This window comes from Aulostomus chinensis, chromosome 11 (genome assembly GCF_037954235.1).
Source record: "Aulostomus chinensis isolate RoL2024-O1b breed Wild chromosome 11, RoL_Achi_v1.0, whole genome shotgun sequence".
NCBI lineage: Eukaryota > Metazoa > Chordata > Actinopteri > Syngnathiformes > Aulostomidae > Aulostomus > Aulostomus chinensis.
Window position 1 is genome coordinate 7,184,794 of NC_141330.1, and position 72,089 is coordinate 7,256,882.

At 40.6% G+C, this 72,089-nt stretch overlaps 1 long non-coding RNA gene across 1 annotated transcript; it reads right to left on the reverse strand.

The window, feature by feature from the left end:
- Window positions 1-29,215: 29,215 nt before the first annotated feature.
- LOC147253040 (uncharacterized) lies at window positions 29,216-47,211 on the reverse strand. Its single transcript, XR_015118403.1, has 3 exons — window positions 47,133-47,211; window positions 32,223-32,404; window positions 29,216-31,528 (listed from the first exon to the last, which is right to left on the reverse strand). It is a non-coding gene; the product is annotated as an uncharacterized LOC147253040 (long non-coding RNA).
- Window positions 47,212-72,089: the final 24,878 nt, after the last annotated feature.

Consider the following 72,089-nt stretch of genomic DNA (forward strand, 5'->3'; position numbering starts at 1 on the left):
ATGCAGTGATTTGTTGCCTGATGACGACCATAAGATGAATGACTATGACACAAACCTGATAAACCTGGTATGCAAGGTGAACCCTTTACAGAGAGCACATGGACATGTCAGTGATGCCGCATGAGAAATACCATCCATCCAAATCATTTCTATTCCATAAAGTCTGTAAACTCTTCTCTACCACTTTGTTTATGTTGAATATAGGTGGTGCAGCATCACTTGCCAAGAAGTTAGCATGTTGGGGAAGATGAGACATTACAATTCAATGAACTTCTCAGTGTCTCTTTGTTGTCTTGCCTGAGGCAACAGGAGAAGCTCCTGAGGAAACATCTGGCACATCAAGGAGACAGTTTTCTCCTTCTCACTTCTCCACATATCTAAAACAAACCACCGAACACTGAATGCTGATGGCTGGCTCAAGTGTTTTTCCGGCTGCTCTACAGTTTGCACCAAATACAGTGCAGTTCAGATGATTTGATCACTGAAATCATTGTAGAAACAATTTCCTGAAGGTAAGGAGAACTTTCAGAGGTATATTCTAATTAATGGCCATGTATGATTGCTGTAGTAGCCCAGAGGCATAAAGATGCAATCGCTGTCAGGCTTTTTGTCCGTTATATATTTAATTTACCAGCAGATATCAGAACTATAAGCCAGATAGATATGCAATGTGGATTTGACAGTTGTGGCCTCCTCCAGCTGGTCATACAGTGACAAAAATGAACATTTTGCAGGCCAATAATGGCTCTTCATCACTTTGTGTACTGTAGTGTTCATCTATGAAAGTCGATCTCCAACGTTTATCTCCAATACTCGCACGTCACTAAAACAAAAAAAAAATTCTTTTCAAGTAAAAGAAATTGAAAACACCTAAATTGCAGTAAAATAAAATCACCTGATAGCGATACCATGCTGCTCGAGATGAACATCTGCAAACCTTCTCTCTGTTGAGGGGAAGTCGAATCATGAGGGATTTGCAAGATGGATCAATGTGCTGCCCACATGCAGAAATAGGGACATGGTGGGGGGGGGGGGGGGGGGAGAGAGAGAGAGAGAGAGAAGGCTATACCTTTCAGGAACTGCCTGGAGCATGCTGTGAATGAACTCCAGTAATGTTTCAGATAGAACATACGATTGACTCACAATATCAATGAAAACATCTCGTGCATGGATGTGCATAGACAGCAGAAGCAGGGACATTCATCATAGGTCCCTGAGCAGGTGTGACACCGGACCTGGTGACCTCTCACTTTCCTCAAAAGTTGGACAACGTCCAACCACTGTGTAGAGAAAAGATAGATTATTTGTACGCGGTGCAGTATGCAGTCCTCAGAAATGCTACTTTACACCCTAGACAACACTTTAACTTCAAGATAAATGTTCCTACATTTAGCAGAATCACAAGTCATTGGAGAGAATTTCCTCTTCGATAAACAGACGATGGTATGAAGACAGATTATTTGACGTGGCTCAAATTATCCAGGTCATCCATTCTGGCAGGAGCGACTGCTAAGCTACATTATCTAACGAGGAGGATGTCCATTCCCCTCTATGAATGTACATCTGATGCAGCTATCACGTCTTATTTACCATCATAACGTAAGAACACTTGAGAACCGCAGCAGCAGCGGCAGCAGTATAGAGGAAGTATCAACACTGATGTCACATCTAATTCATCCAATCAGAGGAAAGATTTCAAACCAAATGATCCCACCTTCCACCACACTGCCTCCTCGACACACAGAGGCACAGATACGTCTCCTCGATGACACGTCCATCCTGTGAAAATCCGATGAAATATAGATTTTGTTTGTCCTCTGACAAAAGTGTGATTAATAACACGCACGGCCAATAACATCAATGACGTCTCACATCCATTTTGGGAACACAGCCGTCATTATCGATAATAGCCGTGCATTTCCCACTGTGACTAATAAAGTGGTCTCCTCCTCCTACTTCTGTTAAAGATCTGCCAGTTTTTTTTATAATACATGAAAAATAATTCATATTTATCATGACGATGTGGCCAATTAGCTTCTATGGATATCGGCTACAGATCAGGATATTTAAGAACTCAAAACATTTTTAAATGCATATTAATTATTTCAGAGCAGAAGAAACAGACCTAGAAGGATTTCAAATTTTGAATATTCTAACTGTGACTTTGGTAGAAGTCACAATAAGCCCACAAGGACCTTTTTTTTTTTTTTTTTTTTTTTTTTTTTTAACAGATGAGAATGAGGACAAGAGCTCCTACAGCTCTGACCTCTGTAATCATTGGGTGGTGAAATTGAGGTTACATTTGCTTTAGCTGTTGGCAATTAATTCAGACCGGGGCTCACTCCAGACTTTTGTCCCCATTTCTCCACTAGAATACGCACCTCTGCAGCCCACCTACTAACCTTTCCGCACAAATATTCTCCAACTGTTGCATGAAAACAAATCATGTCACTTTTTATCCCTCAGTATTTCCAGCATTCACAATCGCAGCACACGTCTGCAGGTTGTAGCTTCTCACACTGCTTATTTCTTACTATTCTGTTCGACTCTATTTGACTTCATATGTTTCAGCTTTAAGAGTAATGTGGGCTTTATTGTGCAAAGTTAAAGAGATGACTCAGTAAACTCGGTGAAGGCCCGACGAGAAGGCTTCTCCTCCTCCTGTTATATAATTAGATTGTATTTCTTTGTCAGCGCTGCCCGTGTGTGACTAAATTTATTTTGTGGCGATGCAATCAGATCTTTATGTAAAATGCCACCATCACATCCAAACCTTTAGCGTTTCAAAACTCGGGCTCAAAGCAAATATCACATTTACGCTGTGTTTATCTATTCATATCATTTGTTTTTCCGAGAAGTTGTGGGAATGTAATAAATTGAGAGATGTGCGTTCACTATTAAAACATTCTCTCAACTCTCTCAGTGTCTGGTCAAAAGAATGGTTAGGATGATACACACAAGATAGCGCAGAGGTTTGACTTTTGTGAAAAGGGTGTAGTGAATATGAACGATGAGTGCTCAGTGGGCAGGAAAATTGATGATGGCATGTATCTGGAGGCTGTATACCTGCAGTGTTAAAGATGTCACACTGCTACGGGTGATGGTGGAACACTGGTTATTACAAAAGAAAAGGACAAGGGATTGTGGCTCAGCAGCAGCTATTTTCAATTCTGATGACAGCCTTTCATCTGAAAATATTTCAGTTTTGCTCTCTTTGATTCCCAAAACTCTGCCCTGGTGAAGACACTCTTGCTCCATTTTTTTGGTTGCGTCATTTTTTTTTTTCTTTCCAAAAAGGATCAGTAAGGGATTAGTTATATGTGGAGAACAGAATCAGCAATCACACATGACATGTTTTAACCTGGAAAGGATCTGAGTGGGTGCATGTGCTGGAGGCAGATATCACCTCTCACCATCTGATACCTCGAATGCACACCTGCAGAAATATAGGTGACACCTGCACTATTCTCAGCTCCAGACTTTCCAATTTTGCTCAACTGTTACCTGAGGCGCCTGTAGATGGCACTGTGCAGCTGTTTGAGAAAATGTCACTCACAATAATGATACTGCGTCTTTGTGAGCAGCCTGGCTGGTCTGTTTGGATCCACTGCTGCATTCTGAGGGGCATTTGAATGCCTCATTTCAATCTTATGCTATCCCTTTCTCTCTCTCTCTTTTTTTTGGGGGGTTATTTTTGTTTTTCACAGCCAATTGTGCTTAGAGAAAATAGCACTTTGGTAAGTCAGTGGGTCAATAACAGAAAAAGAATAGCTCAGTGAGAACTTTTGGCCTGATCATCTGTGTCTTTCAACAGTTTGGCTTCATATACTTTGATATTAATGACTGCATCTTGATTTGCAACCCTCAGCTTTCCTCAAAAGAAACTCTGAAAAGCTACAGCACATTTGTGCAACCTCTGGCAAAATACCAAAGCTAAGCTCCAAGTCTGGCCAAGGTCATTACCTTATTTTCACAGGGGGTGGGAAACTATTCCTGAACCTTTTTCCTCTTTCAAAATTTGATCCATTCCTGCTTAATATACAACCCACTAGATGTGATCCACCTGGATACATTAGTCTCCTCCGTTCTGTTCTATGGGTCACAAAGAGAACAAAAAGACGCCAAGCGAGTCCAGCCTGAGCCACAGTGTTATCACTCCTAGTGAAACTATTCAGCACAAAACTTGAGATTGCAGAGTATGTGAGAGAATGTCTTTTAAACCAGAATGAAAAGAAAGTTCCACAACGTAAAGAAACTGGACAGATATGTTATTTAATATATTTTATCGAATGTTTTTTTTTTAAAAAAAGAAAAGAATTAAGCATTAAACATGTTTATCTAATGGGTTCAGTTTGCTCTCTCATCACTATGCAGCTCCAAATGTGTCGTTAAAATGTCATGGAGTCACGAATGAAAGAAAACAAAAGTCATAAAGATATTCTGCTCCTCTCCATTTAGAGCTGCTTTAAGAAGTGTCACAAACATCATGCAGCACCTGACAGCAGGGCTGGTTTGGAGGCAGGCAAGCTGATGTAATCTTTGCTGTATGACTGCCAAATAAATAAAGAAGTTGTATTTTTTATGCCTGGGATATATAGCACAGAATATTTGGAATGTCTCCAAACGGCATTACATGACCCTGCAACAAACGCCTATTCTGCTTTTGTATGAAATATTCATCATTTCTATGTTTTTTTGATGAAATCTGAACTTGAATTATGAATACTGATGCCCGTCCATATTCAATGTTGCAGCTAATGTCTTGGTTCTATTAAAAAGCAGGTACCTGTTAAAAAATAAAAATGAAAATTTAGTTTTAACGTTAAATGACTGAGATTGACTGAGAATGTGGTGAACAACCTCTGAAACGGGACAAAATCATGCACTTCCTCCATGTTTAGGACAATATTTCAGTTTTTGACAACCTTTCACAGACATTTTCAACAAATTTGCTTTAATTTAGAAGTTTAATATCTCCCCTGATTATGCTTCAATATTAATCTAAATAGTTGTCTATTGCTGCATACATTGTTTTTGGAGCAAAGTTCCTCTACATGTGCTGGGGGATACAGGGAGTGAGGCTACGGGGTCCAGCAACAGCTGCAGTACCTGAAGCCCACTGGAGCTTCTGAGGGGGGCAGCACCGTCCCCACACTGCTACAGGCCCCGATCATACAGTTGCTCCTGCTGGACAGATGGGAGCTCCAGAGTCAGGTCCGAGTCTGGAGACCGTTGGCCTTTCTGCAGAGTGATCAGTGATTTTCTGCAGGAGTTTTGGAGATACGACAACATAAAATATCTGTTTCAAGATATCAAGGAAACAACTACAAGAGAGACTCTGACGACTGACATGCAGGTAATGTTTCAAGTTTGTCTGTTTGCAGGATTACTCCAGAACTACGAGGCTGACTTACACCAGACTTGGAGGAGAGATGGAACATGGGCCTTGGAAGAATAAATCCATAAAATTTAACTTATCCATTTTTCGGCTGAGTATACCTTGACAGAGATGTTTCAGAGTGCCCTCTGGTCTGTCATTAGAGCTTAAAGCTTGCAGCAGAAAATCTTTTGAAATATGACGTTTCATTTTGGACTGCAAATCTGAACTTTATGGCGCAGCAGACCGTGATCTGTCTCCTATATCCATAAAGAATCAACTATGCTTGACAGGTACCAGCTAATAATCAAATCCCGTGTTTTATGTTTTTAAGCCAAGAATGAACTTTGAACTGTAACTATTGAGTCAGCTTGGACAGCCAGTTATTAAAGTTGGGATAAAAAAACAAGAAATCCAATTGAAGCTCATATATTATGATCAAAAACTCCAGGGCAAACAAGCCCTGGGGTGTGGCCTCAATGTTTATATTCTTTCGAAAGCTGTTACTAACTCCATTCCAAATGTTACTGGCCTTGAGTTTCTGGTTGCTGCTGCTCTTTTTTTTGTTGTTCTGATTTTGTACATTGATGTGTTGTATTATGTTGTGTACATCAGTGTGAGATAAAGGCATAACGCTCCATCCATCCATCCATCCATCCATCCATCCATCCATCCATCCATCCATTTTCGATACTGCCTATCTGTGAAGAGCCGCAGGGGCTTCAGTACATTTTCATATCAACTGAATGGATATTTCACTGGTCACATCTTTCCTCTGTCACTTTTCTTGATATGAGATTATCAGTTTGAAGTATTCAGAACATTTCATGCATTAGCGTTCCATATGTCGCCTTCTTCACTGACTATGATAACACTCTTACATTTCAGTAATGTCATTGCTTTAGCTTGAATATATACAATGAATAATATATAAAAGCAAGAAAAGTGCAAAATCCAGCACTGAGAACAATGAAAGTATGGTGTCCCTCCAGTGCGCCCAAGTCAATAACACCTGTAAAGTTGAGCGAATATATTTGAGTTTCCAGGAGTTCTTTCTGACTAAATGAGGGAAGATAGTGTTTAATACCGGGGCTTGGCAATAGCTTTCATACTTTAAGATCCTGCAAATCCATCTGCAAAAAAAGCAAGTGTAAAAAGCATTTTGGTTGTTATTGTCAATTCCCACTGGAGCTGTGGCGGCACTAAGACTGCAGAGGATACTGATAAGACAGCAAAAGAGACTCTACACCTTATCTCACTGGCACAGTCCTTGTTCACCCTTATTCCTGCCTTGCTGTATATGAGAAAAAAAACCCCAAACAAAACACAGATTTTTCTTTTTAAAATTAATATAACTATTTGTTATTGTATGAATCCAGACAATCCAGTTAATACTGAAAAAGAGAACACTTGGACAATGATGATTATTTAAACAGAGGGGAAAAGATTTCTGTGTTTCCATTTTCAATATTTTTAATGATGTCTGTCATTTTCGCCAAGATCTTTTGAAGACATACACACATTGAGAAATCAATTATCGGAGATCATAACCATGTGTTTCTGCTGCTGGTGATAAGAGCAACATCAGGCTGAAAAATGGCAGAATACACACCATATTTAGAAATACATTCCAGCGTATTTCCACAACAATCTGACTTTATTAAGGAAGACTAATAATGGTGTCATTTGTTTTTTACAGGCAGGCGATGTGGGTCATTAAGTCCACCAGGGTAAGAAGCAGCGCTCGTGAGATAAAGCACAGCTGGGATGGTGACAATGACAGAGTTGGTGGTTGTAAATAAAAGTAAGTGTCTTTTTCCACCATCTGATCTGCATGCTCCATCTCAGGTACGCCAAGAGAAATGGAGGTTATACACGACCTGCTGACACATGACAGGTAACCTTGCCGGAGACCTGAATTTTTTTGACTCGGGGAGCTGGCTGCATTCTTGACACTGGAAGGACCTGTAATGCGACCCGTTTCACACTGCTGGAAAAACCTCAGTTCTAACACCCACATGTTGATTTTATCTGCATGTGGGAAAGCATAACAGTGGGATTCATTCCCAGATCAAGTAACCTGATGGGTATTTATTGGCTCCAGCTCGGATTAGAAACGAGACACCCAGGTGGACACGCCTGGATTCGGCCCCTTATCCAGCATAATTGTTGTGATGCACATTGCCAGCAGACAAACTCAATAAACACACCTGTCAACAACAAGCTAATATCAAAGTTGTTGTTCACAATGCTGCATGCTGACGACAGCAACTGGTCAGCAACTGACACTTGCTGACCACAGTATCTCACATTGAATCTGTTACGTTAAGACCACTGCTGCATCCAAGAGACGCAACAGATCTATTTTACTAGTCTATACAGCAGCAAGCAGCACTGAGACCCCATCAGGACTCTTATCAGAGTTCCCAACCACATGAAAGTTGCAAATGCACATTAGACGCACTAAGAACGGATGGGATTTGATCGGCCCAGCCACCTCTGGAGGTATTCAGGGACATATTGTTAGGACATTAGACAAAAATGTCAATGCATATTCATCTTCAATCCAAAAACAACAACTACAAGGGTGTTGGATACAACCCATCACAGTTTTCATCGAGGAATCCAAAGTTTGATGGTGCAGTAGGCGCCTTCGTTCATAAGATTGCTAGTGTGGTAACAGCAACTTTGAGAACAGCTTGGTGCGTATGAGGTAGTAGAGAGCAAGCATGAGAGATGTAGCAGCCTCAAGGTGAGCAGAGTTAGCCTGCATGTGGATGTTTTCAATCAGAACAAGTGAATCTCAGAGTGCCAACATCTTCAGACCAAGTGTAAGTTATCTGGTTAATCCAGATGCAGTCTGGATAGGGGACACGAGGCAATGCCGCCTTATTCTGCAGGAGTCAGTGACACACTTTAAGGGAGGTTACCAGCATTTTATATTCTTTAATTTTAATGAAAACAGTAACACAATCCGCATTCTGCAACTTTGTGGGAGACACGCAGTTTAAACATTAGAATACCGCCATCAGCATTCAATCAGAATGACTTTGTCCCAGTAGCTCCGCCAGTACAGTATTCTAGCTCATACACTCGTTCCACTCATTTAAACCAAGCGCCCTCCAACAAGAGATCATCTCTCAGCCAGTTTGTTCAGAGGTAGTTTTCATCACTTGCTTATGACCTACCCACTAACCCCCCCCCGGACAGTCTGCATTTTACATGCAATGCAGTACCATGAGTCACTTTAGATAAAAGCATCCACAAAATGTCACGTATATGTGTGTGTATATAATATATATTTATTATGGTTCAAAATCAATTTCTAGCAGCCGTAGCATGTCATTTCACTCCCTCTCAACATGCGTGAGATAAGAGTAAACAAGTTGAGACAAGTTGATATTTTTGGGGAGGCAGCCATGTCTCTGTCAGGATCAAAGTGCGATAGCTGTGTTGTACCCCCACCCCCCCCTCACCCGCTGGGCTTTCCATTAACAACTGTTTAAGTCTCAGAGGAGAAAATCCTTAATTTAGGCATTATGTACGCAAAGCCATTTCACTCATGCGGTGTAATTTTCCAGGAGAGTGTTGCCATAGCTCATAAGGATCTCCATGTAGGAAAAAAAACAACACCACCATTCCGTGTTCCATGACAGTGCACCACATGAACCACTATGTTTTCATTATGTCCTTTGACTGGTGCTACATGTAAGTGTGACATGTTTTTCCAGGACTCCCAGAGTATCATGTTTTATAAAAGACCCTGTTGGGCATGAACAACAACAAACCCGTCGGCAGCTGTTGGCACTTCGTTGGATGGTGTTAGACGTGTGAAAGGGCTCCGACAAGCTTCCGGCACAACGAACTAAACATTGAGATTACTTCATAGAAAACTTACAGTTTACACTACAGGCACTGCTGAGACTCTTATCTTCTCATTACCTGATAAAAAGGTCTGAAACATGATTGGCTGCTGCTTCCTGGAGGGATGCGACTGCGACATTAATTAGCATCCCCCTATCGTTATCATTGAGCAAGTGTATTGGAAATGTACGAAACGTTGTTTTTCAGTTGTATGCTTCTTGATCTCCATGAATAATCCTAATTGGATGGCAACCTGCGACTCTATTTCCCTGCATGGATAAGGACAGTCTTCGAACAGCGGTGAGCACAAATTGTCTCCGCTGTGCATGTCTTTCACCACCCTGCAATCAGAACATCCTGATTTCTCAATAATTATGCTGAGACAACAGCTATTACTGCCTGTTGTCCTTTATGATTGGTTTCTGTACACAATATGACTTGTCAATAACTGTGCCGAGGACATCAAAAGGACACATGCCCCATCCCATCAGCGTCACTGTCAATGAACATCAATCCCTGCAGCTAGAAAAAAAAGAGAAAGACTATCTCATTGCATTTCAAACGGCTTGAGGTGGCTTATGACTAGAGGGCAAAAGTATTTGTGTGCTGACAGATCATACTGACCAACTGAAGAACATGAGACGCTCACAGTTTCAAAAGTATGCTGCTTCAGTGATGTCATTTCCTGTTTCAAGATATCAAATGTATACTATTTTTAATAAAACATTTCCAAAAAATGTATTATGTCGAGTTGCGTATTTACATGATCCAAAATTTTCAGCAAATCCAAAGAAATCCGTAGTTTTGGCACATGTCGGTGTTGTCACACACCCTCTGTTGTCATGTGAACAGAATTCGACTTAGATTTTTAAAAATGTTTGCCTAAATTAAAAAAATAAAAAAAAAGATCTGTTGCAAACAGAAGCATTTGAGACACAGCGTACACCTTTCATTCAATATGGTAATGGTCACAAATAAGCAACGCTTGTATGACTTTTGAAGCATAAATACCATTTCAAAAAGTACAAAGCTAACTTTATGCTAGAAACCTTTTAAAGTTATGGCGTACAGTATTTAGTGATGTTCTTTGTATCATTGAAAGACACGTTAGAAACGCTAGTGTGAACCTTTACCTAGTATGAGGGACTAAACCTACATATTTGAACAGACAATCTTGGCATCAACTCCCATGATACAACATTTCTTCATGACATCATCAATTCAGATTAAGATTCAGAAAACTTTATAAATCCCCTTGGGGGACAATTAAGGGAAATTCAAGGGAAAAAAAAATCAGGGAAAAATCAAATTATTTGTAATGTGTTCGATTGAAAGGCAGAAAAAAAACCATACTAGTTGTTTAATATAACGTAATAAAAGTCTGCTTAGTATTCACCTCAATATCATGAAACAGTTTTCTTAACTTTGTGCGAATGTCATGGAATTTCCAGTTGAGACTCCTGAATTTAGATTTTTCTACTCTTCATTGTTTGTCCTAGGAGTGTTTGCCTATTTCCCCCTGTTTTAGTTCCATCCATCCATTTTCTACTGCTTATCCTGTTAAGGTTTGCGGGGGGGCTGGAGCCTATCCCAGCGGCTTTTGGGCGTGAGACATGGTTCACCCTGGACGGGTCACCAGTCCATCACAGGGCCAACACACATAGAGACATACAATCATTCACACTCACAGTCACACCTACGGTCAATTTAGAGTACCAATCAGCCTCGTCCCCTCTTGATGTCTTTGGACTGTGGGAGGAAGCTGGAGTACCAGAGAGAACCCACACAGGAACAGGGAGAACATGGAGACTGCACACAGAAAGATCCTGTGCTGGAGCCGGGGCTCGAACCTGGAACCTTCTTGCTGTGAAGCGACAGTGCTGACCACTGCACCACCATGCTGCCCTTAGTCAGTCGCCTTTTTTATTTTTCAATTTCTTCCCTCTTTGGTAGTTTCCCCTCCTTTTTGTGTGTGTGATCACCTGCGTCTTGTCTCCTCGTCTGTCCTCATCAGCTCCAGCTCTCTTGCAATTGTCTCTTTTCCAGTCAGCCCCAGCTGTTTTCAGTGATTAATCCAGTTTGTATTCAAGTCCTATGCTCTCGCCCAGTGTTTGGATCATTAGTTGACCCTGTTGTTTGTTAATCCTGCCCTATTTGTGTTGCACTTTACTTTAAGTTCTTGTTTCATTCATCTTCTTGTAGCTTTTAATTTTGTTCATCAACAAATTCGTCTTTGCCACTCCGCCACTTGAACGTGACATCAGTATAACACAATATAATAATCATACTCTCTCCAACAATATACACTGCCGGATTGAAAAACTGCATATGTATCGACCTGGTTTACCTTTAAGCAAGGTATTTGTACTACGGCCTGGAATGGCTGACAAAGTATACTTTAGCCATGTTTCTTGTATTTCAAACTTTCGATTTTGACTTCATCTCAAATACACTTCTTAATAATGGTAGGATTATTAAGTTTGAGAAAAGAATATTCTGATGTACTTCTGTTTTATTCCACTGTGATTTCTTGATGAACATTTTTAGAACATAATTTTCCTGCAAATACAGTAGATCTGCAACCTATTTGAGAATTGTCTTCCATATGAAGACAATAATGTCTCAACAGTGACCGTAAATTCATCCTTACATTGATTTGCATCACATTATACTGCTGCAGCCATGAAGTCTAAAGCATGACACTATGAAGCGCTGGTTTTTTTTCCAATTGAATGCATTTATGCAATAATAATAATAATAATGACACAAAAATGATATAAAACTGTGTTTAATAAGAAAGTGAAGAAGAAGCTCATTCATCTCAGTCATCATCCATGACTATTATGAGGAGTGTCAATGCAGAAGGAGGTGTTAACCCTTCAGACTGGCGGCTGGACGTGAACTGCAGCCAGTGTCAGTGTGGGAAAAAAAAAGGCTCCCTTTTGATTTCCCTGTACTGCTTTTGAGCCACAAGCTTGACGGTTTATTGATCTCCCTCTCGTCTAATCAGTAGCCTTGTCACATTATAACAAAGGGGAGCTGAGCCAAAATGAAAGCAATTTATTTCAGCTCAGTGAAGATTGCAGGACTGGGTGTAGTAGTTTTCTTCCCCCTTCATAGACAATCTGATACAGGCAGCGGTGGAGCTCTGGCCGAAATCAAAACAATGCCTCAGCTCATTCAGCCTGGCAGGATGAAGCTGGGGGCAAACAAACACTCCAAACCACTGCCCATCTAAAAGTCACCTATGAATGCTGGCATGAATTTGTGAGGATGAATGCATAAAGGAAAAACATGACCTACTTAGGAAAACTTTTCCGATTTAATGGCCCGAGATAACTTGTGTACAACACCAAAAAAATAAATAAATAGTGGTGCAATTTGAAATGAATAGAGATTAGGAAATACACATAAACTACAGTCGCTATGAGTCTATTTATTCCTAAATGACTACTTGGACCACTTTATTAAGTGCTGGCGGCTTTATGAGGTTTTTAACATAATCATTAGGTTGAGCGCTCCATGAGGTAATGAATACATGTTAGTGGAGGAGCATCCTCGCAACATACTAATACAACACCGCTGTTAAAATCCACAGGAAATATAAATAGTCCCGCCATTTCCCTTCAGATTGACCTGCAGGCAGGTACGTGCATAAACAAGTAATTGCATTTGCACTTTCCCTTGTCGAAGGGAAGCAAACCTGTCTGGAAACAGCTATACGTCCCAATTTTGCATCAGCCTGCTGTTGTGTATCACTTAAGACCTACAGGCAGAGTAAACAGCACTAAGAAGTCAATGCTCAGACTACGAAACCACTCATATCTCTCATCTTCATGCATGTTTCAAAGGAAATTTGCTTTCTGAATAAAAATTAAAAAAAACAAACAAAACACCCCAGGCAGCTCTTAATAGGTTATACCTGGCACTGTGTGTTTTATATACTTGGCAAGGGGATACTCTCGTCCTCACCAGTCGAGTGTACTTGTCTCTTCAATTGTTCCTAAAGAGCTCAAACTGTAACCAGAGTGTCTACCTGCATAAACATGTCAAATTCAATACGTTTTAATACCACTAGGAATTACATTTAAGACCAAACTTGTAATGGAAATGCACACCTCATGAAAACAAACGGTGATGATAGTTAAGACTTTTAACTTGGGTGGAAGATTCTCTCCATGTTTCCTGGCTTCTTCATGGGCATTTTCAGGCACGGACTGAAACTTGTTATTTTTTTTTTTTATATCTTATTATTTTATATTTTATTTTGTAATCATCATTTCCATTTTGCATGAACTAGGCCAAATCAACCAGAGACATAAGCTTAAGTCCGGCTTCATAGCACAACACAAACCAAAAGTAATTCTTCTTTTGATATTTCTTTATTATTACAGTTTTCATGTTCCAGAACACAGAACTTCTTGTGGTGACTCTGAAAAAAAGACCCGCTAAAACTCTATGGATGACATTTTAGAGCATTTTAAAACCTTTCATTACTGTTTTCACACATTTTTATGCGCCCGCTCCCACCCTGTGTACGATCAGGAATCCACAGCGGTGCTCTGATCACTTTAGAGCTCGTCAACTGGCCGTTGTGTTTCACTGTAGCGTGAAGAAGCCTCAGATGTACTGGACCTCTGCCTGATGTTACCCTCCAGTGCTCTTCACCTGGTGGGGGCGGGTAGAATGGGTCGATATTTGAGTCGCCTTGAGATGGAAGAATCATCCAGACCAGCCGACTTACAGATGAATGTCTGCAATCTCTTACTTTAAGTCACTGACCAAAGCTTGTCAGTGCTGGAATATAAAACAACTGGTGAATTCAATTCACCCCCCCCCCCACCCCCACCCCTGGCTAATGCTAAAAAGGTTAGCCTTTCATTTCTTATGTTAGAAGCTGCCACCCCAATTCTTTGGAAATATGCCCACGTTACTGTTGCATGACATAAGAATCACTAGCTAGCTGAGTTAGCTGAGTTCAGCTAACATTGCGCATTTAATGTGCACCAATGTGTTTGCCTTCATGTGTACTGAGCCAACAGTGGTGTGTGCAGACAGACCCCGAGGTTCAGACTTCACAATGTTGTTTCAATTTAGACTCCCTCAGGCAGCATGAAGGGATTTGCTTTTTATCCCTCAAGTCATCACTGGAGAGTCTTGTTTACAGGGATATACAAGGTTGTGTCTCCAAAAGTGTCAGAATGACATTGAAAGCGGTCGCTATGCAACCGAGGGAATCTGTGTGTTACCTGTGACCTACCAGTTGACCCAGCCTTTCTGGCTCTGTAAGCAAAAATCACAGGAAGTAAGCTGACACTGCACCTTCAAAAGTAGAAAAAAAAACCCTCTTCAACACAAAAATCTCCCTCCACAACACCTTCTGCATTTGTCTGTGTTTCTCCGTGTCACGTGCTCCACCATTAATAGAGTTCCCCTGTGAAAATGTTTACACTGCATCCCATTCATCACAGCATCCTCAGAGTGTAACAAAATGCCCTTACCGGCCTTATTTTGAGTCTCTGGATTAGAAAGTGCTTTTGGTTTTGATCGTATGCCCTCCAGTGTCTCTGGAGTCGCTTTCAACTCCTTTGAGTGTGAGATCTCTTTGGACTTTTGGGTTCAGAGAGCAAATGCTTAGGGACTGTTGGGAACATAATAAAGTTGGTGAGGTGAGCTCTCTCAGTTGAGTAACAAACTCAAAGTTCTGGTGGACATAAGCTTCACTGGATGTGCTGCTGGGTTTGGTGAATCCTGACAAAAGGCGAAGAGCTGAGAAGAATGATTGTCCTTCTCTCAGCAAAGGTATGTGGATCCACTTGGAAGTAGAGAGCACTGAGTGAGGTTATATCTGCTAAAGAGGCTATGAGAACACAGAATACAAACATAGCATCATCAAATCTGTTCATATTCTTCCTAACAAATAGATCCCAGCTAGGGAGCTCGATGCGTATCCCTGAAATCCAAATACATGGCCTCATCATATATAATCAAAATATTCTTATACATTCCTGACATATTGACTATTTCATAACACATGACTCTTGTGGGTGAAAAGATATAGAATAAAACCAGCATGAATTTTTCAAAACCAAAACAGTCTTTCAAACATCAAACATCGAGGATGATCGAAAGTCATCAGACATTTCTCGAGAAGTGCAGCTCATAGCTATTTCCTGTCAATGTCCTACAACCGTCGTCAGCATCAAGAATCTACGGTTTAATCCCAATTACCTCCAAACGTTAATCAATTTTCGTTGAGATATCCGGCTAACAATCAAACTTGCTCGGCGGAACAAAGTCATGACTGTGAGATAAAACACATTTGATACAATCTCCATTTTCATTAATGTATTAGATAAGAAAAACATTGGTCTTCTACTCTATTCAGTCCCTGTTCAATCCATCACGATGGCAGGATCTGAACTGAAACGACCCTCTTTCGTTTGAATATCTGTTAAATTTCCATCGGTGATTGATCACTGACAGAATGTAGCGGGTTCCCATGACGACACGATTAGCAAACAATTGCTGACCATGAGGGCTGAGCTAAACAAAATACTCTATTTCATCTCCTGGCCAAAAAAGCTAATTAAGCATCAGACTATTCTCAGCACTCACAACATCACAATCATAGACGCAGGTGGGTTAGGGTTAGTGTGTTCTAGGAGTGATCAGCCACCCACCGTGAAGATCTTGCAGGTTCTCAAAGACTTCACCCTCAGATTACCTCTCATCAGTCAGCTGAGGCAATTGCATCTTGCTTGACTTCTCAGGAGTCAGGTCATGCCTCTCATCTCATTGTAACCAGAAGGAAGTGTTACATCAAGTAAAGCTCGAACCTCGAAGTAGCTTTGTGATGCAAAAGAAAGGGACTGGAGCTCATTATTACAAAAGATGATTTTCTTCAAGCTAACCAAAGAAGAAAGGGGATTTTTATGGATCTGGCTACATGCGTTCTATTCATAGCAAGCAAACACAAATGCAGGCTGATGCAGGAGATCCCACCTCATAAAAATTAAATGTAACATTTTTAGAGGTGTTGATTTTAACTTAATGGCTTATAGTCTGATGTGCTTAATTATATTGCCTCTCTTTAGTCTTAGAAATGTTATTAATATCAAGCCCGGTTCATTAATGTCAGTGAGCCTGGCCTATATCGTCATTAATTTATCCATTCAGTTATCAGTTCATCATCTACACTTGCACATTTATTTCCTGAATGCTACCATAAAATTTGCACATCCATGTTCGGCGTGTATCTCGCCTCGCTCACGGCGTCCGGAGCCTTTATTTCCATGTGTCGCTATAATCCCGGCAATGCACAGAGAGGGTAATGAAGCATCTGCTCGTTTGCCTCAGGGTCACATATAAGTACATCACTGCCATGCCATAAACATGAGCTGCCATCACCTCTCTTCTTATCACAAAACAGAACCTCCTCCTCCTCCAGAGCCGCATGTGCTCGCACATCTGGCGTGGAAGACGTGGACTGACAAAATAAATGACCCCGAAAAAAGATACCGCACAAAAGACGCCTCTGACTCCATATCAGCTAAGAAAATCCTCTTTAGAGTAAAACTGTCTAAATAGGTATTAAATTGTACTCCATTTTTCAGAGTTGGTGCATTTGGGTTCTTACTATTTTACATAGAAAGCTTTCACCTAGATCTGCTTGAGAGATAGAAATATAATTACGGCATTGACATCCGCTCCTGAACGACAAAGAGATGGATTAGAACAAATGGAGGCTCTCTGTCCATAATCCCATGAGAAAATGGGAGTTACTGGACCGTGAATGAAAAATCAAGGGGCAGGGGTTCAGTGGAGGGGTGAAGAATACATGAGCAGAATTGGATCTTCTGCTCATCCCACGTCACATATCAAAGACTGAGAGGTCAAGGCTTTTAGTTAGACTTGACACATGTTAATGCAGTGTTTACAGCCAAAGCTTTATGGAATATGGATCATTACACCAGAAAATGATTTTGGGGGTCAAGAAGCTGACCTCGAGGTTGTTTAGAAGAAATACAGGAGGCATTCAGACCTTCTAAATGTCCATGCTGACTCTATTAATCTGTGACTGATAAGGCTCTATGTTACTCTTGATGGCCTTCATTAGTTTGATCTCATTAGAGCCGCTGCAATTGACTGCTTGCATTAAACAATGACCCAAGCTCTTCATTTTGTTCTCTGTCTCACAATTTAACCAAAATTAACAGCATTTCCAACATCTGAAAGCAAGAATAACAGCAAGCGAGAAGCTCTCTTAAGAGAAAAGTGCTGAAAAAAACCCCATCGTGATCGTAAAAAATGGTAATTGAGATTTTGGTCATTCACTAGGAAAACTGTTACCTTTGAGGGTAAAACTAAACAAAGGGAAATGATCCAAATGAAAGTGAGAAGGAAATTAATTTTAAAGTATTTTACAGACGTATTTAAAAAAAAAATTAAAAAAAAATCAAAGCTTACACCGAGGAAAATTAATTTCAAGAAAATCCAAACTGAAAATGCTGTGTAACACAAGAGGGCGGGGCTTGTTCTGACAAAGGTGGGAAATTAAACAGAGGAAGTAAAAAAAAACAAACAAACAATACAACAGAGGTCTAACACAAGAGGGATGTGCTCATTAACTTCAACAAGAAACAACCAGATAAACTCCAAAATTGAAAATCGACAGTCCGACGGGTCTGTGGCGGAATAGGTATTTTCACACCGGACATTACAGAAGAAAGATGGAGGAAGGTGGAATTATTTATGCAGCACTGCAGAGGACAAGCATGTCCTCTCACTCTGTACTTGACAGACTTGTTTGCTTTAGGTTAAGAGATTATTTCAGGATTACGCAGTGAGGAGAATTACTGTTCTTAATGATCTACATTGTTCAAGCGTTGCATAAACTGACTTTTTAATTCATTTCAATTTAGTTCTTTCAATTTGAACTTCTTTTTTTAAAAATTCTTATTCCTTTTTATTCTTTTTCTTTTATTTTGAAACGAGCATAGCATTCAGTGTAGTTCTTCACAACAACAATCTGATCAGGTTTTTTTAGTCCTGAGCCCCAAGGGCATCACTAAAAAATGCTGCATTGATGAGGGTGGGAGCATAAAATTCAGCTCTGCAACAACTTCACATCGTTTGACATTTCATATCATTTGGTTTGATATTATGGAGCCTGTGGCATTATCTTCAGTTCAGTGCCTTTTCCAATTTGAGATCCACTGCCTTCCTGATTTTACCCTAATTTGTAAATGTCACTTAAATAGAAGCGATGGAAATAATTTGCAGTGGTGTAAAATGAACAATAGAAAAAAAAAAGAGGAGAAAAAAAAAGTGAGGGGAGGAACATGATACCGGGAGTGAATAACATGCATCTGATTTGAATATTTTAAGCCAAATTTACATTTATAGGTTAAGAATGTTTCTCTCTTTTTATTTTTTTTATTTCCAGAGGAGGTGGACTTTTTTTTTTTCGCACTTACAAAGGCTTGTCATACAGCCAACATTTGCAACTCAGTATTCCAGCAACCCAGCAGTAGGATTACACTGTCCATGCTCAGTTCTTGAGCCGCTTCCCTGAAGAGGCACGAACTTGCATAAGTTTTGTGAATGATGATCAGTTAGTCTCCTGCGAGGCAAGACTTTTTGACGCTACGATGACCGATGTGGGAAAAAAAAAAAAGACATTGTGTAGTCATATATTTAATAGTTATTGTTGGTGTCTTTGTTATTGTGGGATTATTTGGGTTTATTGTGTTATTGTTGTGGGTTTTACAGTCTTGCATTACAATTAAAATTGTGAAGTGAACGTTCACTGCTGCAGTTTCCAGAGGTTCTATTTTATTTTATTTTTTTTTGTGATACCAGACATCAGACCGCTTTTCAAGCATTTTCTTGTCAAGGACAAGCCTTACTGGAAATGTGTCCTGCAGTGAAACAAACCTGAGACAGAACAAATTACTTTGTGCCAAGGAGAAAGCGACAGTCTGGCTGGATGGATGCGTGTCCTAATAAAATACAGTGTTTCTCTTTAGCCGGTGAATATGTTTAGTTGTAAATGGGACCAAAAATCAACATATTTTCTATAGCGTCTACCTCTGGCTCATCCTACTAAATTGTAGGTTGCATGGAGAGGCTGGATGCCGGTAGGTCTATGAAGTGGCTCCTCCATGGTGTTACTCTCATTGTTTGGTCTCAATTGCAGCAACAAAACCTGTTGTTAAAAATGTCCTCAGTCTCTGTGAGTGACCAACCACCTTGACCTCTGCCCCATGTGGACTTTCTTACTTTTTATGATGTCATTCCATTTCCTCCTGTGTTCACAACGACGACAGCCACCCAGAGGACATCTGTCATGTCAGCATGAATATGGGTTGTTTTGTGGCACTTGAATTTATGACCTATCAGGCTGTTTTTTCTTAGGAGGACTGTAGTCACACTTATAGAGATCAGAGCATCATTGCCTCTCTGTTTTCTTCCGTGTTAAAACCTTAAATGCTCTGAAAACCTATCTTTTGTATCAACCTGCAGGCTGCTGGCACAGTACTTATATTAGAAGTGTAACTGGGAAACACTCGTAGCACATCCTAATGCCTCCCTGCATCTCATCATAAGCAGAGACAGAAATCCTGAATGAGCTGCCTCTTCCTGGTAATGTTAGGCAGAGGCGTAACCTTCCATTATTAGTCTATTGTCGCTGGCTTTTTCAGTCAATGTGTCACACATACTCCCCTTACCAATTCTCCACAGTCACAGTGTGTCCCACGGGGCTTTACTTTGCCCTTCGTGTTTGAGGCAGGGTTAAGGTTAGAACTGGCTATTATGCAGCACATAATTGCACTTCGTCATGCTGCAGATTGTCCCAGTAGGGAGAGATGCAGCAAGGGTCCAGCTTATTTGAAGGGGATATACCAGAGGAATAACACGCGGTCGTAGCAAATCCATCTGTCTGTCCCCAGAGCAATAATATGCATTCAAGCAAAAACATGCTCCAAAACTAGTTATTGTATTTAACACTAGGGGGTCCAAATGGGGGGCCTGGGCGTCGCCAGAGAATTGAAGTTGGTTGGAGAACTCATTATGGTCTGATGGTAATAGAAGCTTGTGCAGCAGAAGTAAAAATTATGGACTCGAGGGTGTCACCGTACCCTTTCACCACCCGGGAACTCTGAGCAGCAAACACAGTTTAAGGCATCATTCAGACTTGGAGGATAATTCCAGGATTTTTCAAGCAGGGCCCTATTTTCTCAGACATTTGCATCAGAATGATCCATAGGGACCAGAATAATTGGAATGCTTCTAATAACGAGCAAGAAACAGCCTTAATGTCATGATAATATGATGACGGCATGCAAGACAAATCACAGAACCTCTGATAATAAAGTGACATCTTATCCTATCTTATCTCTTCTTACCTTATCTTATCTTACTTAATCTCATCTCATCTTAGTGACAGACTCAAGTTGATGTTTTTGTCTGACGACGTCACTGAAAAATCTGTGAGTGTTTCACATGTTTTCAGGAGAATTCAACAGAATTGACACGAAAATAACTTTTTTTCCAAATTGATTTCCAGTAGGATGAGTGAATTAAATTTGATTTATTTGAGTCAGAGTAAGACTGTGGGGAAACATGAGAAATCTGAATCAGCTGCAAGGCCGCAGAGCTCAGTAAAGCTGGTTGTTTTACTGGGGCTGCTGTGATCCGATACCCACAGAGGGAGAGAGCCGTTGTTGTAAAGATCTCTTCTTATATTGGCGACGTGCATGAGTCCAGCAGAGGTGAGAATTCGAAACTTCACACCACTGTGCAACCGCGTCACTGGATTTTACACCCACGATGGACTTCGTTGTGCCAGAGCCTTTCATTCACGTGCCCTCATTAGCATCGTGATCACACTCTGACAAACACCTATGTTTTAGTTTTGGAAGGTAGAATAATAAACTTGCCAACAAAGCAATCTTCCAATAGATATTTTGCCTCATAGCAGTGTTCTACTTTAAAACAATCAATTACCACGGTAAAAACTTAGTGACAACTGATGAGGACATTTTCTCAACTTAAAAATGAGAAGAGAACAGCTTAGCCTGGAACGTGTTGGCTGACGGCGCACGCTATGAGTTAACCACGACAGAAAGTTGATTGATAGATTTTCTAATTGTGTTCTTTGTTAGCAGCAGATGCTCCGTCACAGATGTTAGAAACAAATTCGACTTGCTTGCGAAGGAGCTAAAGTTTTGACATCTAGATTCATTTACAACATATGAACATTACTTTGCAGAAGCCGGTAACATAGCTGCAATCACCTGTGCAGACTTTATAGACTTTTTTTTTTTTTGCACAGATTTCATAACCTGTTGGTAAAACAGTACAGTCATGACAGCCTTGTTGTAGTTGGTGCACAAAAGACGTACAGTCCAAGCCACAGTAGCGCTAGGAGCTGCTCTCCAGCGGCACATGCTCCATTTGATGTCACAAGTTGGCAGCGTATGAAGTGCTCATCCAAGTACCACGGCAATTATATGTCTATACTTTCTATACTTGAGAGATAGAATGATATAGATAGATTTACCATGGAGAGTGAGGAAGAGAACATACTATTCTAAGGTGTGTAAGCACCCCTGGAAGAGAATGTTCTTCAAGTGATTCAGAAGAACACGAGTCAGGTACCTATTGTCCCACCGCCGAGGGACCATAGAGAGGAAGAAGTTGGGCGTATAGGGTGGGGTGTTTTGATGATGGAGTAATTTGGGATTCGTCATCATGGCAGGTGACCTGACAACATATTGTTGTATCGTGCCGGTTAAGGGTTTGAGTAATTTAGAAAATGTTCATGTTTCATAATCTGAAAGGTCTTCCTAAGTGGATGAAGTGTGCTCTGTTATCATGGAGATCATTTATGATATCATATTTCCATGATAACTGCACCAATTCCATCTTCTGAAGACTGAAGTGCAGTTGAAATCATGTCGATTTTGGGTTTTTTTTTTATCAAGCGAATTGCAACTCCCAGTTTCACATTAGCACCATACTATATCAATGGCGTGTTGAAACAAGAAGATACACCACAGCATTATGCAGCAATGCAATTATATTCCACATATCAAAAAGAGTTTAATCCATGGAGGGGAACCAAAGAGAAACCCTGGGGTTTTCCATACACTCCACTGAGTTATCTGACATAAATCTGTGTTAAAACTCCAAAATACATTTAATAAAGCTCATGAGCACTCATTTCATTCTTTTAATTTCTACTTTCCTTGCAAACTACAGCAAATTCCCCAGTTAAAAGAGTTGACCATTTTGATTAAATGAAGTGTCATAGCTGCGCGAGGATGCCCCTCGTTGCTTCCCAGCTAGTTTGTGTGAAGCTGAACAGAAGGCTTTAGATAAGGAAGTGATGGAAGTGGATGTGCTTTTATGAATCCCTGCCTTTAAATTTTGTTCTCAGAAGAAATTCTCCCCCCTCCCTTAAAACACAAAGGACAACTTCAATCAGTGTTTTCCTTGTGACTGAAAGATGCACAGACTTTGATGCTGTGTTCTTTGAGGCTATGTGTGTATATATATATATATATATATATATATATATATATAAAATATATATAATATATATATTTTATATATATAAAATATATATATATATATATATATATAAATCTAAGTATATATATATATATATATATATATATATATATATATATATATATATATATATATTCATATTTCAGGATTGATCCAAATTAACAGGGTGTTTATTTTCATGATGGTATTCTCATCGTTACTTTCATTTTGGGCAGAATCTCTTCTTTCAAGCTTCACTGATTGCTCAATTCAGTAAACAAAATCCATATCAAACCAACGATTGAAGTAAATTATTGCCTGATTATATGAAATGATCAGATTTTTCAGGCTTCTCACAATCATAGTTGATTTATTTCACGGAGGGTTGAGAAACATGTACCGATACGACTGCCATCTTTGTCAGAGGAACTTCAAAAATAATATGACAAAAGTTGCAATCAATAAATCGAAGCGAAGTAAAATCTGGTCAACTGGACGTAAGTTTATCTTGAAGACGTTTCACCTCTCATCCGAGAGGCTTCTTCAGTTCTAGTGAAGAGTGTGGAAACTCCAGTTTATAAACCTATGTGGGAGTGGTCAGTGCTATTGTGGTGGAAACGACCCTCCCGAGACTCACCTGGCCTCCCCAAACGACAGTCGTTGTGCGGTGTCAGGGAGTTTCAGGGGTGGTCGTTAGGGAGTTTCACGACCACTCAGATGCTAATGGGCTGTGCTGGCATCAGCCGTTCCACGTGGGTCTTTCAGCTGAGCTCTTTGGGGAAGCTTTGAAAGGACTTGGTTGTAAATAGGTGAAAGGAAATGTCGCAGTCCACCTCCTCTGTTCAAAGATGGTTTCTCTATCCTGACGTGGATGGCTTCTTTAACTCCTCTTTCAAACCATCTGTCCTCTCTGTCGAGAATTTGGACATGGTCGTCCTGGAAGGAGTGGCTTTCCTCCTTGAGGTGGAGGAAAACCGCGGAGTCCTGTCCTCCAGAGTTGGCTCTTCTATGTTGGGCCATGCGCTTGTTGAAGGGCTGTTTGGTTTCCCCTATGTAGAGATCCGTGCAGGCCTCACTGCATCTGACAGCGTATACCAGATTGCTTTTCTGGCTGTGAGGGGTGGGATCTTTGGGGTGAACCAGTCTTTGTCTCAGAGTGTTGTCTGGTTTAAAAGACACAGGGATGCGGTGCTTGTTATAGATTCTCCTTAATTTCTCAGAAACCCCTGCCACATAGGGGATCACTATGTTTTTTCTCCTGCCTTCTTCATCTTCCCTCCTCCTGGAGCTCTCCTCCTTTCTGGACCTGGAAGAGGATTTTACAAAGGTCCAGTCTGGGAGGCCACAAGTTTTAAGTGCTCTTTTCAGATGCTGCTGTTCTTTTTTCCGGCCTTGGGCGCTGGTGGGGATGGTCTCCGCTCGGTGTTGCAGCGTCCTGATGACACCTAACTTGTGCTCCAGAGGATGGTGAGAGTCAAAAAGCAAGTATTGGTCAGTGTGGGTGGGTTTCCTGTACACATCCACCCTCAGGCTCCTGTCCTCTTGAACGTAGACGTCGCAGTCCAAAAAGGGCAGATGGTTGTCTTTCACATCCTCTCTGGTGAACTTGATGTTGTCGTCTACCGAGTTGCAATCAATCCATGGAATGCTCATTTCTGCTGCAGAACTAGAAATCAGTGTATTTTTGTTTATAAATCAAGCTTTACAAAGGAAAAAAAAAATCATACTATCACAATCATGTGAATGTGGCTTTTTGATGGAAATAAAACAGCAGGAAATGAGATGTTAATAGTGAATGCATGTAATCAGTTTGCAACACTGCCACCAGTTCTTGAAAATCACTGACGTCTCAATAGCAGCTTTTATCACAGGCCATTCAGCTGCTGCCGTTCTTCTGATGAAATGTGCTGATTTCCTCTCCACAATGCTGAGAATTTGTGCCGTCCGCCAGACAGCTGGGGGTGTCTGCAGCTGCTCTGCCCTCTGCCCTTTGATAGTCTGATTGCTGGGCTTGTAGTCACTCATGTCACTCATCCAAAAATAAAAAAGTTAAGTAGCCTGTGCTGTAATACTAACATGAATATCTTATTACTGACTTTGCCCTGGACTAATCTTTATGCTAATAGCAACTTGTGAAACGTGCATAAAAGATTGGATGTAAGTGAAATAATGGAATAATAGCGCCTGGCTTAACCGATCAAATATTCTGTTCCTCTTAAGAAGGGGACGTAAGTCGTTCTGTAGTTGCTTGGTTAAATCGGAATCAAGACTGACGGGATGCTGCTGGATTTTGGATTTCAAAGCTGCTCCATTTCATTGTAATACATTACATCCCATCTCAGAGTGCACAAGAAGATTTCAGGAAGCTCTGACACAATGTGCAAAACTACGAAGTCAAGTGCAGGGCATTTCATGCTCTGACCTAAATGATAGAAGGGCAAACACAGTTCAACATCACAAATATCAAAGAATTAAATTCAATAGAATCGAAATGATTCTATTATGCTCTCCAGAAGTGACGTACTGTTCTCCCGTATTTAGAAAAGAGGTATGAGTGATTTGTCATAATAATAAACCTACAAGGTCATTTGGGTCGGATCATTAATCGACAAAATATAGAAAACTCATGCTGTTTCACTGTGGAATTTTTATTATTGCAAAAAATGTATGACGTATCCTTCATATCGGCACCATTCTTGATCATGCAATATAATACAAACCACTTGAAGGAATTTCATCAAATTTGCCACAAATGCCCCCTGGGACTCGAGGATGAACCGAACCGATGTAAAACCATAGCTGCTGATCTAATTTAATCTAATCCAGTTTTGTAAATTTTGAATAGAGACATTCTTTCATCCAGGCTTGACTTCATATGACACACTCTGATTTAACACATTCCAAAACAGAAATATCTACCGAAGTCAAGTCACGGTGGTCCTAACAGGCTTTGTGTTCAAGGCGAAGGGGATTCAAAGAAAGTCATGTCGTGCTGCTCTACACTGGACCTCCTGTACAAAAGCCAGAAGACACTATACAAGATTGTTTCCAATTTCCATCAGCCAAGTATAAAATCATTGTACTGTACTGCCAATATTGCCTGCCAAGTTAGCACGACAAACAAAAGAAACCACTACAGTTAAATTGTGTGTTTGTAGCACAAGGAATGGAACTGTCAACCTTCCTGTGTTGTCTAATCACAGAGATTAATTTAGGAGTTGATACAGAAAAGTGGATGGGGGTTGGGGGTGGGATGGGGGGGGGCAGTAGAAAGTCTTTCAAATCATTTCCTATGTGTAAGTTTGGCATTGCAGTCAGCGCAAAGTAGAACAGCCAGTGCTTGGCAATCTAAACTCTGTTACAAAGGAGGTAAAGAGAGAATGCTCGTCTTTTTGAAATGTGAAAAGACTGCTTCTGTGGCATGAGTGAAAGTTAACACTGCATGGCATATGTTTAATGGACGATGTGGGTTTTACATATCGATGCTGAAGTAACAAAAATTAGGGGAGACTAAATATGTCTTTGGGGTCTACTCACACTGGGGAAGCTTTCTTGTTCTGGATGAAAAAAAAAACAATCCAGTGGCGCAACAATGTTGATAAAACAATCTGCCTGAAACCAAGAAGTGACCCTGTGGTTTGGATTCTATTTTGGAAATGTCATCTGCTCCATGGTATAACACTGGAGAACCAGACACCCTGTTGAGCAGAGAGGATTGTTAGCCTATGCTAGCACTTGCTGACACCTGCAGGGTGCAAACTTCCAATCCAGTGTGTATGACAGCGCTCAGCCATGGCGGTCAGATTCATACGTAGCTATGTGAGTTCAGGCCAGCAGGGGAATGGGAACGGGGGACCGTTGTGCTTCAGAAGAGTGCAAAGCTGCTGGGCCTGAATTCTTTAAATGCATGAAGCTTAAAAAAATATGTATAAATGTATGTGTGTGCTTGAGCGTGTCCGCGTCTGTACGTATGAAGAGGATGACAAGGAGATCAAGAGCCAGAGGAGGAGAAAGGGAAAAAGCCAGGAAGTCGGTCAGGTTGAGATGGATGATTCACAAATGGAAGAAAGTCTCTGTCGTTGTTCAGAATACAACATTTATTCTGTGCCATCAACCCCTCCTCTGCAGAGCGGTGCACGGTCCAGTTCTTTATGCCAGTGCCTTGCTCCGGGGCACTGACAGGCATATTAATCCCCAACACACGCACACCTCTGATGGTGGAGCAAGGACCTGGGACGACCGGGATTTGAACCCAGAAACCCTTCTTTCTGGGAAGAGAGCCACCGTGCCGCCTGCGCCACATCCACTCCTCTCTTGTTACTGTGACACACCAGCCCATTAAATAGAATAGATTATTGATTTTGTTCTCTTCGCAGGCAGTGAGATTTTCCATCAGGCTCTCTGCGCAGTAAGAGAGGTGCTGAAGAAAATCACAAGCCATTATGTTTTCTGTTTCACAATGATACATCTCGTACATGAATAGGGAGCGTTACATGAAAAAAACCTGTTCCTGAGTGCTGTGATGCTGCAAATGTCAAAAACAAGTCCAAAACTACTTAAATGATTACGCTAACGATTAGAATGAGGTACAGAAAGATGCATGTGCTGTTTTTCTATTGATCTTGTGTCACAGCAAAGACAAGGTGAGCTCGTTTGATAATCGACAGAGGAGGCGCTGAGAAAAACTCCCTGTTCATCATCAGATATTGAGTGATGACATCACAACCCCGGGTACACATCAGAAGACTGCTCAGTTGACTCTGCTCTCCACAAGAAGTAAAGTGATGTATTTCTCATATTCATAGCCCTCCTGTTCATATTAGGGAACATTTTGTCAACATCTCTCATACTTGCAGCCGTGGAGCTTACCTTCTGCTTCAGTTATATGTGTGTTCCTCTACATATCTACTTTTGAAGGTCCCATTAAATGAAAAAAACACACCAAATTTTGTCCAGTTTAAATGTGTGATTGTGATAATTGTTCCTTTATCTGCATATAGTGTATTTTTTAAAAGACATATTTGCTTTCTGCAGAGGCAGAGGGAGAGATGGAGGTAAACCCCTTTAATCTGACATTAATTATAACCTGTCTGGCTTTGAGCCGTGATAAACATCATGTTTAATTTAACAAGAATGCAGATTATTCAGAAATTGATTAGCAAACCTGAGGGTTTAAATGTAAGTGTGGATCAAGTGCAATCTTGGAAACTGAAATGGAAAATGGAAAAGTCACGTCATTGTCAGCGGGCATCTTTTATATTTGTTAAATCAAGGATTTGAGCTCATTAAATCTGTGTTGTGATGTAAATGGTTTCCCAGATGAACTTCCTGCATTCACGGTGGTTTACTGAGAATGAGTACAAATCCCTGCATTTCTGAGACGCAGTAATAGGTGGCAGCCATAATCTTGGAATAAACCCTCAGTAGGTGCACTGCAGCAGTGGTGAAAACATGTGTGAAAATCCTATACAAACCAAATACATTTAAATTTGAGCATTGTTCAGGTGCAGGCGGTGGCGTCAGGGAGGCATTAGCATGCTGAGAATGAGATCCAGAAAGCAGCAGGTGCAGTGCAGCAATTGCAAACAAGGACACACAGTGTCATTGATGCAAAGCACCTGAAGTCAAGCCCGGCCAATATCATGCATGTGCAGCACTGCAGAGCTGGCAGCTTCACAAATGCACAAGATGTAGATTAAGTTCTGGGTCTGGATATGAATATATAATATATACATCTGTAAACAACTATCAGGTTTAATGTAGAAAAAAAATAACAAAAAGGCTTTACATTGAGTCAGAACCTTCCACACAGCAACACCAGCAGTTGGTTATTTCCTGCGTCACGAGGTATCAGTGTGTTGGATGAATGTGCGGTGAATCACAAGACTAAAGAGAAAAATGTACTGCATGTACAGCAAATATGAGCTTGGCCACAACATTGGTGCCATTTTTCATTCCTTTAAACTGTTGCCACAACCATTTTGATTATATTTCATATCTGTCAGTTGGTCTGAAGCAGCAGCCACATCGTGATCAATTTTTTTTTCTGTAAGTTATCAGCTTTAAGTAGCACAGAGGCTTCACCAAGTCAAGGGAAGTCCCACACATCCATTGAACAGTCCAAGTCAAGACTGCTTACTGATTCAAACTAAAACGCCGCTGTCGAGACACACTTCTCCACATGATGACATCATCGTGCTGTTTGTAATCGTCTTTGTCTCTGACATCAGAGTGAGGCCTCCATGAGTGTTCACCTGCAGCGAAGATTTCAGTGAAGAATATTTGATCAATGCCATTCATTAACCTGGCTGCCTCTAATCGGCATGCTCCCAGCATCCACCGAGCAGGTTGGTGCTGACAGCTGCAGTTAGCGGGTAGTTTGACTCCTGTCTAATTGACAGAGACAATTGCTGTGTTGATTACCCATAATTAAAAAAACAGGATTCAGATTAATGGCACTCACCAACCGACAGACTGATTTCTGCTCTTCTAAATTGGAATGCACTTTATTGACATTTTTAGGAGCGCGGCTGGTTCTTTCATCCATGTTACTGCTATTAGAATGGATTGCATGTGGAATCCTGCATGGGGGAACATGAGATGCTTCAGCACTAAAGTTTAATGAAGTTTTACAGAACATGATCAACTCCGCGACCTCTCTGTACTTTACTTCCTGTTATGTATCACTCTTTTCCTCAAAACACATCTTTTGTAAATTGTCCCTGCGCCATTGTGACCTGATTCCTGTTCAATAGCTTTCACTTGCCCTTCCTTCAGCACCGCAACGGCGGACTCCTCTCCCTTCACTGACTTGTCTGATAGGATTTAGTCCGCTCTTTGCTGATGCAATCTGGGCAGCTCAGCAGCTGTGAGTCTGGCCTGTCTTGTGGTGATATATCATGGCCCTCCATCCTCGGTGGACATACACCAACCAGTCAGCATTCTGCTGTTGATATTGCCACTGTCATTACACACACATACAGAAATAAAGCACAAACTGTGCAACTCGCCCGTTGTCTATGATGGCAGCTCCATCAACCATCTTTATCAGTTTTCTAGGAAGCTTGAGATTAAAAAAATGATAGACAAAAAATATATATATGACATTGTCAATAAATATGTTTTTTTTGGAGCAGCTTTGGCGTGTATTTACTATGTGTGAAAAGAAGGTACAACACAGAACAAGTACGTAAGGCAGAGTAACACAGAAGAAAAGGGGAATCATTATGCAAGCCACAATATCCCAACCTCAAGCAATTTCTGCATAACTGTACGACATGCATTGCAAAGTGTAAGGTGATAGATTTTTCATGGCAGCACTTCACATTTCCCTCTCTGTTCTACAGCCACTTCCAGGGGTTGCAAACCAGCCTGACTCATTTTTTTTCTGGTGCAAATCCCTTAAGGAAAGCCTGTGGTCTTCCTCTGGCTTATAGTGAAATGCCACCAGTAGTGAGTGCTGTAGCTTCACATTCAGCTTCCAGGCATTACACCCACAAAGTCCAGCAAAGCATCCCAGAGGCTTGGGACTAATCCTAGCTGCTCTCAAAATCCACCACAACCAGCGGGTCACATTTGTCAGTTAGTGACTGGCCGCTGCCCTCTGCACGCTGTAGTAATGTAACTGACTACAGATCGTTTTTTTGTTCAGTGTTTCGGATCTCATGTTACATATTTGTTAGGACATGTAGCCCACTCAGGGCAGAACAATGTAACCCTACAAGAAACATTTCCTGCCCTTAGTGGCATTGACCTTCCCTTTTGCGTCTTGAAGCTGAATCTATTGTTATCAAATGATATGCTGCACTTCCACGGGTTTATTGAAAAGGTTGCGCTTTGTCCAATTTAAGATAAAACAAGCTTCATCCCCTGGAAGGTCAGAACAAAATTAGTCATTGCGTGCATACTTCATGAATCACATGCAGGATTTTCTTTTTGTTCTCGTTTTTGTTTCAGAAAAAAATAAATGGTAAATGGATTGCATTTATACGTCTTCCCACCTTAGCGGTACTCAAAGTGCTTTACAAGATGAAGTTGCAAACCAACTCATCAGGAGCAATTAGGGGTTCAGTATTTTGCTCAAGGACACTTTGATGCAGTCTCTGAGGGAAGCGGGAATAAACTGGCGACCTTTAAGATGCTAGACAGCCACTCTGCATCCAGAAGGACAAGAAATCATCAGTGCACGCATTTCCTTTTCTAAACAGTCTTCTAACCTGCAGTTTTTTTTAAATATATATTATTATGCAACTTTTAGACTTTAAGCATGTTGCTTTGCATATTTCCAGTCCCAGGAAGTTTGCAGTGGAAAGTGGAGCTGGAATGCAGAAAAAGAGACTATTTATAAAATCAAACTTCAGGTGAAGTTTTCGAAAAACCCTTGGTTTGTGCTTCCAGCATGATTTTCCTATGAGTGATGCACTCCTCTAAGCCAGCTCAAGGGAAAGGTGTGGACAGCTGCCAGTTCCGTGGGGTTTGGAGATGCCTTGTGCAATTAGGTTCTTCCACCGTAAAAGACTGCCGTGTGAACGCTGCCAGCCCCTTTTCCCAGCCAGCACGTCAGCAGACGGGTTGCAGGGTGCCATTTGACCATGGAGATGGGGCTCCTTTCCTTGCCAGCAAGCTTCTGAGCCGATTTGAAGGTGTGTGTCCCTGAACTGGAAAATCTTCCCTATCCGAAAAGTCGATTAAAGCCAACAGCTGCGTTTCAGGCTCTGCCAGGCAACCCTGCAACAGACACGCACACATTGACAGACTTTGACATCAACCCAGCCCAAAAATGAAGGCAACTTTACTTGGGAAGATAACATTATCACTCTCTCCCATCAATTAGTGCTCTGCCAGTTCTTTTGAGGACAAAGCACAACCTGAACTGATTTATTAATAACTTTATTCAAATCTACCAGTATATACAAGTGTCAAGTATTTCCACTTTTTTTCTGGTCCTCTGTATTTTATGCTTGTGACCCTCTCGAGTTTGCTTGTGCAGGCAAGTGTATAACGACGGAGCAGAAATTCCTGATGATTTGAGGTGAAGGGAAAAAATGCTGAACTTGTGCAGAGTGAAACATTATAATGAAATGTGCTTTACAAACCACATTTGTATGGAGCAGAAATAGTTTGATGACATACGACCCGCAGAATTTGCTCATTTTGTTGTTATAGGAAATCAAGAAGGATGTCACATTTCTGCAAACAACAACATAAGAATTTTCAGCTGTTTGTGTCTGGAAACTGAGCCGCTGCAGTGGCCCTCATTGCTCAGCAGCCACCAAATAAATTTCAATTGGGGGGGGATCGATACTCGCATTCTGCCTCTTTTAGGGTCTTGTAGACTCTCCCTTGTGATTTTTGTAAAGTATGTTAATGTAATTCATTGAACCTCTTACCCTAATCACACACATTGCCTATAATTACATACCTTGACGGGTGCTGGACGTCTAATTGCTAATGCTTTTCCTGGAATTTGTCCTCTAATCCACGTATGTAATGACTCTTAAAAGAGAGAAAATGCTTTGCTGCTTCTTTTAGCTTCTTCCTGGATGCAAGGGCACAGTGGTTCATGCTGTCTCTGATGTTCCGCCAAGGTAATGTTTGTCACTGCTGGATGGGAAGCAGATATTGATATTTACATAAAACTTGTCAGGTTATCAGGGTAAACAGAGGTTGTACTTAAGTAAACTCTAATCTCATAATGCAAAACAGAGCCTCATTTTATGCAGTTAAAAGTCTTGCTACATTCTAAACAGAAGCTGCCTCCAAAAAAAATGAAAAGTGCCTTCTCATCCACATTAGCTGAAATCTGTTTGTGCTCATCTTTCACTTTTATCCAAATTCCACGAACCTAATTGTTAGCACCACATGGCAAAGCCTTCATATTTGACCATATGTGTTTTGCTTGCAAAGCCAGATTGTGTTTGTATGAGGTTGGTGTATAACTTTGCACAGTTGTTGAATGAGGCAAGCACCCATTGTTGTGGAATACATCTTTCTCTGGATGGAGGACTTTGTAAGTTTCTCTATTTCTATACTGAAATCAGCGCCTGTGACAAATCTAAAGCTAGAACACATTAGCCACACACAGATGTTCCTACTGCTGTTTTGCAGCAGGTAGAAACCAAAGACTCCCATTGTTTTTACAATCTATTAAACAACGTCTCTACACTGAGGTGCTTGCAGTGGAGGATAGAGAGCAATGGTACAGTGTCAATCACTTGAAGTCCAATATCAATAAAACAATGAGCTTGCGGTGGATGACCAGAGGAAGAGGAGGCGCTCTCTGCTGATTGCTATTCGGGGGAGGAAGTGAAGAGGACAGACTTCTCCAAAAGATCCTAAAATCAGACTGCTCTTTTTGAGGTGTCACATTCTTCATGCTATTGTTTTTTTTTGTTTTTTCTGCTCAACCAAGAAATGATCTGTTTCTGCGTCTGTTTTATGATAGAAGACTGAAAGTAACAGCGGTTCATACTGGAAGTCACTTTTTCCAAACTAAACAGATCACCAGATTCAGACTCTTCCTGCATTAAAAAAAACAAAACCAAATCACATGTTGGTATCTGGTAATAACAGTAACACACACTCACAAACATGCAAACTCAGACACAGTCACAATGAACATTCGTATATGACTTGTTTTTCTTCCCACAACACATTTTCAGATAAAAAAAAATCAGCTAGCATCTTAATATCGGTGAATATTTTTAGGATCGATCACTGCTACGATACAGGTTTTTTTTTCTGTTGTGGAGTGCCGTCATAATTGGTATGTGATTTCTTGAGTTATGACTAAAATAATGTGTTGCTGCAGTCACTCGACCTTCACCACGCAATTCTTATACGTTTATTTACATGTCCAAGTGTAACATTTGCACCAAAATGGAAGTTGTACCCTCAACTCATTTGTAATATTGTTTATTAAGGATCCCGTTAGTTGTTACAGAATGTTCACACAGGAAAGGGACAAACGATTGACCAACCTAAAACATGATTCCTGTCACGATTGTTGTCAAGTAAAGGAACTTTTTTAAGGACAAAATATTTCTGGAATGCTCTGCAGCCTGAATCATGTCATGAACCTGCTGCTGCTAGTGATAAATTCACAATGTAAATTAGTTCACTCTCAGTCATATGCATTTAACTGTCAACACGCAAGTTGTCACACATAATGTAATAAAAGGAATAAAAGGAAAAAAAACGTGAGTTTTTACTGACTGTTACACATCACTACAGAGTAGCAGCATCCATTCATCTGCAGCATTCATGAAAATAATATGCCGATTTGCGTGAATATTTTGCCAGACACAAAAAATGATGCACGGTAATAAAAAAGACATTTTCTTCCCTCCTGAATTCTCCGGCTCAGTCAGCTCACCCATGCTGAGAGGCTAATATCCTCCTCTCTGCTCTCCAAGTCCCCTCTCCCCATGTGGCCAAAAAAGGATCCAGCTACACTTTCAACACGGGGAACAAAGGGCTCATTCTGTCCTCATAAAATCAGGATTAAACTATGTTTCTTGCATGCTGATGTAATTGTCACTTTAATACCATCTATTACTATTTGAATTTCTCCCAATTTTTTTGATTCATTGTGTTCAAGTGTTTATTGTTGAAGTTGGATAAGTTGCCAAAATTTGGCATATAATTGTATATATATTCTTTAGTCACATGTAAAAGTCAAAAAGCCATCCCAGTGGCCAGAATGTGTGTGTGTGTGGGGGGGGGGGTTAACAGCATGATAACAAATAGATACAGAGGATCAGCTTGTCATACCGAGGGGTTACCTGTTCATCTCAGTGAAAAGCTGAGTCGTGACACCCTGGAAATGAACCAATGTGTTATACATACGACTGTGCTCCTCAATACAGCCTCAACATCTCTTTAATTTATGTTAAATGTATGTTAAACAATAGTATTCTAAAGCAATATTGTTACTATTCAGTACTATGGTTATTTGAAGAGTAAATAACTGCTGTCCAAAGTGATGAGATAAATTGCGTTTTCTCACAGAATAATAATACAGCCATAATACAGAGGTGCGCTCTCCGAGGCTTCATTAACTACAATGCAAAATGTTGACTGTGTCCTTGACTTCTATCCTATCTCTGATTAATTGTAAGCCTGAAATAAAGATGGTTGTGCTGCATTCATCTGACGTCAGAAAGTCTGCGTTTCTGAAGCCTTCCAAAGGTTTTATTGTGGAAACGACTTGGATGGTACAGGCGTCAAATAAGACATCAGTTTCCACACTCAACAACACCGATTTGATGTTTTAGCCTGACTTGTTATCAGGGTTCATGCAAATAAATAACTTTTATAGCCAATTTAGCTGACTCCAGAGGCAGCAGTTAACATTCAACATATAACATATTATAGGTAATCACCCAATGATATTCAGCAAATCAATTAGTAATAAAATTAGTGAACATTTACCAAACATTGACTTTTGTCTGTCATTTTTCTGCACATAAGGCTTCAATTTGGGAAACTGGAGATCATTTTGTAAAATGAGCTGCCTCGTTGTGGCCGTTCATGTGAATTTTCCTATTTGGAAACTTGTTCTTCAGATTAGTCCAACATCACGGTCGCTGCATTTCTCTCCGTAAGAATAGAGAAAATATTATGTGAAATTCAAAGTTTTATTGTTGAAAAAGGAAGCTCATTTCACTTAATTTAACATTTTTAGACAGAGGCTTCTCATGTATTATCCAACCAAAAATGTCACAAATCACGGAAAGACTGTCATTAGCCACATCTCTGGCTCCATGCCTGTAGACACGACACAGATCGATGGTACGCTCCCATCAGCGTCTCCAGCCCGCCAGATGGCTGGTGGGCTTCAGTCTCCTGGCATTCATCATTGTCTTGCAGTCAGATGTTCCAACAGCAATGCTCTGACCCTGGGACTGGTCCAGCAGCGTCTCTTGCTCATCCAACGAGGCTACGAGGACTCGGCCTAACGATGCCACCTAATGAAGTGCCATTCCCCGGGAGCAGATAGAAATGTTGGACAATATGGCACAGCTTTCCCTCTAACTCTGCTCCCCTTGTTGATGCGATAAATGATTTTAATTAACAGCAAAAATGTGTGACAGACATGTTCGGTCCAATTTGTCAACTGTTGTATTGTATGAAGTGTTTTTACAGCTCACATAAAATCCTTCTCAACAATTATATGTCGTGTTCTCCCCTTCTCCTGCTCCGATCACCACTGCTCTGATGGGACATGTAAGTGTAAAATACAACAAAATACGACAACATTCCTATGACCTGGCCTGTGCGTTCAGTGTCATGGAATCTCATGTCCTTCCTCCACCACCTCTGTCCATGAGTGCTCCTCTAAAAGGCGAAGGCAATCGTCCTGCTAAGTGATTTTCTCAGACTCCCTGGGGTGATAAAGTGCACTTTGAAGCCACCCACAGAGGCTTGTTCCTAAAACACCCAGCAATTCACAACTGTGGCTTTGACAAGCTAGCTATTTTTTTTTTCCAACAAGTAAAGTGAAAGTCTTTTCTAATGGACCCCCACATCACCACCGTGGAAACCAACAAGCCCCACGGCACCACCAAATGAACCTTGTGCAACACTGGAGAGGGAATAAATGTCACAAAAATGTAATTTCACCTCTCATGTAAAGGGCTCTCCTGGCTCCCACTCTCGATACCTACTGGCATGTTATTTGTAGAGGTGCAGTTCTATAAAGATTCCACATAAAATGCATGGTCTGTTAGTTCTGCTTCATTGCTCTGAATTGATTGTTCTGCACTAAATTCAGATGCAATTAAGGCAAATTGGTACTTTTCAAGTGTGAGAGAATTGTCCTGTTTAATACATTTACATATCAAGACAACATAGAATTGTGTATGACTTCATTAAGATAGCAGCAGACGCACAGGTCCAGTCCAGGGTCACTGATTTTGTTACAGTGTTTGACCGTAATTTAGTCTCCATAAACTGCTGCACTGATACGGGTACCTTGGCAACACAGGTCGAATGTTCTCCTTGTTCCTGGACTTAATTTCTTTAACTTCCATTGATAGCTGAATAAGAATATGTTTCTAGCCTAAGATGATGACTATTTATTGGGACACACTGAGGTTAAAATGATACTTTATCCCCAAAGTATTTTTTTCCTTTTGTACTCACTGATAGGAGTCTTGAGCTCACCAAGATGTATTTTCCCTCCTGCATCTCTTCTTTGTGACTCCAGAATGCAGAAAGAACCAGGCATGCGTATTTAGCTTGAAACTGATGGCAACTTACTGCTACAAACAGCCGCAGCAACAAAGAAGCAGCAAAGCCGTTCAAAATCATCCCCCTACCATCTCTCAAGCACATCGTCTGGTACAATCCACATCTACTATATCCAGCCGTACGCCCGGTGATCCACCAAACCAATCAAATTATAACCCTTATCATTCACGGTTGTGCGAACCCCTGGTGCATTCAACTGAACCAACTCGCTCCAGTACAACACTGCTTTGTTAAATGTGTTATAGTTTGTTTTTAGCTCAAATCAAAGTGTTTGTGGATCACTAAACAAACAGCTGGACGGAGAAGACGTGGATTATACGGGATGATGTGTCTCAGGTTTCATAAAGTGATGTTTTTGGATGGTTTTGTAGTTGATTTTTTGTAGTAGTTAAATGTATAAGCTATACCTAGCTGGCTCTTTCTGCATTCTACTGTCATGATGAAGTGATGCAGCGGTGAAAAAAATACCTTTGCGATGCCTTTTTGTGATTACTTGAAAGATAAAAAAACAATTTACTAAGTGAAAGTATTTTGAGACAATACTTAATTGAAAGTCTAGTTCAGAATTGGTTTTGTACAAACACTGAAACGTGTTTTGTAAGCACATTTCTCAGACCTATTGTTTTTAAAAACCTCCAAGTAAGATTTTCAGTTTCATTGTCATTTCTTTCACCACCTTGAGAAAGTTGAAATAAATTTCCTGAATATAAATTAAAGGTATGGATAAATATAAGTATTCTGGCTGTATTTTATGAGATACTTGGGATGACCCACATGTTCTGAGGTGAAGACAGTCTTACTCAGACCTTGAACAAAATAAAAATGATGGAAACTTAGTAGACCCCGCATCACTCGGCCTGTCGATCACACAATCCATTTTTCCCTCACTTGTGAACAAGACCCCAAGGCACTTGAACTCCTCCACCTGGGGCAGGATCTCATCCCCGACCCCACGATGGCACTCCACCCTTTTCCAGTTGAGAACCATGGACTCAGACTTGGAGGTGGTGACTCTCATCCCGGCCTCTTCACATTCAGCTGCAAACTGATCCAGTGAGAGCTGACGGTCATGGCCCAATGAAGCCAGCATGACCACATCCTCTGCAAAAAGCAGAGACCCAATCCTGGAACCTCCAAACCGCCGGAGTGTAGAGCTGGTCCACAGTTCCATGACCAGGACAAGAGTCGTGTCAACCAAGACAGCCCCACAACATCCAGGGCCTTGAGGAACTCCGCGGATCTCATCCACCCCAGGGCCCTGCCACTGAGGAGCTTTTTGACCACCTCTGCAGACTCTGCATCGGTCCATCGTAGTGAAGAGGGAGCCGAGCCGAAAGGGAAAGATCTCAATTTCCTGGTCGATCTATGTTCCTACCCTCGCCTCTGGTCATGAGCTCTGGGTAATGACCAATAGGACAAGATCGCAGGTACAAGCAGCTGAAATGAATTTCCTCCAGAGGGTGGCTGGGCTCTCCCTTAGAAATAGGGTGAGAAGCTCTGCCATCTGGGAGGAGCTCAGAGTAGAGCTTAGAGAGTACACTGCTCCTCCACATCAAGAGGGGTCAGATGAGGTGGCTCGGGCATCTGGTCAGGATGCCTCCCAGACACCTCCCTGGGGTGGTGTTCAGGGCATGTCCAAATGGTAGGAGGCCTCGGGGAAGACCCAGGACACGTTGGAGATACTATGTCACTCAGCTGGCCTGGGAATGCCTCAGGATCCCCCGTGAGGAGCTGGATGAAAGTAGTCAGGCAGAGGGAAGTCTGGGTTTCTCTGATTAGGCTGCTGCCCCTGTGACCTGACCCCAGATAAGCAGAAGAAGATGGACGGATGGATGGATGGAAACAACCCTCAAGGCATGGCTCAGAATGGCTCAAATTGCTATGACGGAGTTGAGTGAGTTTGTATTCTTTATTACTCAAAAGGAAACATGCAAAAAGGCTAACCATACCTAAACACTACCAGTACATAAACAAATTAGCACAGTGAGATACATGATTATCCAGCTTTGAAACATCAGGAGACTTCACTTACCATGTTAAGAACTTCATGTACTTCTTAGAGGTGTAGCACCAGGTTTCTATCTCTCCTCACATAATTAGAAAACAGCTTAGCGAGGGGCTGATAATGTCAGTGCCGAGCTAATCTATAATTATCAACCAGACAGGGTGTGCTGCCTGTACACTCAAAAGTGCAGGAACCATTATTTTTTTACCCAGAGCATCAAAGACACTAAACAGAGGGAGAGAAAAGAGAGATATGTATTTGGTTCAAATTGATTTCATTCTTTTGTATGAATATCAAGGTTTCATTCTTTCACGTTTTTCCTCTCACTCCGCACGGCAGCGTGTATTCATTGGGACTGCTGTTCCGACCAGATAAACAGGGTTTTTTTTTGTTTATGGCAATTATTGCCTCAGGATTGTTTCAAATGTGACTTGACTGTCAATGAGGAGGCAGGAAGGAAGGAGGGGGAGATTTGAGGAGAGGGAATTCAAACCCACCATCAGAGTGCATTCTGTTTCAGCTCTGGGAAACATCTGCTACATACATGGAACTTCTACTCAACACAGAAAAATACTGTAGATGCTCCTGTTCACTGTATTTACATTTAACAGAAACAAAAGTGGTTTGTGTTTACTCTGCATCATGATATGCAAGTTTTTGGTTAACACATTGTTAGCAGTTATTTTCCATCCATCCATCGATTTTCTACCAATTGTCCTGTTAAGGGTAGTGGGGGGGGGGGGGGGGCCTAGCCCAGCAGCCATCGGGCGAGAGGCGGGGTACATCCTGGACGGGGCCCCAGTCCATCACAGGGCCAACATATATAGATAGACAACCATTCACACTCATAGCCACACCTACGGTCAATTTAGAGTATCAATCAGCCTCGTCCCCTCTTGATGTCTTTAGACTGTGGGAGGAAGCCAAAGTACCAGAGAGAACCCACACAGGATCAGGGAGAACATGGAGACTCCACAGAAAGATCCTGTGCTGGAGCCGGGGCTCAAACCCAGAATCTTCTTGCTGTGAGGCCGCAGTGCTGACCACTGCACCACTGTGCCGCCCCTGCAATTATTTTGTGTTCAAATGTAGTTGTAAACATAAAAAACCTGCAGTATTTCACGCTGTTACCCAACATTATCAGCAAGTATCTGTTGGCTCAGATTTAGGAATAATGTGATTTCATCTTGCCAGCTCATTCTCGATGATTATGTAATTCCATCATGAATAATGTTCCTCTGTGGCAAGCATTTGTCTGGTTGTAAGTCATGTGGTGTTTCATCAATGTTAATTAGCAAGCAGAGGAGAATTCCAAGCACGTTAAACTCAGGTGATTAGGAATATACAAAAAGATTGTGGTCCTAAGGAAATAACTATTTCCACGGTCATTATACAGTGGATTTACTACAATTAATTCTAAAATACCCTAATTAGAGCTGCCTCTATATCATGTGGCTGCTCATTAGGTTAAATCCAATATTTGGATTTTGCATGAAGAGGCAGGCTAATGCGCTGTGGGGGACATCTCACTTCCTGCATCCACTAGGTGGTGCTAGAGAACATATATGTGCATCACAACCCAGTAATTTTTATCAATTCCCTGTCAAGACTTGGTGGCAATATGACTTAATTGCCACTGGAATGCTACTTACAGCAAGAAAATCACGGTCTTGTACATATTAATCCTTCGCTAAGTTCTCAAGGTGCTTCACATTTGAGATGGACCGGGTCGAGCTAAAAGGAATACAGCAATGTGTAAAAAAAGAAATAAAATAAAACAAACGTGTCATTTCCTGTTGCCACCAGGCAATGACTAAGCTGCCACAAAATGAAAAGGATTCTTCCTTGGCTCATCCTACACCCCAACTATTTATGGCGAAAATTAGATTCACAGTTTTTGTGTTGTTCTGCTGGCAAACTACTCAGTGGTAGTAGTAAAACATGTGCTGGGCACTAATGTTTTCAAAATGAAATAACGATACAAATTTTCTATTCAAACAATGTGAATAACTGCAACATCTCACTTGCTATTTTTCTTTTACAAACCATGTTATTGCCTTAAAAAGACAGTAATTACCCTTATCCCTTTAAGAATACATGAGCAGGACCTATTTATTGGAGATATTATTTAATGAGAGAAGTAAACTGTTGTTTTCCCCTGCCGTCACAATCATTTTCCAGACGGTTCATAATCATTTATGCTGGGAATGAGATAGGAAATTACATTGCAGGCCATGTAGACCTCGTCAAGGTCATGAGCCCCCCCCCCCCCCCGATAAAGCTTGAGGGCAGTTTTAAGTTGTATTTGCATATATTAGCTTCAGCATTGTGAACGTAATGGAGCAACATGGGCAGCCACTGTCCTGTGTGTTGTAGTACAGGATAGGAAATGATTATTATATTCACCTTGCAGCAGCTTTGTGAGTTTTGCCTGTGTAGTTTTACAGAAAAAACTGCGTTAATTTCCTCAGTGACAAGTGTAGAGGATGCATGTTTGCAAGTATGCATGTTCTAACATGTGAACCATGCATGGAACTTTCGTTTTATATCTCTACTAAAATATGGTAAACAATGTCATTCATCTGGAAATTTGTCAAATGCCACAATACAGCACATTCTCAACAATTCACTTTAACTTTTTCAACGAGTGAAGAAGTGTGCAGGGTACTGACACACATTTTGACAAAGATCTGGTTCCTGTTTGGTCTCCCAGTTCCACATAAATCCCATAGAGTTCTGCCTTTACTCTCATGGGCTTCACATGGGAATTCATACTGGTTTGATGTGTAATCCCACAGTTTTCACGTGGGAATGCACACGGGCATCACACATGACACCACAAAACATTCCAAAACTACATTTCACATGTTTACCATGTGAAAATCACATCTGTTCTATGAGACTCTTCTATGCGCAGTTATGATGGTGGGCTGAGACTGTCTACCTGCATGTGACGGTGTTAAGATTGTTGCGGGTGAGACATTTCGAGGTCTGCTCTCTCTCAGCTTCCTTGTCTCTCTTCATTAACTTAACATTGCAGCCGTTTATCACCTCAAACTATTTCCCCTGACCCAAGTAACACACAAGTTCCTTCCACCCTGCGTCCCCGGTGTGGCCCTGCTGGCAAGTGAAAAGGACAGCAAAGTTTGGTCCCTCACGCTTTTGTCTTCGAAATAGCATCACGTTCCAACAGTTACATGCTCACATCAGGTACATGGAAAAGGGTTAGACATGAAATATAAAGAATGACAGATGTTTAAGGCACATTCCCTGATCTGTCACAACTGAGACGAAGATGAATTCAATATGACCACTTGACGTTTGAGGAGTAATTTTTCTGAGCCTGTGAGACATGCGCTAATAAATCCTCATTGTCTTATGTTCTTGTAAAAGGGCTTCAGGTGTCTGACAAACGATCAGAAAGAGATTTTGAACCAATTCTTGACACTGAACAATAATTAAATAGAAAACAAATCATTAAGTCAGTGTGTTTCCCTGATATTTGTCAACCTGTCAGGACACAGCAAGTGCTGTTGCAATACACAACACGGAAAATACAAACCTCCATGAGCCAACTCAGCTAAATTCAGATGAAGGAAGAAAGTACTACTCGGATTTCAAAACAATATTCCATATCTTTGTTAATGTTTAAAAATACTTTATTATACTACATAAAAATACTATCGCATTAAATCAATATTTCAGTATTTTGTGGTGAAACATTAAAAGTTGATCGTCAAAATCCAAAAACATTAGCCAACAGTGATGTATTTCTCTAATACAAATAAATGGATACAATGCAAATGAAAAAAAAAATTACAGAAGGATTTTCTTTAGCTATTATGAAATCATTTTTTAAAAAAACGTTTTGGGTTTTTATTCCACAGTACCAAATAGGTTATATTCTGAATGGGATTTGCACACAATTTAGTGGATCCGACAAATGATTTAAAGATCTAATCTCTGTGTGCTTGTGTTATGAATGATGCCCAGTGCTTGTGTTTCTCCATATTTAAATATCATGTGAATGATTAAGTGGGATGAATGTGTTTAACATGGGTAACCTTGAATGAATAGTTAAAACTAAAGTTAAAACTGATGCCTGGCCTATTCCTGCCATCAAAGCTTACTCTTTCCAGGAAAACAAAGACATTTCATTTGCCCTTGGCATTTTTCATTATGTAAAAGATGAGGAGTTTTACTCTCCAACCATCCCACACCCCTTTGTCAGCCTTCCAGCTGTCTGCACGTGGGTCCCGGTGCTCCTGTTAACTGCTTGGAATAGCAGTTTAAGTGGGGTATCAGAGCCCATGGAAGAATGGTTGCCATTCTTCAGCAGGGAAGCATGTGGCACATTGCATCATTAAGTGGATGAGACCCTCAAGGTGATGTAGGCAGTCTTCATGTTACTCCTTGGTACCATCAATTCTGCTTATGGAACCACTTACCTCCGAATGGCCCCGTAATCTATTTTTAATATTTGCCAGATAAGTGCACTCACAGACATCCTTCGAGGAAAGGCCAGAATTTTACCATTACTCACAGAAGGAAAGAGACCTATACAACATATGTTATCTTTAATGTAGTGCAGCGGTCCTACAAACTCCATGTGTCTCAGCATTTTTTTGTAACTTCTCAGCACACTATTAGACAAGACATACAGGAAATTATGCTATGATGGATAATGTGCAAAAACCAGCAGTTTATATATGATGTAAGAAAGAAATGCATTAGCTACACATCAGAAAAAGATAGGATCAAATGTTTGGATGTGGCCTTTAAAAAAAGGACCATTACCATGAGCTTCAGATGTCAATTATAAGAACAAATCTCATGATGCGATTTACCTTTGAAACCCCCAAGCATTTCAAAAATAACTATCGTAGCAGTTATCACAGATAAATAACAAAAAATATCGATATATTTGAAGAATAAAACTATTATTACAATTTTTTTAGGCCAGAAATAAAATATTTGGTGTTCTGATGCAAAAAACTAAATTGTTTGCAACTGTATCTTCAGGGGCGGCACGGTGGTGCAGTTGTCAGCACTGTCACCTCACAGCAAGAAGGTTCCGGGTTTGAGTCCCGGCTCGGGCACAGGATCTTTCTGTGTGGAGTCTGCATGTTCTCCCTGTTCCTGTGTGGGTTCTCTCTTGTACTTCGGCTTCTTTTCAAGTTCACGCCCAAAGGCTGCTGGGATAGGCTCCAGCCCCCCCACAACCCTTAACAGGGTAAGCGGTAGAAACTGGATGGATGGATGGATGGACAGATAATTCTCCAGTACTGGAACAATGGTTTGTATATCTAAACGAACATGTCTGCAGACAGTCTACTTCCACGCTGCATCAGCCTGAGATAATTACCTGTGCTGCACTATTGTTGGATATTAATAGAAATGTCAGCAAGCAAACTTAGCACCGCAGTGATCACCAAATCAACCAGACGATATGAAGAAGAAGCTCCTGCACACCTCGATGCTCACTGTTACCGGAAGCCCCCCACCCCTTCTCTAATCAGCACTCTTGACTGAGATGTCATAATTATTCATCTGCTCAGACGAGCCTCTGATGATTGATGAGAGGCACATCCTAATCAATGGCGAATGCATGATAAGTGTTTACTATGAAGATTATGGCAGCGGCCTCTCAGGTGGAGTGGCTTTTCTCCTCATTATACCACCAACACGGCGGCAATAAATAACTCACTGACACTTGGACCTGATCTTTAATCAGGGATTATCTGGCACTTGACACTGTTTCAATAAAATGTTATTTTGCTTGCTTTTCTTTAAAACTCAGACAGAAAAAAAGAGGGTATTTTTATTCACAAAGTGTATAAAAAAGCGGATGTAGCCAGTTTAAGTCCCTCATCAGTTTGTCGCCAGAGGTGGGGTGTGGTGGACATCCTCTATCCTGGTTTAGCCTCACGTAGCAGCGACTTGTACCTGGCTTTACTGTTTATTTCCTTCAAAAAAAGGGAACATAATTTTTTGCAAAAAAGAACCTCCTGCTGTAATAAAGAAAGCATGAAACTGGCGATTAATGTTTACAGAGGTGATAAATCATGTGGCTGTCAGAAATAATGTAGGTTAAAAGTTAAATTATTCATTTGGGCGGGTAAGAATTAGGAACGTTTTCATATCTCATGTCAGAATACAGAAGAAAGACAAACAGCCTCGACACCACCTGGAAACACCAAGAGGAGTGGAAATGAAACTTTGGAGGTCATTATTTCAACTGTTCTCTGTCAGTTATGCGAGCAAATGTGAATGGAATTTTTTTTATAAAAAAAAAAATTTGTAGTGTATTTATCCATTTGTGTCAAAACACAGACCCCAGTTTAAGTGTTTGGATAAAAGTTCTAAAGAGATGGAAGATTATTAATTATGCCTGGGTTGGTGGGGCAAAAGTAGAGCTGCTGCTAAAGTTATTATATGCTAACGTTATTACAGTATTTTGATTGAGTATTCTTGTAGAATTTTTTTTTTGGGGGGGGGGGGTACTTTTTTATCACTGTTTTTGGACCAAACTAACTCTGATTCACTCAGATGAGTGTTTCAGGTGCGACACACACCCTTCAGTAGCTAATCTTTTTAAACACATGCAAGCACTGCGAGCACACACACACACACACACACACACGCACACACACACACTCAGAGCTTCACAATCTCTGTAGGAAGTTGCAGAAGTATGTTTGCTCCAAACCATTAATTTCATCAAGAAGCTTTGAGACGACAAACCTTTTTTCTCTATTCTGGACGCTAACCAGAACACTACGTCAAATATTTTTCCTCAGCGTGTACCGATTTTCATGTAACTGACATAATGTTGAACTGCGGACTATCATTTAATATCACACTTATTTTTTGCAATTCTCATTTTTTGCCTTGAATGCTTCCACATCAAATGGCATCGAAGCAACAAATTGAAGCTCTCGAAAACTTCCTACCGTTGTAACGGGACATTTTTATGATTCCACCAGGTTGGAACTGTCTCACTTAATGGTTGCTCAAGATCACACTATCGGACTGGGACTGGAGCTCCAGTTCCTTTACACAATCTTGTCTTCCCTTCCTTCCTGAGATACACGTCTCAAGGGTTTTGGTCGCCTTGTTGTCCAAGCTTGTGTGTTTACGGGTGCTAGTACCTCGTTTGGATGTGGACATTAAATTGAGACTTTTGCCATTCTTTTCTTGGGAGACTCTGTATTCCATGGTCAGCGGTTATTCTGGGAAAAAGAAAACGGCGATGTCTCTATGAACCTAAACACGAGCTTTCAAAGTCCTGCATTCCAAGCTAAAGAGTTGCGCTGAGACATTCAAACCACAATCAAATACTGGCCCAGAATGCAAAAACATTCTGTAAAACGAACAAACAAAGAGACACTGTTTGTTTGGAACCGCTGAAGACCTTTCGAGTAGGCGAGAGCAAGAGGTGGATTGTTGGTTGATATTGTCTTGGTAAGCCTCTGTCAATCATTCCGCTGAATGGTTGGATGGGAAGAGGGATTCTAGATGGTGGTGGCTTTCTCTGCACATCCTGGCACACAGACCTGCTCTTTGTTTGAGCCGGAACAGCAATGCCAGCAGGACAAGGTCTCATCACATCCACAAAACCAAATAGACACAATTCACTTGCACAGATATGCACAGCAGCATTCCTTTTGGGCAGTGCTTCATTTGTAAATCATAAGGTACCGGAACGCAAAGTACATATGACAGCTCAGGGGTGAGAGAGGGGCACAGGTCCTGGAGCGTACACAGAAAACAACATACAAATGCCCACTTGCCATGATGTGGGACTTACAAGCCTCCATTTCAAATAATATCCATAGTATCAATGTTATGACGGTAATTCACAGCTATTTAACCTCCTCTGCGCAGCACAGGTGAATGCCCACATCACCACAGGTGGGACTTAGAGTCTACAGTCAGCAATTCGTCTCTCAACAGGTCTAACTTGGAAAACAAACAAAAGAGAGCTCACAATAAATCACACAAATCTTCCATTATTATTATAACGGTATTCAAAGATTGGCACGGCGGCCTATTATTAGATGGTATGCTCACCATTTAGTTGTCCAAGACACCCCACATCACGTTAGACCCGGCTTGGCTAGCTGGAGGTGAACCTGGCTAGCTGTGGCGGCGCTAGCCTCCTGCTGCAGCCGACTTTGATCGTCAACATGACCGCTGCAGCTGCCCTCGTCGCCGCTTGTGGAGGCTTCTCTGACTCGTTTTGAGCGTCATGCGACTCTTCCTTCTTTTTGAAAAAACAGCAAATTTAACTGTCTTTTTGACATGTTGGCGTTGAAATAGTAACTGTTTATTTCCTCTCCGCTTGCTCCTCAGAGGCGGCGAATTTCGAAAGGTGATTTGTTTGTGTCAGGGGGCGTGGTTTGTTGGCGTCAGCGCATCAACAGATCTCCGACTCTTTCAAATGACGTTGAATCTTAATAAACAACATGAAATTCTAAGGATTTGGTCTGTAAATTTATCTATGCACATTATTGTTGTATTCAAACATTTTTAAAACGTTTTCATATTTTCTTTTTATACAAGAGGTACCGGATCTGCCCAAATAATTACCGCGGTACCGGATCTGCCCAAATAAGTACCGGAACACAGGGAGGCCAAAATTCAGAGGTGCCGGATCTTGTTCTGGCAGGATCCGGCTCAAATTAACCCCTGCCTTTGGGGCTGCTGGTAACAGTCAGAGATGGCAAGTAACCAAGTACAAATACTCCATAACAGTACTTAAGTAGATTTTTAAGCTACTTTGTATTTTTAGAAGTATTTATTTCTCTAATGACTTTTTACTTTTACTCAGTTACATTTTCAACATAAATATTAGTACTTTCTACTCCTTACATTTTCCAAAAAAGCTTGTTACTTTTTACTTTTTATATATATATATATATATATATATATATATATATATATATATATATATATATATATATATATATATAAATAATGGTCCAAAATTCAATGTTCAGAAGTGTGATGTGTTAACCTTAAGTGTACGATACAAATGCCTAAATGTCTGAAGGACTGTATAGTGAAGTACTTTAGGGTACGAGGCAGGTACCGTTTGTTCAAACAATAACATTGCTAAAGTAGATTCTATATTATTTTCCCGTGTTTAATAGCTTTGCAGCAAGTGAATCGCGCAATAGAAATACTTTTCACTTTTAAAAGTACTTTTGAGTACATTTCAGTGCCTGTATTTCTTACTTTTACTTGAGTAGATATTTGGATCTGTCCTTTTACTTTTACTAAAGTCGTATTTTTACATAGGTATTTTACTCCTACTCAAGTAAGGAATCTGGGTACTTTTGCCACCTCTGGTAACAGTCTGCTCTTAAACCAGTGTTATTTGATTTAAATTCACATCTTGTGCCGGGTGATTCACATTGAATTCAACTACAAATTTTAAAAGAAACCTGTGGATGGATTACGGTTCTGAAGAGTAACCTGAAAGCCCTTCAATGAGGACTATCAAAAGTTATTGGATTCTTGATCTGGTAATCCAACATCTTTTGTAGAAATGTTTGTTTTTGATTTAATTTATTTCATTATATCATGGAATTAGAGCACTACACTCACTCATACCCATACATCTCACTTGATTACATTTCAATTATTGTTCTCCAAAGAAAAGCAAAGAAAAGGATCAAGTCTGCCTGTCTGTAGCACAGTGGAATCCGATTACCAGTACCCACAATCCTTAGATGGCAGTATTCAACCATAACACAACAACAGGGGACGAGGGGGGTGGGGGGGACTGTAAACCTCAGGAATATATGATTCGCTTCCCTGAAAACCAAGACTTTCTTTTTGAACAATAAAGAGAGGAAATGCAAGTTTAAAATGTATAAACTCCTAGAAAACTACGCAATCAGGCACACTTCTGATAAAACACATGAGATATTGAGATGGACATAAAGAGCAAAGAGAGAGGGGGGTATATATAATATTTATTCATTTATTTTGAAATTAATTTTTTTTTTTGCTTTTTTTTTTTGTTTTGTTATGTGAGATAGAAAAACAGGCCGCAGTTGTCCCCAGCAACAAGAGATGTGTTTTTACTTGAAAATACTTTTTCTTCAATTGTCCAATAATACACGAGACAATGGATTGATCTGTGTACAGTATGAGCCTGTGCAACTGTGCAGGACACCAAAAGGATATTTTACACCTTCTTCTATTTTTGGGTGTGGTTACCGGTGCAAGAGAGTTCAGTTCTGACAGCGCAGTCACATCTATCACAGATGAATCATACTGCACCGGTGGCTGATTGAAACACTTGCCTGGTGTTAACACACCCTATAATGGGATTTACTCAACCTTCTCTACTAAGGGATGAATTGTTTGTGATTCAACAAAGTTGGCTTTACTTTAGTACCACATTGAGATTAAAGTCGTGTGCCACAAGGATCCTGCAAAATATAGATTTGACTGGAATCACAAGTGAGACAAACATTTGCTTTAGTAAAGCATTTCATGTTCCCTCTATTTGAATTGCTGTGTTATCTGTTGTTGTTGTTTTCAAAGCCCACATTCATATAGTTGGTGTATTATTCAGCCTTGCATTAATGTTGGATAGTAAATGTGTAAAAAAAATCTAGCCATGAACTCACAAGACCTACAAACTTCCTTTCAAACACATCTTTTTGTTTTATTGTTTTTGTCTAAATGTCTAGGACACGTAGATTTGTCAGAACTCTATGGATAACTTGAAAAAAATGTTCTGAATTTGAGTTTAGAGAATTATTATTTCTGCAATTGTTTCTATTCTTTCTTCAGGTAGATTTTAAAACTGTATCTTATCTCTCAGATAAAAACGCATAATCCCGGAATGTTTTGATGGACCGTCATTGCTTCGTTCCTGAATGGGGTGTAAGGGGCTGCTTGCATTCCTTTTAGTAAGATAAGTGGAGAGCATAATAGGCTAAGCAGAGAGTGCTGCTCAGGGACAGGTGAGATGTTCCTGAATGGGAATGTAAGTGTTCAAGAGAGGTTGCATGTATTCCTTTTAGTCTGATAAAAGCATAACAGGTTGTAGCCAGAGAACCAACATGCCAGGAACTGAAGTTCATCCTCGCTTTCTTGGGGGAAAACATCGGTCTCTGGAACGCTGCAAACCAGCGTGGCTGAACACTGGGACTGTGACAACATTCAGCTTTTTGAGAACCATTTTGTTCCATTTTGTAAAGTTGACTCATGATTATGATTAACAGCGCAACTTTAATTATTACTCATGAAAACCTTACAGAGTTTATCCGTCTAATCTTAAGTACAAAAAAAATCTCTATATTGGCAGATTATATTGCCTATTACAAAACACCAGGGTGAAATGTTTTTAGCTAATATGAACAACGTAACCTCCCGATGCGGTTACCAAAATTTACTTGAGTCCATTTTCAAATTGAGATCAGTGTCTTTAAAACCAGTTGTGACTCGCTGAGATGCTACGTGCGAAGCCGTTAAGTTGTGTCAATAGACCAAAAATGACACTTGGCAAGACTTTGTTTAGCTCCGTGCACTGCACTCTTATGGGGCTACATCACAAAATGTCCTTGTAACTGTGAGTAAAAATACAAAAATTTTCATCTGACTTGGCTCAACTTTACTTTGCACCCCCCTAGCATTTCCTACATGATAACAGCAACCACTCTTGGAAACCTCAAAAACCCCACATCTCCTGATTCTTGACAAACAGCAGGTTAAATGCGGCACTTAGCTTATGTACTCTGAGCTGCTGTAAATTCAAGATGCAGCAGGAGCCAGTACAATTCCCCGGACGATGAACGTGTCAGAACGAGATTCAACCGGCTTCCTGTTTATTATGTATTTCTTTAGGGTGTGGGTGGGTGCAGGGGGACCCCTCGTGACACCACTGGGACACGTGTATCAGATGAAGCCCTACACAGTTGTGGGAGTTCCAGTGCTCCCTTGGTGTTATCAAACCAGGAAATCCAACTGTAAATAAACACATGGAGAAAAAAGTTCAAGTGAATCAAATAACATCTCGCAGCAAACATTGAACTAATAAATCCTATTTGTGCCGTTAATCCCTCTAGTGTATTTTAGAGACTTCGGTCACCAAAAAGCTGCAAGAATTCCTTCAAACAACTAATTAGGATTTTGCCTCCCACCTCTGCATGTTCAGAAATGTGCAAAATGACTGAAAGACATTGGTGTGGTAGCTTTTGAAAATCCATCAACAGCAAAAACTCACTTGTTTCATGTGAGTTTTTCTGCGTGTGTTTTGAAAAGACCCAGCTGGCACCAGACCTGAGTTAACGTCAGCAAGATGTTACACACACAGAATTTTAGTTCTGGTTGATTTAAAAATCCGACGTTACTCTGAGATCAAAAGTAGCCTTATTAGACAGTTTAGAATTAAAACCAACTAAATATCAACATCTGAAAATGTTAAAAATTTATGTAGTTAATTAATTAATTAACCAAAAATCAACATCATCTGGTCTCAGTATTCCACAATATATCAAACTGATGTTGATTTTCCTTGTCCAGACTTCTGAACGTTGAAGGAAGCCAGCTGGGTGCCCGCTGAGTCGCAGTTTTAATACACAAATGGGGTTTTCACTTAAATGAACAAACAACAGCACTTGGAATGAATAAATAAATCAGTATTTATTCCTGATATGCTTTTGAACGAACTTGAATATGATTTTTCCATAAGGTTTTATTCTGTTTCTACAATTCTACAATTTCATTTAGCAGACGCTTTCGTCCAAAGTGACGTACTGTTTTTAAGCATAAAATCTCAGCAGGCTCTTTTTTGCATGGAAAAATCAATAAAAAAAAAAAACATAAAAAGAAAAAGCTAACAAGGGTAAAAGGGGTCATGTTTCTTTAGCTGGACATTCTATCAGAAATTTTGGTTTTTTACACACTTTTAACAGTCATCTCCTGATCGAATCATCACAACTGGAGGGATGTTTGTATTCCAGTACGCTTCCTCTCCAGCCAAGAATAAAGACAAGTGTATTCCTGTTGATGTCCCTATCGAGATGAAGGTGTCCCATAAATCACGCAGCATCACCGCCAGCCTGTCCCAACTGCTCTTTAATGGACGACTTCTCACACGCACCAATTAAAACAGCCCTCGCTGCTGAGCTCAGACTGAGTTTGAGATGTGAACTATTAAACAAGCTGCATAAATATGACTTGTTGCTATTTAAAAAGTGTTTGGTGACAAATTATGACCACTGTGTGTGTGTGTGTGTGTGTGTGTGTGTGTGTGTGTGTGTAAGTGTGATATTTGTCTCTGCTTTTGAGCTTTTTAGGTTTCTTAAGTTTTTCAGATGCAATCGACTTCTGAGAAGGGAATTCATTTCAAGCAAGTACCCATTTTTAATGACACACACACACACACACGCGCACGCACACGCACACGCACACACGCACACACACACACGGCTGTTGTTTCGCTTCCTCTACTTCTGTGGGGAGGAACCCAGATTACCACATTCTAAAATCTTTTTGCATGAAATTGATAGGTGATTGCTGCTGTAAGGATGTCAAATGTTATTAAGTCCGTCATATAAATAACCTCTTTAATCTCTGGCGTAGGGAGCAGTGAGCAGAGCACATGTGGTGTGAGTAAATATGGGAAGTTTATGTGGACTGATCTTATCATTATTTGTGAGGAAAACGGTGCTGAGCATGGCAAGGTCACCAGCATGGCAGCGTAAGGTCAACAGCGCCACGCCACTCCGCCTGCTGCTCCTCCAACCTGACCTTGTCAAAGTCAAGTGTTGAGTTGCTAATGCCCCTTAACCCAGCGGGCACAGCGCTCACAGCTCTTACCGATGCTTATATGACCGGATGTAGCCACTGGCATTACAGATGAAGCTAACACTCCTAATTGCTTAAAGTTGGCTGCCGCTTCATCTCCACTCTCGCCTGTCTCTCAATGTCTCTCACTCTGCCTCTTCCAAGAGTTGCACCCATAGTGGGACAGCTGGCCCACTTCCAGCAGCATCAAAATATTGTCAGGACCACTCTCTGTGCTCCCAATACCCTCCTCTCCAAATTAACCTTTAATCAAAGATGGAGTCCTCTCCTCCCCTCCCCTGCGTCTCCCTCATCTTGTCCTCTGGGTGAATTAATAAAACCTTAATTTCCTCATTAGCCCTGTCAATTCATGCAGGGAGTAATAGGCACTACTTGGGGAAGTGCACTCTTACATACAAAATGTACCGATGACAATTAGCTTCCTCTGAGTTTTTAGGGAGGTGCAGCGTCTTTTGTTACAAGGCCTGGTGCACGCTTGAAGATTTTCAAATCTTAAAGAATAATGATAATCTGGAACATCACGTACGTACTTCTATTATTACCTCTTGTCCATAAAAATCGTTTCTTCCGAGACATTCAGAGTTATCCATTAACAAGTAATGAGTCTGTCCATATGGCTTTTGCTGGTGCAGGGCATAAAACTAAGGTGTGGATGGCACTGAGAAAGGTTTACATTTGGAATTTATATATATATATATATATATATATATTTATAACAAGTAACAGATGACTGAGTTTAGAGATTTTAGATGTGTTGCTAAGTTATAACTTGGTATTTAAAATCTGAGAACAGTGTTGTTTTAACATTTCAGCTGGTAAGCAAATTTAAGGTCCTATCACATTTTATTATTTTTTTTAATTTTATTTTTGGCTATAATGGTCGCAGGACTCCCTTGTGAATTTATTGGGGAGACCTGATTAACTAATGCAGTCCAATACAAGGGCAATAAATCCTGCCAGCAGCTTTTAAAATAACCTTTGCAGTCCACAGACGCTGAAGTGCTTTTCAGAATCTTTTTATGTTCTTTTGTTTTTTCACTGCATTAAATTTTGACCAATAAAATAAGCATTTCACATCATTTTCTGCTTTCCCTGAAATTATAGCTACAGCTCAGCAGGAACTGTTTGTGTGAATATGTCTTCACATCAACAACCTTCATGGACTTGCAGCTTTTTTTTCTTTTGTTTTTTGACATGGACATAGATCCACATCCACCTGGGGGCAGAGTGGCTGACAGTGGTTTACTCAACTGCCCCTAAACCTTTCTGACAGATCGCACGGTGAGTCATAGCAACTGTGAGTCATGAAGGGAAGAAAAAAACAAACAAACTGCTTTTCAAGCAGAGGTAGGTGGTTAGATGCTGGGGTAAAGGTCACATGCTTTCATACAAGAACACTGTCTACAAGCTATTGAGGTGTCATTGTTTACTTTAAGAACTTAAGGGTTCATCTTATGCGAATGTAACGTACCATTACTTTTGCCCCGCTGTGGATTCCTGCAGGGTTTGCCTTGCAGTTTTGGGAGAGAAGTGAGGGAGAACAGCAGTCTTCATGAGAAAACTGACAAATAGCCTCATAAATATGAATTAATAGTTTTTATTCAATGCTCCACCACCTCATTTACTTAAATTCACTCAAGTTAATGCGGTTAATGCATCACACCAGAAACTGGATGTGTTGTTTTTTAATTGTTTGGAAATTACAGGTTATCAGACAAAAACTTTTTGCTCTTCTTATTCATTCTAGCTGTGAGCTCTGTGAAACTACTTTTTCTGCAATCCATAAAACCAAAAAGTAGCTGTCAGTGTTATGACATAATATAATAAGGAAAAAGGATGCATATGGTGGTGCAGGGCACAATGCCTCTGAGCCGTGCCGCCCCACTACATATATAAAGACTCAGAAACGCTGATCTGATCGTAAATCACAGACAATCAGACAGCGAAGTTCAGTAATTGCTGGTTTCTGACACTCATTCGTGAGAGCTAACAGATCTCTGTCAGTGACAGTTTTCCAGATGTGCAGTGTGAATTTATGAGTTCATGGCAACTCATGGATGTTCCAACATGGCAAATGTTGGAAACGTTGGTGCAAAAGCAAAAACCTGGCTGGAGGAAGGAGGCTGGTGATGGTGAGGGAAGACAACACATGCTAAGTGTGTCTGCACATCCTTTTAATGGTTTCCCTCAAATAACACATCAGAAAACTCATATTACTGAGACGCATTTCATTTTACCAAGTATTAAAAAAAAAAAACTTTAACCCTGCTCCTAAATCATGATACTAAATAGTTTTGTTTCTGGCCTACGGCCGGATCATCATGTTCGTATTCATGCAAACACATCTCTGCACAAACACGAAAGAGCAAAGCAGCTTCAAGGACAAATTCGTAAACTTGGCTGTCAAAAACTAGTGTCTGATGAGTGTTTTTTTTTGTTTGGGCTTCATCTCTGAATCCACTTCAACACATTTTGTCAGTGTCAATAAATCCACTGCTGCAAAATGAAACAAGCAGAACGTGGTAAAATGCTGTCCATGGTCTGAACCGCTGCCACATTTCTTCTGAATATATGAAGTCAGCAAAAAAATTCAGTGTATTCTAAACTTCTCCCTCCAAACAGCTGCTGTCCTATATCCTACTGCAGTCAACCATAACTCAAGGGGCTGTGGGAGGGGGCTACTTCCATCCACAGTGGAGGTTTGTGTCTTTATTTTTTGTGGAGAAAATAACAAAAAAAAAAGGGGGTTTTAATTGTGCATTTATCTGCTCTTATGTTAGAAATGTTAGCAAAAGATCACCTCCATGCCTAAAGTACTTCACAAATGGGAGTTAACCTTAAACTTAAGCATATATTTGGTGTGTTAGAGGTCAAATTGAAAAAAAAGAAGAAGCAGAAACCTAATTGCCATGCTTCACACCGCAAAACAGGAATAATGCTGCTCTTTCATTTCCATGTCTTCTCCACGGATCATCAGCCCTGGAAGATGATGCATTTTTGCCTGAGGCCTGTAGCTTTAGCGTCAACCTTTTCAGCTTATCGTATGTATGCAGCCATCAAGGGAATATTCAAGAAGTTCTGCAGGAAGCCACTGTTACTTCATGCTGCAGAATGAGCTATTTTGATGATTAGGGTCAAAATTAAATTGCTCTAAATTGTTCTTTGTCATGTATATATACATATATATACATAAACTAATTAACAGTGAAGGTGTAGGGCAAAGACTGTAAATTAACTGTAGGCGTGGCTGTGAGTGTGAATGGTTGTCTGTCTATGAGTGTTGGCCCTGCGATGGACTGGTGACCCGTCCAGGGTGAAACCCCACTTCTCGCCTGAAGGCTGCTGGGATAGGCTCCAGCCCCCCCAAGACCCTGATCAGGATAAGCAGTAGAAAAAGGATGGATGGATGGATGGATGGATGTTGTAGGGCAAAGGTCAATTACACAAGAGGGGAATATTTGAGAGCTTTAAAGGAGTTTTCACATGGATAGATTTGTTCAACTCAAAATAAAATTGGAATACTTGGCTCATTTTCCTTTTAGTCCAGTTCAGTTTATAATAACATAAAAACATTTGCTGAGGGGTGCACAGTGGCAGATTCACCAAAATCTTTGTAATCAGTTGAAAATTTAGCGAGGGATCATGTGAACTTTTTGGCATTGTTAAGAAAACATCAAACTTATACAACAGCTCAGGTCAGTTTTCCCCTTCTCATCTGAACAAATGCCCCACACACAGGAACATTAACAGGCTCGGAACAGAGTTCATGTGGAAACAGGCCGCGACCGCTCGGGAGAGGTGGTTTTGGACCAGGATTAGATTAAAGAGACTAAATGCTGGGTTGTTAAAGCAACCTGCTGCTTGCTCCTCGGGTTCTATTGCATGACAAATCCTGACTATTGTGTCTGCAGACTTCTTTATGTGCACCTCACATGACTTCAACAGAAAGTTACAAACGCAAACTCCTACTTTATTTTTTAAACATATCAAAGTTCGTTTTTTTTTTAAGTCGGGCGTTACTGCCACCTCACTTAATATGTGCGTCTCTCCTAACCCCCCCCCCCCCCCAAAAAAAAACAGAAAACAAAATGATATTTTTCAGGCAGAGCGCTTTGAAAATATTTAGCACAGAAACACCTTTTGAGCTTGAGGTGTCAAGTGCAACCCCCCCCCCCCCCCACCCACCCCATGTTTCAAAGTCATGATAAGATTTGACAGTCTATCAAACCTCTGTGATGCTTTTATGCCATCCATCCCTGCTGCAGTGCTCAGTAATCTCGGTGGCATTTTGCTAGCAATTTAACGGGGAATCAATTATGAGTACACAAATATGTGAAAGGTTTAGTTGTCTTAAGATGCTTCTTGACAGTTTGATGATATGATGGGGGTAAATAAGCTCTGTACGATTTTGCTTAGCTAAAAATACTATCCCCTACAGCAAACGGCTGCATGTTAAGATAAAGACTGAGAGAAACCGTCTACACAAAGGCAGAGTGTGAGGAATTAAAGTCATGAAAGGAAACAGCGCTGTTTTGGGAGATGTGAACTTATCACGCTTCTTTTGTACTCTTTATCTCAAATGTAACGGAAAATATAACATTCACAAATAAGAGGCAGTGATTAGTAAAAATGTTATTAATAATGCCAATCATTCTGGATCTGTAGAAAAAGCACAGGTTTAGGAGTACTGTTATGATTATGTTTATTTTTGTCAGGATCTTAAAAAAAAAAAACAGCAGAAATGAATTTCAATTCATGAAAGAGGATAGATCACGCCAGATAAAGGGAGAATCTCCGTTCATCACGTCTCCAGAGATGATTGGCATCATGGGCTACATTGTTGTGTTCAGACCAAACGTGGCTGTTACAAATTTAACATAAGCAACATGTTACAAGTGACATATGAGTTTGACTGTGGGATTATTTCTCTTTTAGATTAATAATTTTGTGGGAAAGCTAATGGTAGCACACAATAAACACACGATTCAGCACGTCGTCCCGCCTCCTCACTGACTTTGACCCAGGCCTGCTCCTTCTTTACATATGAGATATGTACTATCATACAAACCATGAACTGAAATCGCTCCTTCATCTCTAAAATATTCGAGATTCTTTTTTGAATCTGACAATTCACACTTCAGCATTAACTTGCAGGCTACCCAATCGCCGCGTCACAGTCAGGTTCTCCTGTGCACATGAAGCTGGACTGGGATTGATTTAAACCAGATTACACCACGAAACGTTCGCATAGGAACCATTTACTACCGTATTTACGTTTTAAACCTCACATACGAGAGAAAATAGGGACCCCCAAATGTTCTTTAGCTCCTCATTCTCGGTCAAGCGTGAGGCACAAGGTGCGTCAAAAGATTTGAAGATGCAATGACACACTTTTTTGGGTTGTAAAAGAAAAGGCCTCCTCCGATGCTTCACAGCTGCTGTTGATGCAGTTCAGCTGAGCTGCAGACACTTCAAACAACTCAGGGAGAGGCATGAAGGAACTCCCAGAAGGCTTTCTAATCAAATGTCACAAGACCTTCATGGAAACATTGAGGCAATTCAGCCTTTGGCAAAGCCGGTGAAATGGCAAAAGCCAACACATCAAGAAGATTTTTTTTTCTCTCCATAAACCTCTGTAACCTTGTTGGCAGTGACCAGATGCCTTTTGAACAGTGATGAATGGTGTGTTTGGCAGAGTTCTGGTTTTATACGTAATTGAACAATAATAGAATATTGATCCAACGGTCATAAACTGATGCGTCAAACACAGTATGTGTCCCATACAGCTTCGCCAAGAATCTTTCAAAGTCATTTAGTTTTAGCAAGATGTAAATTTTGGCAGGCCACCAGTATAAAAGAGGTTTTCTAAAAGGCCTGCATCATGGAGCAGGATTTGTGGGTTTAGCGTAGGAACATGAGGTTCAACTGAAGATTTTCATCAAAATTTAAAGCGTCCGACTGTTTTGGTGCAACCTGCCTGACTCGTATATTTATATTCTAGCTATTGATTGTGGGGTTGTTTTTTTTTTCCTCTTCGGTGATGTAGCTCCAGCACCATGTTTGCAGTTGGTCATCTGGAGTCAACACTGCCTCCCGTTATTGAACACACTCACAGTAGATCAGGAAAGCCTGAGTTGACCTAACAAGATGATAACCACCGTGTGTGGAACCACCACTCATCCATGATTGGAGATGTTTTTGTTTTTGTGAAGCCGGTTTACTTAACTCTTTCCCTGCCGGTCTTTTGTGAAAACCCAGATTATGACCCCCAGATTATGTGATGTGATTATGAACAAATTGAACACAAAAGAAAGAAAAAAATCCTCTGTTTTCAGCTAAATTAACCTAAACTTTCATTGTAAGTGTATTCAAGCTTCTTTTTTTTTTTTTTAAACAACACTTAAATGAGGGTAGGTTTAATACAAAGTGGTAATTTTCAGAAAAAAATGAGAAAAAAGTTGAATTGAAAACAAATTACTTGATATTTGTATTTATTCATCCCCCCCCCCCCTCACTCCCTTGGTTACTTCATTTGTATGCTATAAGAAATAAACAACCGTAACCTGTGGTGGAGCTGCATGGCCCCCCCGGACATGCAGCACATCCATCTACCTGACCAAAGTGTTCCTAGTGTGTTTGAGTTTCTGGAGTTCCTTCTGCGCTTGTTTTTGGATGCAGAAGTGCAGGTCTCCGTCACAAGATGCACAATCGAGCCCCGGGCTGTTAAATCAAAATTAAAGGTGGGGAAACGTCGCCTCATCAATAACAGAAAAATCTCATCAGTGGTGGAGAAAGATGTGCTCGATACGCGAAACTCCCTTTGTGACACAGTGTAGTGCTATCACCAAATGTTTGTTCAGTACACCGGCAAAATGGGACAAGGCTATACTTTGGCTACTGTAAGTGAAATGTGCTCTGTCATGAGAGGCTCTTATTTGCTCACAAACACAAACTGCTGTTCCTGGAGACGTATTGATCGTGTGGGGTCATCTTCCTCTTCTCTGCTCCCAGCCTGCAGAGCACCGCTTCAAGCTGGAACATAGAACATCTTTAATGTGCAGGGTTAGCCGCCTTGTTCCTTCTTGTTCCTCTTTTTTTTTTTTTCCTGTTCAGGTTTGACATGGATATTCATCAGACAGGAGGACATAGTGTGATGAAGTGTCTTTTGGCCTTCAGCCTTTTTTATTATTATTTTTTTTACTTACAAGTTCAAATTAATAGACAACGCTCCCGTCTCCCAGTATCAGTGCAGAGGACGAGAGCACACCATTACCCGTTCCTTCAGTTGCCTGGTTGCATATATGCTGGTGATGACAAACGAGAAAGGACACACATTAGCCTTCTGCGTACCTCACACAGCTTTCTACCTAGTAATGGATTCACCTCAATGCCATCATCACCTTCTATTAGGGCCAGGACAGAATCAATAGTTTTCAAAATGCAGCTGAATCATTCATCATAAGAGGCCCTGTGCCATGAACCTCATCCACTGTCTGCTACCTGTCTGACTGCCTCGCTGGCTTGCTTTGTCTCCTCGGATACAGATGAGGTAAAGTAAGCCTCGGTGATACCTTAGCTGAACCTGGATTTTGAGACTGCTTTGCAGCGCGGGTGGCAAAGGTACACACATTCTTTACATAAGTAGAAGTACAGTGATTGCAGCACACTTCCTCTGCAAACAAAGGCGTGATGAAGTGCTCAGCCTACTTTTCAAAGAGGATTACAGGGACATAAATAAATACCAGGGCACACATTTGATTATTCTCTTTGAAATGAAAAATAAAACCAGATCCGGGACGAACGTCACGCTAGAATCCAAATAATTTCGTTTACAATTCATTCAAGATTACCGGGCAATTGTTAATGTGATTTATGTTTAACTAATTTCTAATCCAGAATGCAAAAAAAAAAAAAAAGTAAATAAATAAATAAATAACAAAGCTGATTGAAATTAAATCTCACCAAAAGATCTTCTCACTCCTCAGCGGAATATATAGTCTCAGCTAGGAACAGGATGACAAACACTCACCAGAGGATACAATCATTAAATCCTTACAACAGTTTCCATCAGTTCTGTTACTCCTTGTGTTACTTTTGGGATAGATTATGCTCAGGAAAACCTTTACAAACTAGTTTTATCTCGTCTGCTTCGTTTGTAGCCTGCTATCGTTCTGCTGTCTCATTCCTCTCTCTAAACAGAGAGCGATGTTTCTGTTTTGCCTCTGCAGAACCATTTCAGAAAAGAAAGGTGAAATTCAAATCCCTCCGACCATATTCTATATAGAATATGTGTAAAAACACCTGAGAAGTTAAAAAAAAAATGCACAAGGAGGTTTAGATTGAGACGATGTGGCATGCAGGAAGTCTTTTCTACCTGTAAACCATTTTGCTTGAAATCTGGCTAAATGCAGACATGGAATAATGCAAAAAAAAACAACAACAAAAATCAAACAATATAAATCATATTTCCATTAAAGTAACAAGCCTGTTTTGAAATGCAAAAGTCGAAAGGATATAAAACTAAGACATTGTATGAGTTATCAATACTTCTACGGCACTGACGGAGTTGCTTCAGTCCGATCAGCTACTGAATGATGACTTGTTATTCAATATCAAATTCTAATATCTGAGCTTGACTGGAAAAGTACCAACATAGAGGCAGAACATTCAACATTCACTTGGATTGTCAAGTAATGAAATTGTTTTGAGGGTGTGAAAACCCCAAAGTGCTGAAGACTAAGATTTATTAATCAATGCGTGATGTACAGTAATTTTTATCAATCAATTTTTTGATCAAAACCCACCTCAACTGAAAATGAACTGGATACCTGAAATCTCTTCATCAGTGCAGTAACAAAAGTATTTGTACTTCATGACTCCAAACATCTGGAATTCAGAGATATTCAATAAAGACGTTAGAAGATAAAACACAACATCCAACACTAAATCTCTCTTTTGTTTTAAATTACCGTGCAGGTGATTAAGGCATTATGTTCAGAGTTAGTTTTCTGCACAATTAATAATTTATGTACTGTACAATTTTTTTTTTATTTTTTTGGGGGGGGATATCAAATTTAGATACCTTTTATCTTCAGTATAATTATGAGGGTTTTAATGTCTGGGGGAAGACACGAACTCCACAGAGTGCATCCTGACAAGAGCCATGTTAGTTAGTTTCTATATATAACTCCCATCTACAGAACTACTTTTTAATTTATAGTATTCAGCATAATATATTATATTTAAACATCCGCAGCTCCCGCAAAGAGAGAACGGTTACACTCCTCATCAACTGTACTGTAGGTGTTGAATGATTTACAGGTGGCCACAGCTGGGATTTTCTGAGAACAAGCTTGATGGATTAGTTAATGTCAATACAAAATCAATCAGTTATCTACGCAACTCTAGAGGTCGGTCTAATTCCTGGATCCGCCGTCGGTGGGGAGTCAGCTGTGGGCAGCGCTAGTCAGGTCTGGCCTTTATTCTGCCAGCATTCTTCTGGGAGGCTGGGCACTGGCTGCTCAGACATGATTAATTGCTGCAATAAAGCTCATTATGGAGATTAAGTAGGAGTTACAGGAGCATTATTGATCACTGTCCTTTAAATAACCTTAAAGTTGCTTGTTTGTGCATGTTTGTATGACGCTGGTCAATGCAGAGGGCAAAACGGGAGTAATGAGACTCAATGAAACGTTGCTCCTAGACATTCAAGTATGGCGTAAAATCAGTCCTGTGTGGTCACAGGAAGCATGTTTTCATTACTACGATGACATAAATCATTCACATCGTCTCACGGTTGATGACATGCGGTCTGTAAGGATCGGTGTGAAAGATCAGCTACAAAAATAAAGACACGGACAACAAATGCACCAAATCTATATGCTTTTTTTTCTTTTTCTCAACCACACTTGAGCATTTCAGTCATGACAGCTGTTCACGTCACCCATGTGTGTGTTAAAGCTGTTTAGAATCATCTCACAGCTTTCATTTACTGTATGAAATGGAAGTGTAATACATTGATTCTGTTATTCTTTCCACATCTTTTGTTATCTAAATCCCTTTGTTAAATCCTCTTATCCTTTCTGCCTTTTGAAAACTCCCTTTCATTGACGATAAAACCCCAGAATATCTCACAGAAACATATCAACGCTTTTGTATTTTATGAATATTGATCCTATATTAACTCGTTCCTTATGAACAGATATGTGATGATGTCACACTTTAGCCTTACCGGCTGTTTTTACACTACCGTAATCACTCAAATGCTGTATACGAAGGCTAAAGAAACGCAGTCAAGGAGACTTTAATACTCACACTTCTCATCAAGGTCACTACTTGGCTGGCTTACACATTTATTAAGGCTGGAAAAAAATAACACTAGTCACCTGCTGAAAAAAAAAAAACCAAAAAACTGCTAAAGCACAAAGCATGAAAATAAAAGGCTAAAATCTACAGCCAGACTTGTGAATGTAACACTGGCAGCTTGCCTTTCTATTACAATATCCAAGTCAGTATTTATTTGTCAGGAGTCTGGCCAAGGACAAGTGTAGGTAGTTTCAGATCACTTTAGGTGGCTAGCTCTTGAACAGAGAGAGAGAGAGAGAGAGCGAGACAAACAAACCTGCAGATCTGTCTCGCAGTAACTTCATGAAAACCTGTTAAATAGACAGCATGGGCAATGTGTCAAAGGTCACACACAGGACATTTTGGTATCTATGTAACACAAAAGAAAAAAAAAAACATGTACAACACGGAACACAGTTTTCTCCGTCTCTAGAGAGCCTGAAGAAATAAACAAAATGGGTAGGAAGGCGCTCTTTCACGTCTCGAATTCATTTTATGGTGAATCTGAATTTCAGTTCAAAAATCCACTTGCAAACAGGTCACATTTGATATGTAAAATACAAATTCATAATCAACTCTTCAAGAACGTTTTGATTTTAGCAAAAAAAAAACCAAAACAAATCCCTAACCAAAACAGTTCTGGTTGTACAATCTATGGCACAGGCATGACCAGCTTACATATTCAGTTTAAATCCTGCCTCCCAGCTCATTCACTGGGTAAACTGCACTGCTGTCGCATGGTGCGCTGCGTGACTACGAGGCACCTGAATCTCGAATGCACAAACTGATCACTCTTGTGCTGTGAATTGGACAGAAGACTTGGATTATGGTGGGCGATGTGTTTCAGACTCAATGGTTCAAATACCACTTCAAATGATAGAAGGAGAACCAGTGGCACACAGCAGTCTCGCATATGAATGAATTAACGAATATTTTCTCAAGCTTTCTGCTGATTCCTTTTTCTTTTTTTTTTGGGATACACCAGGACCCATCAGTTCAAGTCAGGCATCAGCACTCTCCATCAGCTCCCATAACCTGTCAAATAAGGCAGGCTGGGAGATCAGCACCTGCTCCTACCATGCGGTTGACGGGTGTTAACCTGCCACTCAGTCTCCAAATTTGCCTTCACCTATCGTTGGCTTCGGTCCGGCGAACACTAGCCTGCCTCCAAGAGGGGGAAACTCATTACGAGTGATGATGACAGCGGCTTGGTTTTTCAATACTCTCAATAATTTTCACATCCTTGAATAAAAAAACCTATATCAGGCTAATAATGCCAGGCTGCACGTGTCAGGCTCACTACTGGCATGGGGGCGTTTTGAGCATGTCAGGGAGATAAGGAAATAGCAGGGTGCATGTTCACGTGCCTTATCGGACGATGCCAGAATGTTTTCCCTGCTTTTTTCTTTTACGATGGTACAACCTGGAAGACACAATTGCATATCTGTGTGATGCAGGTGGGCAAGAACAGAAGGGGGTGCTGAAAACATGTAATTTTCTGTTTAGAATTCAATCAGATCTTCAAAAATATAACAGTTGTTTTGGTTCGTCATGATGCGATCCTATCCCAATATGAGGAGTCACTACAGTGCAGGACCAACACAGCGGTTGCTGCAACAGAAATGTAATTCAGGCTTTAATCCTTAGACCAGGATTAATCCAGATACACTCACCCCTGGCACTTTTCCTGGTCCTTCTGTACTTCCTCCGCTCTAGGTGATGTAATGACGTCAAAAAATAATTCACGAGGTCTTTACCATAACCTCTTAGCACAGGCGCCTTCGGTGGGAAAAATACAGCTGGCTTTACTGATAAGTCAAGAGCACAGAGTTGAACTCGGCCTTATTTAGAGCTCCTACAAGCTCACCAGTTCACTATTTCTAATCTACAGGTGAGAACGCACGGGCGAGTTGACTGGAGTTTGGCAGACAGAGATAAGCAGATTCATTGACATGGGACACTTTGGCATCATTTCATTCCCCGGCCTATTATACCTTATTGATCTCTGCTCCGCTTGCTTTCTAAATCCCACAACACAAATAAGGCAGCTGCTTTGACTCAGAAAATCTCAGCCTCTCCGTACCACCAGACTATTGCTTCCAGCCATAGCATCAGCCCAAACATCATTTGAAAGCATTTTAGCTTAGTAATTAAACTCCCTCTCGTGCAAGATCCCTATTAACTTGATTTTTTGATCACCGGTAGCTTGATATATGGAGTGGGCGGCTTCAGCAAGCATGCAAATGTGAATCCACAGATGAAACATCAAGGATTCATTTAAGCTCTGCATCCTGGACGCATTTAGGTATTTAGAGGAAGAAAAAAAACGTGCAAAATTAAGGCAATGTTTGATTAATAAAATGTGTGTACTGAACATAAAAACAACCTTCATCTCCAGCTCTAGCTTTCATTTTAGAATACCGGTTTTGATTTAACCAAAACACTAAACTATGTCTTGCATGAAATTAAAACAATGGGGCTTGCACAGATGAACAAACCGTAAATGGAGGGAGAAAAATGGTAATAGCTGCCTGAGAGGCCCTTTGTCATCAAAGGAAAATGACAGATAATGAAAAAAACAGCAGCAATATCCAAAGTGTCAAACTGTGTCATGCAAATATCAGAGATATGCAGATTCAAAGGGAAAACACATTTCCGTCAGCTACTGTGAATAAAAGTGTGCATCCTCTTCTTCTCATTCTGAGAAACGGCGAAACGTCAAAATGAATGTGCGGCCGTCTTTTCTTTACTGAAGTGTTGTTAAATTGAATCATTCAGAGGACAGAGGCGGCCAGATGACTCATAAAATAGAAACCTTTGACCCATGACTCTTTGTCCACATAAATGGCACTGGACCGTCATTTCACGTAGTTCCACGGGACACCTCCTTCATGCTGATGGTCAGGGTTGTCATTTTGAGCCGGTTCCCTCCGGTTCTCAAGCCTGCCCAGGAATATGAATAGACTGAATCTTCACAGTCAAACCGTTTCATATCATGTAGCTTATTTCTGTTTGTTGCTACAGTAAAAACTGAGAAGCCTTCGCTCAAGTGAAAGAGAAAGCTGTTATATGAGTGAATAGACATCTGATTCTTGTTTGCAAACTTAATTCCGGCTTCTTTTTTCACTTCCTCCATCTGCCTTAGCGAATGAATATGTTGTGTTTTTTGTACTCTTTGGTTGAACTATAAGAAACAGCTGGCCTGTTCTTTCCGACACACACACATGAAAAGCTGGCAGAACAGAGGATGTTGAAGCACAATCTGTAAATTCAATTTATTACATTGGAACAGGCAGTTTCGCAGCACTTGCGCCCCTGTTTTAAAATATGCGCTTCTGCGTTATTGCTGTACATGGTTTTGAAGCGGAGAAAATATCCTGCCAAAACCACAGCGCCACCACATGTCTTTGTTTCTACTCCAGAAATGTGTTCCACTATAAATACTGCAAGAGTAGATGTGAGAATGGAAAAATTTAAGGATGACGGATTAGTTGTCATCAGATAATTCAGATCGATTTTTTATTGTTTCCTTTGCCGATTCTTTATCAATTTACTGTGTTGAAAAGTAGCTTTACAAAGGTTTGAATGTAGAGATTATATTTATATACCATGTATTTGCATTTAAGTTCTCTTATTTGAAAACTGCTAAGCCTGCCAGTTGTGCAAATGTTATCATAACATTGCATATTTACCCATGAAATGAATGTGCTGCTTAACTTGGAAACACTTGCTCTCATGCGTTGCTTGAAATAAATAGCTCTTCTGGAATTTAAGTCCATGATGTGTAAAAAGATAGTTTTCGCAAATTGCTGGTGTTTCTAACTTTTCTTACAAGAAGTAATTTTACAAACATCACAAACATTACGATGCATTTTATATAACAAACCCCATATATTGCCTCTATTCTGCTCGTCCAAAGTAATCCAAGCGAGCTGAAGCCTCGACATGCCAAGTTTCTTCACTGTGTGCTGTAGTTTGGACCTGGGTGGTGGTGGTGAATGTGGTGATCGTCCCCGCAGAGGCGCCCACCTCTGGTTCGTCCGCTGGTAACATGAATATGAATCCATAATTTAATACTGCGGCACTTAATAGACGATCAAATGCTAATAGTAAAATGAGTCATTTCGCATGGATTGGACAATGCTCAACACAATCCGTCATTTTTACAGCCAAAACCCCAATAATGGATCCCATGATGTCATGTTCTGCACTATAATTTAAGATGTCTTTAAATGCTATGAAAAGAACTTGCAGTTTAACCAATGCAGCCCCAGCGCAGCTGTGACTGACTGTAAATTTGTAAAGTCTGCATCCTTTGTCTACATGTCAGACGGAACAGACTCTGTTGCTTCACCTGGTCTGACTGCAAGACTAACATGCAATAAACAACCTATAAATCACCCTCAAAAAAAGTGGGGAAGGCACATTCAAGCGGATTATGGCATTAAAAACACTTTTAGTCAAGCTAAATCTGCCTAAAGGCATTTTTCTTTTCATCCTGCCTTAGATAAAATGGCACAAGTCAATGTTTAGAGGAACGCCTCTTAACTGATGATGAGCCATAATCACATTCAGGCCACTATGTTATCTATCTGTTTCCACTTGTTCTTCGTCACTTGTTCTCCACTCAAGCTGTTATCATTCACAGGCCTGACAGCGGCTCTCTGTTTCCAGGCCTTGTACATGTCTTTGTCAGAGCACATCTCAGCATTCGGACAAGCCACAATCCGACAAGGGTGCTTCGCAGCCATTACTTCCACCTGTGCAACAACAGGCGGTCTTATCTGTTCCGCCGATGATGTGAGCCTTGCTGAGTTGCTGATTAATAGACGTGGGGTCACATCACCTCTCTCTCTCTCTCTTTCTCTCTCTTTCTGTCTGTCTCAATCTTTCTGGCTTACTCACACTGAGTTTGGGGGCAGGCAAACTGAACCAAATTTTTTTTTTAAAAAAGGCTCACAAGACCAAGGTCATTTTTAGATGCTAAATTTTAAGTGTGGATTATAGATGTTTTTAAAACTATTCTCTCCTGGGAGCACACACCAGACACACAAACAGTCTTTTCCTCTGTTTTTAATTAAAAGCCTGAGTGACAACGTGGCCTATTTCTTCCATGGCTGTTTCAAATTGAGAGAGAGAGAGAAAGAGCGATAAGACTTATATTTAGGAGGTCTTATCAAACTCATCTATTTACTGCTGGGTAATTTTTCTTTTCTTGCCTTACAAGAACAGAAAAAAAAATCCTTCTTTATCCTCAAGGTTTCAAGTCTCCGTAGCCTGTTTCTTCCCTTCTCAATCGCCTTTTGCCTTCCACCCTTTGGTGTATGAAAGTGAGAAATGAAGTCAATGGATTTTACTTGTGTCCTAACATGCATTCAATCAAAGCTGTTACAGTGAGTCAATATCCTTCCAGACTGATGAATGATTAACGTGGCTGTGTGTTCTGGTGCCGTCGTGTTTACTCCCCAGTCGGGTCGGTTCTCTTCTCTAAACATCTTGAGGCCCAGCTCCGCACATGATGCATAATGATAGAGCAACATTAAAACCTCCACGACACCAAAGCATGGGTTTCTCCTTGGTCTATTTCCATATCCCAGTAAGGAGTCACTTGATCCCACCTCCTTCCTGACAGTTCAGCCACCGGATATCATTTTGTGTCTGCCTGTAAGATTAGCATAAAAGCAAAAGGGAGAGGAATTTACTCTGTGAACCAACAGGAGATATGACAAGCTCTGAAACATTTATGTTTGGCTTTGATTTGTTTGGCCTGGTTTGTGTCTCGAATATATTAGACGATGCCTCTCAAACTACTGTGTGCCGCAGATGACTGAGGTGCATTTGTAAGCAAATGAGTTGCATTGTTTGTGGTTTCGACCTTGAGAAGGGCGACCTGTGATAATAAAGCACTTGTCAGAAAGCCAGCCCTTCTGTGAGTGGCTCTGTCCTGTTTGTGTAAGATGTGAGCGATGTCACCACTAACATTTTGTCTTCATTAATGCTTGACGGTTGCACGGATAGACAGACTAAGACGATCTACTGGAAGCATAAGTCTGGCAGCTGCATGTTTGTTTCCTGCCTGCCACAGAGCAGAAATGATTTATATTGAGTGATTAATGATCAGTTAATATTATTTAATACGGAACTGTTTTTCTGTCACTCTACAAGCTGGTGAAAAAAAAAGAAAAGAAACTCCACTCTGTATAACATCTCCCCTCAACCATAAGTGACTCCATAAGTGAACCTTGTGCTCTTATTATTCAGCACTGATAGGCTGGCTTATCAACTTAATAGTTTTCAGTGAGGGCTTTGAGTATTTGAAGCAATCGTCGCATGAGAATAAGCTGTGCAAGGTCAATAGGGTACAGCCGGTTACCCCACTGTGTCAGATTTATTCTAATAACATTTCATATGTTTTGTGGCTTAACTACTTTCAGATGGTCGATGCAGTTTGTCCACACATATTAGGCTGCAACTTCGTGATTGTTTTTTTTTGGTTTTGTTTTGTTTTGTTTTGTTTTGAACCAAGAAAAGTAGTTCCCTTTGGGTGTTTGGTTGAAGCTGATTAAACTTGATAAACTATTTCTTTTCAGGGATTCAGATTTGATTGTAAAAGATTCCAACTTCATTTTGATGGTTCACTGACTTGTGAGATGGAGAATGGTGCATGTCTCGTTCCTCCTCTGAGCTCCATACGTCTCTTCGACTTGAGCTGACCCTGTGAGGAGCTCCCCGCTTTGAAGGGCAGAAGCTAACTTGGAATTCTCACAACAAAATGATGAAGAAGTTACAATGTTACAAGTACAACGCTAGCCTTCAGCAAGTGCTTCATACGCATGAAGGATGTCACAGTGTTGAAAAATGTACTTTTATACTAAACCTGTTGTTGTAAAGATCCCTAACAGATTAGCATGCATAGTGCGCTGCTGCTGTAAAGCAAAACAATATAAAGGTGCTTTACGGGGCGAGGTTGTATCGTAAGAGCTGTAGGATGTCCTCACTGTTATTTCATAGGTAAAATAATAAATGAAATGATCAATTATGAATAAAATAAAGATGCAAAATTAAAACTAATTAGGATTTAAATCCTCAGAGTTTATTCTCGTAAAGCTCATCCAGCAGTTTACACTCGCATCCGATCTCCAACTCTGCTCCTTCAGTGAATTAAACATCTTTGCTCAGTTATTGAGCTGCCATAATGTAGCTTTGTGTCCTTGAGGTTTTATCCATTTCTCCTCCCTCGCTTCCTTTTCGCTGCTCTGTCACCCATCTCCCCCCCTCACTGAGAGAAGATTTTCTAATATCCATTACTTCCACCAGGGTCAGTGCAATCCCACTGGGTCCGCCAAAGACTTGGCAGGTGCCGATAAGGGCCTTGGTCCAGACACTGTAATAACTTAACAAATCCCTCCATGACCCAGAATCCCCTTCACCAGCATGGCATCCCACTATTTTCCATAAAGCCATTAAAATCTACCTGGTGTCATATTGGGAGAGGCAAGCATGGGGTTGCGGTGCACTTCATGCCATGCACATCTGAAAGCTGTTGTATGAAGACAAAAAAAAAAAAAAAAAACCTAGTGCAAACTATGAATAGAAGGAGACAACATTACAATTCAGCACCTTCTGTCAGTGTGCTGTTGGGACAGAATCAGTTCATGGACTTTGGATCGCATGTCATTGTATGTCTGATTCAACCAAGCGTGCACATGCAATTTAAGTCATGCTCTGACTGTCACGCTTTAATTTTCTTTCATCCATTCTCCAGTCTTTCACTCACACTGGGTCACTTTGGTTGGGCCTCCTGGTGCTCTTATCTGATAATGATACCTGCTTCACTTGGTATCAGACCACAACTCCGCCCATTTCCTTTCCCCTCTAAAACCCCGCTTTCAACACGCCAATCATGCTTTAGCCGCATTCAAGTGGCAATAGTGTTAATGATTCATTTCCCTTGTAATCCCCGCTCAGGCTGATAAGCTCATGACGGCTGCCGTTATTTGCGGCTGTTTGCCATTGTTTGCAGTGTTAAATTAAGCCTCAATGATCCATCCGTTGAGCCGTTGTGAGCAGAGGAAAAACCCATAGGCATGAGCTGCTCTAATAGATTAACTACACCGCACAAAGAAGGTGAAAACATGTCTGATATCAAGGCTGTTTCTGGGTTTGTGTCTGAGCCTGAGACCAAGGTAGGAGGGATTTGATGCTGCCAAAAAACAAATAATGATAAATAAATAAATAAATAAATAAAAATCACAAAGCCAAAGTTAATAATCATTTGATACACATAGGTGGATTTATTTAGGTATTTTTTTCTAAAAGTTCTATTTTGGCCACCTTTCGCCTTATAGGTCATCTTAGACCTCACCCCATCCAGATGTTTTGGCCGCGAAAGACGTTTGCTTGTCAGACTTGAGAAGTGAGTCAAGCTGAGGCTCTAGTGCTCTAATCATCGTGCAGAGTCTGTCAGGGCAAGGTGAACAACGGCCCCCTCATAAAGACATCAGGCTAAACATCAGTGGAGCGCGACATGGATAATAACAAGTTTCATGAAGCCGTAAATCTGCCTAATCTAATGATTTGGCTCACCTGCTGCACCACTTTCATGTGTCATGGTGCCTACTTGTCATTTCAAGGGGATGTGTCTGAGAGATGTCAACGGTTTCCCTCAACTGGACAAATTTATTTTTGTGTATGGTGGGCGTGTGTGACTGGCATTGCAAGTTGTCTGAAAGCGTACTTGTTTAGGAAAACTGATGCTGCACCATCAGTTAAATAGCAGCAGCAGACAAGTATGCACAGTTGCAGTGGCTTTATTTAGAGCTGGATGAGGTCATTTAATCGGACTGTTATTGT